The sequence below is a fragment of the Molothrus ater genome, chromosome 1 (genome assembly GCF_012460135.2).
Source record: "Molothrus ater isolate BHLD 08-10-18 breed brown headed cowbird chromosome 1, BPBGC_Mater_1.1, whole genome shotgun sequence".
NCBI classification, from domain to species: domain Eukaryota; kingdom Metazoa; phylum Chordata; class Aves; order Passeriformes; family Icteridae; genus Molothrus; species Molothrus ater.
In genome coordinates this window covers 129,451,783-129,523,871 of record NC_050478.2, presented here as the reverse complement: position 1 = coordinate 129,523,871, position 72,089 = coordinate 129,451,783, and the positions used below count along the sequence as shown (strand labels likewise).

The 72,089-nt window shown below is 41.9% G+C and overlaps 2 protein-coding genes across 8 annotated transcripts in view; both read right to left on the bottom strand.

Moving 5' to 3' along the window:
- ANKRD46 (ankyrin repeat domain 46) overlaps positions 1–8,928 on the bottom strand; it is a 21,956-nt gene extending 13,028 nt beyond the window's left edge. For 2 of the 7 annotated variants that reach the window (XM_054516288.1, XM_036406783.2), the window contains exon 1: positions 7,153–7,219. The gene's annotated coding sequence lies outside the window, so the exon portion shown is untranslated. Of the gene's footprint in view, positions 1–2,938; positions 3,116–4,303; positions 4,322–7,152; positions 7,220–8,644; positions 8,664–8,906 lie in introns of those variants that run through there. The other 5 variants (XM_036406787.2, XM_036406784.2, XM_036406785.1 and 2 more) reach the window with 5 other exon arrangements.
- Positions 8,929–45,038: 36,110 nt separating this feature from the next.
- PABPC1 (poly(A) binding protein cytoplasmic 1) lies at positions 45,039–60,925 on the bottom strand. Its single transcript, XM_036403776.2, has 15 exons — positions 60,241–60,925; positions 55,480–55,673; positions 55,272–55,387; positions 53,343–53,482; positions 51,999–52,093; positions 50,364–50,501; positions 50,172–50,267; positions 49,485–49,757; positions 49,204–49,297; positions 48,928–49,038; positions 47,816–47,970; positions 47,306–47,390; positions 47,010–47,140; positions 46,618–46,713; positions 45,039–45,478 (listed from the first exon to the last, which is right to left on the bottom strand). Exons 1-14 carry the CDS (start codon positions 60,431–60,433, stop codon positions 46,621–46,623), a joined length of 1,914 nt encoding a protein of 637 aa, XP_036259669.1. The 5' UTR covers positions 60,434–60,925; the 3' UTR covers positions 45,039–45,478; positions 46,618–46,620.
- Positions 60,926–72,089: the final 11,164 nt, after the last annotated feature.

Below are 72,089 nucleotides of genomic sequence, written 5' to 3'. Positions count from 1 at the left end.
GCTGCTGTTATGGATCAGCAGATGATGGCTTTGGGAAACAGGGAGCTTTGCTCATTATTGCCCAGTATGTCAACACTACAAGATAAAAAATATACAAGGCCTCAAATGTCAATCCAAGGTTGCAGGATGCTTCCCCAGATAAAATAGTACAAGCTTTGTGTACTTAGGTACACAAAACAAGAAAGAGATCATTCACTTAAAATGCCTTTATTAACAAGCAGATTCACAAACATTTTATCCTTGCTAAACTTAACTGGTAATTCAGTTGCATTACATGTTTGAGCACATTTAACTTCTATCAAATATACAGCTAAGTATTTTTGAACATTGCTCATCTTTCATCTTCTGTGCAAGAACTATTTAGGAAAAAAGGCAATTTACAGATTTTTTTCAAATAATCTGTAACTAATTCCTCACAATTGGCTCAATTAAACCAGTATATAGCTGCAGTACTTCTCTGATCATTGTGGCCAGTTTGAATACATCTGTTTTTGTATAAAGTTATTGAATCAATCAGTCATAATTATCAACCTCTTCACAAAGCTTTACCTGAACTCCTTTTTTGTTTCTGCTGGGAACACGTAGGGTGTATGCTGGTCAAGAAAATATTAAAGGTTACTACATATTGTTTTGTTATTGGTTTAATAGTCTGGTTATTAACAGAGTAGCGAGAATTTGTCCAACTCTTAATTAATTAATTGTTTGTGTTTAAATTTGCTGCAGCCTCGGAGCAGCCCTGGAGGCTGGACGGACACTGCCACCACGTGGACTGCTGAATTCCTGTCCGACTGGAGGGACAACCACAATCACAGAATGCTGTGAGGGGGGAGAGCCTTTAACAGGGCATCTGGCCCGGCCCCCCGCCACGGACAGGGACACCTGAGACACCGCTGACCCAGCTGCTCCCAGCCCCAGCCAGCTTGGCCTTGAGCACTTCCAGGGATGGGGCATCCACGGCTCCTCTGGGCAACTTTTCCAGTTGTTCTTCACCCTCACAGGAAAGAATTTCATCCTTATATCCCATCTAAACTTTCCCTCTGTCAGTTTAAAGCCATTCCCAGTTTCATGTCCTTGTAAAAACCCCTCTCCACCTTTTGTTGTACTGGCATGGTGTGTAAGCCTTGACTCACACAGACCACTTTTTCTACATTTGTGGTGTTTTCTACTATCCTGGGAAGGAAATTACGAAAGGCCTGAAAATAAGATTTTATAAAATCTTATTAAAAGGATTCTGACATCCAAACTGCTACTTCCTTGCAGTATAAACAGCATTCTCATTTAATCTCTGATTCTCTATTAGTGAAATGAGGACTTAGGTACATTGCTTGAGTTCTGAAACCAAAGGTATTTAATTTTAAGAAGTATGTATTTATGCCTGTTTCTTTAAAAATACCCAAAACTAAATCCAAAACACCCACACACAAAAAACCTAGTCCTTACCTAGACAAACAGTAAGTCTGAGATAACATATTAACTAACATGGGGAAAAACTCTCTGTGTCCAGGAGGAATCATCAGAAATCAGAACTTAATAAAAGCAATAATGCAAACTAAGAACCTATGACCAAATGACTTGTTATATATTTCATATTTTCTTACTTTTTCCCCTTATAATATATATAATAGCTTATATATCCTTAGTCATGCATAACCTTGATGACATGGCCTTGGTGTGAAACATCAAACCTGGTTTAGTGGCTAGTGAACAGAAACAAGTCACTTTTAAAAGCAGATGTCTCCTAAATTTGTGAGTCATTTACATATAACTGTATGCTTGACTTCACCTTTGAGAAAATATCTTGCTCTGCTTGTTCATTGAAGTTCATTATTTTATACCAACAATGTATTTACATCAATGTACCAATGCTAAGACAACTAAGACTGTCAAACATGCAACTTTTACTACAACTGCTGGATACACATATTTCTGTTCAGAATTTTCATGTTCACACAGTAAATCACTAAACCAGTTTATCAAAGACAAATAGTAAATTGATAAATTTATTCTTTCAAATATTTTAAATATCAATGCAGCATGACTTTAAAAACGTAACAGTATCACAGTGGATTTATGTGACAAGATAAAATGGTAACACTATTAAGGTTGTATGTCTAACTGCTATATACATAGTGATACTACCTTTGCACAAATAGTTGCTTCACTATGCTTAGACTCAAAAAATTTCTCCATGTAGGCAAACATGTAGTAGTAAAAGTGACTGCCCAACTTCAGTCTAAAGGGACTGAAGGGAGTAAACCAGCAGCCTAAGCATTCTCAGGACAACAGGCAGGTCTGAGGAGAATGAGAGGTCAGCTTCAAGCTCCTGATCTGCACAGGGGCTGGAATTGACCAGAAATGCAATGAAAGATGATTGAAAAGAACCTGAGAGTGAGGTAGCTCAACTGATGTTTACCATTTGCATTAATTTATCCTGCTGAGCCTGAAAACAAAAGACATCACATATACAGGGAGAACTTCTACCTTTAGATAACTCAGTAAATAATAGTAACTCATCTGTAAAAGACCCAATCAATATTCAGCATGAAACCCAATGTCTAGTCAATGAACAGCAATACCCATATGTCATGGTTTGAGAGGAAGTGAGTTTTTTGGGATGCTGTGGTCAAACCTGTAGGTGCTCAGATTTGAATACTGGCACCTGGTGTGGCCACTGGGGACATGGATATGCCTCTGAGAACACGGAGGTTAAAAGCAGAGCACTCCCAGGAAATCTCTCTCTTGGGTTCCAGCGGGGAAACAGGCAGACCTCTCCCCTGCCCAGCTGCTGCGGCTGGGCGGGGCAGGGGACGCCGTGGGGCCGGGTGAGGTAGGGCCTGGGCCCTGAGGATGGAAGGGTGGAGGAGCACCAAGAGTCATCGGGCAGCCCAACCCCCCCCCCCCCAGGAGAGACAGAGAGAGAGAGAGAGAGAGCTGGTACCTGTGCCACCTTGAAATTTGATAGCAGCCGGCCGAGATGGAGAAGGGCCGGGGGGGGGGGGGGTGCGGCGAGAAGGTGCCCGGCAGGGCAGTGTGGGAGTTCTGGACAGGCAGAGACTGAGATTTTTAACCCTTTTCTTGGATGATGGAAACCTCACAAATGCTGATCCTCCTGGAGCTGAATGAGAAGAGTAATAGAGATGAGATAAGAGGAAATGGGCCACAAGAGAAGTGGAGAAGAATCTTGGGTGGGAGGAGGTGATGGAGTGGCCTTTGGCTGGACTTTTCTTGTATAGCCATGGCCAGAACCATTTTTTTCCTGTGACACAGAGACTGCATTTAGGGGGAGGCAATGGCTTGGAGCCAAGAGAGTGCAGAGATGCTATGGGAGTGCATGAACAGAGACAACGGGTGAGGAGGGTGGTGGTTGGTGCCCTCGATCTTCAGTGGAGGAGAAGATCTCTGTTCTTGAGACCCTCGGCCCCAGGGGGTGAAATTTGGGGGGGACAGGTGTCCTGAAAGTGAGAGACTGTGCTCTTTCTGGAACTGGACAAAGCACCCTTAAAAGGAAAACCCTAGAAGCAGCTCTGGTCCATGGGCAGTGGTGAGAGCACTGGGCATGGAAGGAAGGTGTCACGATGGCAAATGATCTCCGGGCAGTGCCACGAGTGACAGGAAACACACGAGGTTTCAACTGTGTTTTCCAGGGGAAGCCTATGGCACAAGAGGGACTCCTCACTCCTTGATGAACTGAGAATTGGTTATCTAAAGGGTGGTGATGGACTGAGAGTTGGTGATCTGAGGGATGGATGTATTGGAAATTTGGTGGGGGGAAGAGGAAATGTTTTTGGAAGGTTTTCATTCTTTCTGTGTGTTTCTTTTTACATATAGTTGTAGGTTAATAAAGTTTTCTCTTCTGTATTCCTAAGCTGGAGCTTGCTTTTCTCTATTCCTGGTCACATCTCACAGCAGACACCAGGGAGAAGGTATTTTCATGGGGGCACTGGCATTGTGCCAGCGTCAAACCATGACACCATGTTTCTTTAAAGAGGTTTGACAAGTTCTATTTGAGGAAGGATAAGGAGAAACTGTGAAGAAAGTCCACGTCAATTATGACTTCTGTGAATAAAGAGCCAACATAAAGTAGCCACAGCAGATCACAACAAAGGTCCTTTTAGGCCTAGTAAAAGTTTTGAAATGGTGGCAAAATGCAGAGGCCAGAAAGAACATAGAATAGGGCAAGCATATATAATATTGCTTTTTCTATTCAAAATGGATGGGGGTTTTACGTATTTGGCTCCACCTCCACCTCTGAATCTGCTCTTTCTCCTCTTCAACACAAATACTTTTAATACCAACAACATACTCTGGTAAGTTCTCCAACTCAGTTCTTATGAAGAACATCTTTTGGTCTTGCTGAAGCAGGGGCTTGGCAGCTTCCCTTGTGGACCCCCAGCTCTCCTGCAGGAAGAAGAGACTGTTGTTCACCTCTGCATGTTCTTTTCCTGCCACTCATGATTCTACAGGCCTTCATCACAGCCTCCTTAGACATCCCTTTCCAGGATGAATTTTGAAGTCCAGCTTTCTGGTCATATCTCATTTGGAAGGGGGTCTGCATCTGTGACCATTCTTGTTTTGCTTCTCTGAATCTCACTCATTTTTACTCTGTTTTGTGAGCTGGGAGACAGAGCAGGATTGACTCAATCAAGATGTGTGGGGTGAACCATGGATTAACAAGTGTCATGACAAAATTCTTTGCTTTGTTTTTTAATTGTTTCTTCAGTAATATTCCACTGTTTGTTTTCCACTTTTCCACTGCTGCTTAATGCTGTTGTTACATTTTGATGGAACCATTCATCAAAACACTAAGATACTGCTCATTACAGAGAAGTAATGGGAAGTTAGAATTCTCTTTATGCTATCCGAATCCCTCTACTTACACTGAACTCATGTGCCAGTATATTATCCAGTTACTGTTTTACAGGGCTCTTTTGCAGCTTTTCATAGCTGACTCTATCTTTACAACCCATGTCCTGGCAAACACTATAACCTTGTTGCTCACTGCCTTTTCCAGGCTGTACATGCAAATTCTAACAACTCAGAAGCCAGAACTGAACCATGCAGAACTAAAATTATTCCAGTCTTACTGATCATAAGTTGACTAAACTGATGTCCTGGATGAGGCTGATCCGACTCACCGAGTGCTCTGCTTTCAAGAGCAGCCACCAGAGATCCTCCATTGGGAGAGCACGAGCCTGGCTGCTTCCTGCAGTCCATTCTCCACACACACCCAGCAGCCACCACAGTACATTGTGGACCTGCCTGAGCAGCCCTTCAACAGACCTTTTGTCCATTTTCTAACTCATTCCTGAACCTGCTCACACTGCCACTATAGTGCCCCTGTCATCCTTCCCTGCATCCATCTGAAACGACCTCCCAACAGCCCCAGCATGAACAACTGCCTCAACACTGGATGAATAACTCTCACTTTACTCACTGCCTTCACTGCATAACCCTGGTCATGCCCCAGCCATATCCTCTGTGAACAATCCTGACTTTTCAATCCTTCCTCTTAAAGAAGCTGATCCCCTTGTTCCTTTCAGTTGCCCTCCCCTATCCCACCATGTCCTTCTTCCAATGCAGAGGCTGGAACCACACAAACTACCTCAGATGTGGGTGCACCAGCTGCAGCAGCAAAATGGTGCCGTCTGTCTTCTTCTTACTATCTCTTTGAGGACAGTCACCATTTTCCTGGCTCTCTGGCTGCCACTACACTGAGCTTAGGTTTCCAGGGAACATTCAGCGGTAACTCCAAGCACTTTCTCTTGATTGGTGGCTGCCAGTCTCAAGTTCACCACCATATGAGCATGGTTTAGATTATTTTACCCAAGACAACATCTTACTTTGTGCACACTGAAGCTCATGTGCCACCTTTCTGCCTCCTTCCTTTTCTTTTGGCAATTTCTTTTTGCCTTCTTTATAATTTTTCAACACAACCACTTCTGCATGTAAGAAATGTCTTTGATGCTACACACATCCACTCTCCTCAACAGCCTCTAGTGTGGTACTTTGTTTTAATGCTTCCTGAAGGTCCACATCACCTCTATCTACAACCCTACTCAGAAACCCTGAGGAAAAGCTGATGAGTCTTGGTTGTAGCAAAACTCTGAAGATGTACCCATTCTCAGAGAGAACCAACCCCTAAGGTACTAACACATAGCATGGACAGGCATTATCTTCTGTGGATAAAAAACTCCAAGGTGAAGAAGACACACAAGCATTTTACACCATCCAGGGGAAGCCCATACACCCCAAGCCATTCCTGAAATGTCCTGATGCCCTTCTTCTGTCACCATCCACTACTGCTGGTCAATCAGCAGACACTCGTAACACTCTCTTGAGCATGCTGAAGAATATCACAACGAGAAGTACAGGATTTATGCCTTTGAGTTTATATTATAAAATTCAGCTGATGTAGCTGCATTACTTGGATGTCAGAAATTTGCTGACTGACAAAACTGGTGTTTAAGCAGCTCTGTTCCACAACCAATTGAAATTTTGTTGAAAAAGTGAAAGAAAAAATGCCACTTGGAAAAGTGGTGCTGATAGATGAATGACAACCAGAATCTAAGTCCTGTAAGTACAGACAAGGCTGCAGTGGGGGACTGCACAAGATAAAACCTTTTTTCCCACATATTTATTATCATCTTTAAATAGCACACCACAAAGCAAACCACAACAAAACTGACCATTTCAGTATCTGTGCTCTTGACTTACACACACAATAAACACTCACAATGGAAATTTGGTGGAACAAACCCATGCACTCAAGACAGGCCTGCTGCCTACTCTAACAGCATCCTATGGATGGTCTCTCCATGGACAGCTCAATGCTTCAGGGATCATGTGTTCCACATAACATGTATAAACCAATGCCCTCTAAAACATCTTATGTGCTTATTAACTGATCTATCTGGAAGTGCAACATCCACAACTGAGATCATGTGGGGCGATATTAACTGACAGACTGACCAAAAGAAAAGAGTGACAGCCCTCAAAATTCCAGCATACCCAAATCCCTAGAAGAGCTTCTAGAAGTAGTTCACTCCTTGGACAATCAAGTACCTCAGGTCCTGAGCTGCAGATGAGGACTTTAAGGCCACAAGGGCTCAAACATTAAGTTCAAAAGAACTTGAGGTGAGATAACACAATTACCTTAAAGCACTGCTTCAAATCCCTTGCTCTTGCTGATGAGACAACTCTAACTGAAGGACACCAATACCTGAAGAGAAGAAATCTCTGTGTCACTGATTACAGATCAGAACTGAATGTTAGAGTCCCCTCTAGCAGAGGCAAACTCACACTGCTCTGGTAAGAAGACACCAGATGCACATTCTACACTTCAAGCTCCACCTCATCTCAGTGTACTCATCACACCTTTTCTTCAACACAAAGAAGCCAGCAATGAGCCATTGTCATTTCCTGACTGTCACCAACTCTACTGTTCAGACTGCAAACATTACTATTTTTTTCTTCTAAAAAACAACTTAACAAGTTATTGCTAATAACCTATTTCACAAACAAAAAAGAAAAACTGATCTATAGTCTACAGGTAACACTAAACTTAGGCCTCTGATGCAGCAAACAAAAATATTATTTTTACAAATCAGTCATATTCCATCTAGTAATTGTTCAGTTTTTGCTCTTCCTTGACCTTTTGGAAGGCTGGTCCTAAATATCAGTGCTCTCTGATGGTTAGAAATTTTCATATATTATTAATCTTAAAATCTATGTTAAATTATTCATGTATTAACATGATCCTTTATTTAAATTTATTTCCCTCATGGTGTTTACCTTGCTGGTTAAACAGAAAGCAAAATTACAATTATTCTGCAAAATTAAAAAAAGCCAAATGCCTCTTCCAACAGACTCTTAATTTCTCTACTTGACCTCAGCATATCTTCTGTTTCTGTTCCAGTTTTTTTGCTGGGAATGATTAACATTATACAAAGAATTCTAGAGTTCTGTTCATGGATAATAGTAACTCCTTTAACTGGATCACTGTAGTAAGCATTTACATTTTCTGCAATTCAATATCTTGTAACTACCTAACATTCTTTGATTTTGTGTTGCTTTCAACTGGTAAGAATTTATTCTACAAATTTTTTGCTTGCAAGGTAACAACTCTAAACCCTCATTCTTTAAATTGTTATTAAACTTATTTCATATCCTTTTTCTCAGAATCACCCAATTCTTTCTGTGTAGTACTAGAACCCTCTTCAATACTGTCAGTGCCTCCCAACTCCCCATCACTATCAAATTAAGACAGTAAAGTTTTAATTGCTACATCAAGGCCTCTATTAAATATTTTGTAAGATCGGTCTTAAGACCGATCTTCAAAGAACTAATTTTATACCCTCTGCTACTCAGATTTGATGGATTTTCGATTCAATATTACTCACCATAGTTTGTTTCTAGTTATTTCCCTATCCTGTCTACAGTTCAGGTGTTATCCCTACCTTTTCATCACAATAACAACGTGCAGCAGCTTTAGTGCAGTCTAGAAAATTAAAAAGGGAACTATTCCATTTCCCATAAAAACAGTAACTGCTTCATCAAAGACAGTTACGACAGCAGGTTAAACATGTATTTCAGTCTCACTTATCTTGTTTACCCCTAGAAATCACGTTCAAAGCCGCTCACTTACCAATGCCCTGTCAGCCGGGCGGCCCCGTCCCCTCCCCTCCCCTGAAGGCTGCCACTGCTCCCGCTGTTCTCCCACCAAACGGCATCACAGCGCTCCACCTCTCCGGCTCCCGGGCCGGCCTCTGCCCAGGGCCCGTCCCCGGCTCCCTCCCCAGGCCTGGCACGGGCCTGTGGCGGTGACAGCGCCCTCGGTTCCCTGCCGTGCCCTCCCAGGCCTCCCGCTGCCGCCCCGGCCCCGCGGTCCCGTCCCGCTCCCGCCGTACCTGCGCGGGGCTCTCGGGGGGCGCGCGGCGCCGGGCGGAGCGAGCGGCCGGGCGAGCGCGCGCGCCCCCTGCTGGGCGGAGGTCGCCGGGCGCTCCGTGCCCGTCCGCCCCCTCACGGCGCCCCGGGCCGGGGGCCTGGGCACGGGGCAGGGCCGCGGTGCGGTGCCGGCCCGCGAGAGGCTGGAAAGCAGGAGCAGCGGGGCCGGCAGGACCAGGGCAGTGATCGGCCCCCCGTACTCGGCTCTGGTGACGCCTCCCCTCCTGTACTGGGCTCAGGACTGGGCTTCTCAGTTCAGGAAGGGTATTCAGGAGCTGGAGCGAGTCCAGAGAAGGGCAGTGGAGCTGGGGAAGGCTCTGGAGCCCAAGCCCTGAGCGGAGCAGCTGATGGGGCTGGGGGTGCTCGGCCTGGAGCAAAGGAGGCTCGGCTGTGACCTGAGCGCTCTCTGCAGAGCCCTGAGAGGAGCCTGAGGCCAGGGGAGGGTCGGGCTCTTCTCACAGGTAACAAGTGACAGCACAAGAAGACATCGCCCCAGGCTGTGCCAGGGGTTGGACATTAGGAGGAATTTCTTCACAGAAAGGGCGATTAGACACTCTCCAGAGAGGTGGGAGAGGCTTCAGCCCTGGAGGTGTTTAAAGACTTAAATACTGGACCATGGTGTGGTTGATGGGGCGGTGTTCCGGCAGAGGTCTCAGAGGTCTTTTCCAACCTAACTGATTCTGCGATTCTGCGATTTTGACGCTGCTGTGTGTGCTATCCCTGTAACCTGAAGAGAAGAAATCTCTGAGTCGCTGATTACAGATCAGAACTGAATTTTAGAGTCCCCTCTTGCAGAGGCAAACTCACACTGCTCTGGTAAGAAGACAGCAGATGCACATTCTAAAATCAGCAAGATAAACATTCAGGCATAAGTACAGTGCCTCTGTCCCCGCCTCACCTCAGCACCAAGGTTCTCTGAGTATATGTGAATGGAAGCGGGGGTGAGAGGGGAGAAAGGGTGGGGGCTGAAGTTATTTGACTTCACCCAAAAATATCAGTGTAGCTTTTTTTTTGGATGGATGATGACTCAGCAGGTCAGTAATGGCATTATAATGACCACAAGGACATATATATATATACAGGTACTTTAACTGCTGAATAGGCCTGAATTAGATTGACTTCTGTTAATCACACATTCTTTAACCATAAAAACTGCATAAATGCTACCTTTCAACTCTACTTTTCCTAAAGGATACCCAGTACTGTCTGAAGCTTCTGAACACCATATCATCTGGCAGGTATAAGCAGGCAAATTATACTATTCCATTGCCTGTATCTGCAGTTTTCTGTTGTATTAGGAAAACTTATGGTACTGATTTATCTTCTTGATATATGTTTGTACAGTAAATGTCCTGAAAATCTAATAAAAGTGTTTATCATGAAGCTATGATAACCATGCTGCAGTAACTAGCATCAAGGCATTAGGAAGCTGGAACCAGGTTTTGCATACATTATCTCTGTAGAAGTTATTTCATGCCTGTTTCAAGATTTCTAAAATAACACATAAAAGCAGAATTGCCTAGGTGCAGGCACTTCTACAAAGCCTCACTATCTGCAAAGTCCACATATGCTTCTTCATTTTCCTGCTAATTCTTACTGCTGCACTAGATTGTGTTCAGACAAGAATTTTCAGGCTGTTATGCTAAGCTAGTAGTACCATGTACTCCTACAGGATCAGAAACAAAATAAAAGTTATGTTTTTCTTCTCATGAGTCAGCAGTAAGTTTTCAGAGTCTTTCAACAGCATCAGTTAAACTTTTCTCCAACACAGAGCAAAGATTTATAAGACTCTTGGGGATGCTAATGCCAAAATTATAAAGACCCAACTCAATCAATGCTTTTTCAAATGAGAATGTACAAAAGATAAACTTTTATTACATTTTTCAAGCATCTAAAAAAAAAAAAACCAGTAGAGAAATAGCAGAGGAAATCCTTAAGAACATTGTGATCACAGCATTTAGAAACTAGCTAAACAGGGTTTTAAGGTTTGATATTAATTCTCTAAAAACACAGCTTGTTGTATGAAGACATAAACCACTTCAAATTTGCTGTATAAATGACATATACCATTCCATACTATCACTGTTGAATGCAAGAGCATACTGGGACTTGCTTTAACAGCTCTATTATAATTATCAGCTTTAATTTTTTCAGCTCAATGAGTTTTGTATCAGCAACCAGACGCAGCTGATATGCTCAGTGATTTTCTATCGTCCAAGGCTGTTCTTCTCACAAAATAAAAATTTAAACTTGTTCAGGTCAGACTAATGGCCTCAAGCCCAGAGTGCCATGGAACTTAGTCCTTGCTAAAGCTTCACCACAGCAAAGCCACTAAACCACATTCTTTGGTCCGCAGCATAGGTGCAATTCTAGGCAGAAGATGTTGTCTCTCTTAAAATCATTTGCAAGTTATTTGTGACTGCTGAAGGCCACACCTAACATAGAATCTCATCTCCAGCAGTAACAAGTACAGAGCACTTTGAAGAAAGGGGCAAGAGAACCCACCACACAGTTCAACTGATTTACTTATTGAACCAAGTGATTGGTTTTATGGTTTCTGAAGGTACAGCAGCATCATATTTTTTCTGAATTCAGATTGAGTTTTTAGAAATTTTTTTTAGAAATAGTTTTCTTCAGCCAATCACACTGTAGTGGAGGTTAATTCACTTTATGTTATTCCCTTTCAGTCAACAAATGACTTGAAAAAGCAACATCTTTTAGTTATTTAGCTGTTCAGGAACTATCAGCAGTGGATACAATTCCTGCAAATTAACTCAGAGCTGCATCTTTTATGTGATGGGAATGTCTGTGTATGAATATGTAGCATGTCAGATTTTCTAAATGGGTATGATTCCCAACCAGAGGGAAAAAACAAATGCACAAATAATCCCAGTGTGGAATCTAAGTAAAAGTCTGTAAAATATATCAGCAGGTGCACGCAGATATCCATGCCTATCTCCATACACATTCTGTCTTTCTGTAAATTTCAAATGTATCATTCAGAAACACTTGCAATAAGCAAATAAAATGAAGCAAGTTGTTGAACCATCAAGCTAAAATATTTTTTTTATTCAGACATATTTTTACCCTCTTTATTCTCCCAAAAATTTAAGTTTTCCTCCTTTTCCTACCTGAAGAAGTTCTTGCTAAATTTTTTAGAAGTTTACCTAACCAGAAAAACAGTGGTTGGGCTAAACAACAGATACAAGAACACACTGTATTTACATTTTGGACTCAATTTCTCACTCACTAACCCTTTTTGTTGGATGCTGTATCTCTTACTATTTTTCATCTATTCCATCATCTTGATCTCCAGAACAGATGAATGTAAATTGAAAATAAGCTGAAAGGCTCTTCTAAGTACTGTAACAAAATATGCTGAGCAAATCAGAATTGAGTTACACCCAGCAGCAACAGTGTAAGAAATGAACTGGCAGAGCGGCCCTTCTCTCATAATCCTCTGTTTTAGTACAAGCTACTATCCACAGCTGATTAGTCACACAGTGAATGCTAATCTTCATAATTTGCTTCCTTTACAAATAAATTTAGAAATAAAGAGATCCAATCTTCCCCAAGATTAAAATTGGTCTTTTCTTCTGCATCAGTTACAGTTTAAAGCTATGAAATAACATGCTGTTCATTGCCTCACTGCTCACTCTAATCAGCATGGGCCTAGAAGATTACACATGGTCCTTTCTTTTTTCCTCTTCAGACATTTTCAGTTGGCAGACAAAGTCTTTAGATATCACAAGGTTAAATAGAGACATTACTAATGCTGGAAATTATTTTTAAAAATATCAAATATCTAAACATCCTTCCATCCTGAAAGGTCCACATGAAAGATACAAGTATTTTAGCTACAAATCAGACTTTGAGTTTATTAACACTTCTATTTAAAATTAAAAATTTTCTCTGTGTGAATGTCACAGGTCTCATTTGGTCTAACATTGCAGCAGATGGAGAAAGCAAGTGAAGCGGGGGAAAATTGAAAGGCAGAAATGGATACAACAGGGTAGCACAGAACATAAAAAAATATACCATATAATATATATCTATATCCTTTATTATATTCAAAAAAGTCAAAGTCAAGGAGAGAGAATGTAAAACATATTACTAAAGCTGTGATGATAAACCTTCTAACATTCACAAAATTATTTCAGTAAAACCAAGCAAAGATGTGCTTTTTAGTCAATTAATTCTGGACTGAAATTTTGGAATGTGCAAGGTACTTTTCCTCAATGGTACTTCTCTCAGCACGGTTGTAAGAGTAATGGAGTAGCAGCCTTGTCTCATATTAAATACAAATTCCTGTACCAACACACCTGCTCACCATTTCTTGGCCTTTGGCTGCCTTCATCATCTGCTCTGATACCATTTTCTTCACGCAGCTACTGAACACAAAGGTCTAAAGAGGACAAACCAGAGAACTTTCTGATTTTTTCAAAATGACATACTTGACTCTTCTATTTCTTCTCCAGGAGAAAATTACAGTCCCTAACTACTGAACCATCATTTTCCTGACTCAGTTAATTTTACCCTGTTCTTAACATCTTTATAGTGCAACAAACCAGCTCAGTTCCTTTTGGCCCAGCCTCAGTATGACTAACCCTGTAAGATTACATTTTACTCTTATCCTTTCCTGAAAAGATTGAGAAAAAACCTGTTTTGTGTACAAAATGATCCAGTTTCATGTGCCTGAGTCATTGTACTCAAATTGGAGCTCCAGTGTGTCTTCTTTGGCATCCTTTGTATACCCTGGAAAAACAAACAAACAGAAAAACCAAACAAAAACCCTCCAGTCGACGAACAGAGGGAGCAGCCTTAAATCAGAATCAGTCAATTAGGTTCATTTTATACAGCATACAAGTAAAACAGCTGAAATCTTTACTAGAACACTTCCTCTGTGGGAGGGAGCAAGTGGGAGGTAGGAAGGGGGAGTCTTTGCAAGCATAAAGCTGGCTAAAGCAGTTATTTTGCTCCCACACAAAACTCTGACAACTCTACTTCCAAAAGGAAAGGAAAAGGGCAGGTAAAGCAGGACATGGGATGCCAGAAAGGGAAAAAACAGAAGAGTAAAGCAAGATGTTTCACTGCTGTAAAGGCTGCCAAGGAAATATGTTTCAGAATAGGTTTGGAGGAGAATTTGGGCAAGTGGAAGAGATTTAAAACACACCACCTCCTTTCTCCCCAGACCTTCCAACCTTATGTTTCATGAAGAGGAACTGAATATAGACACAAAGTCAGTGAAGTACTTACAAGAAAAGTAACCTGCCAGATTCTTAACCTGTTGATTTTAAAGCTGACCTCTAATTTGGTTAGTAGGCAATGTCATGCAGCTAATCTCATCAATGGCAACATGGATATCAGCTGAGCAGCTTTCTTCTGGATAGTCACAAATAAAATGATCAAACATCAAGCTGTATGTACTGTAGAACTGCATTTCTCAAATCTGCATCAGGAACTGCACCAAAAGGACAGAACTAATGCAATTTGCTGTAAAGGCAAGTAGGTCTAGTGATTTGGAGAGAAAAAACCAAAAGGCCTGTAAGACAAATGTTTAAACTCTTTCTTCTGGAAGGACACAGAATCACACAATAGGTCAGTGCTTGATTCAGAGAATAGTGCTTATAGTTCAGAGTAAGAAATTTGATTTTTTTTTTTAAATCATATGATGAAATGGGTCTTTTGGATGATTAGCAGATGTGATAATAGTAAGAGATAAAACCAACAAGTAGGAAATACAGTGAACAACAGACTCATCAGTCTGAGTTTTCATCTGGTTGCCTAAACTGAATGACAAACTTTTGCACCTGAGTTTTGCAGAGAAGAATGGCATTCAATCAAATACTTCTTGCCAGCTCTTGAGATCCAGCTCATTCTGTTGGGATTTTTAAAAAATATTAACAGAGATAGGAATCTCCTTTTCTATTTGGTGGCTCAGTATCTGACCAGGAGATGGGAGACCCATTTCTCTGGGTCTAAAGTTCAAACAACTCCACAAAACCATGCTCTGTTTTTGAAGTCACAGCCCCTAGTTTCTTTCTTTAAAAACCTCACTTCTTTCACCTGTTTTGATTGGTTTTTTAAAATACTGTTTTACCTTTGCTTTGTTTATATTTCTTGTAGAAATTGAAGTTCCTGCATCTGCTTGTCTGTCGGTTTAACGCAATTCCTCTTAACTTCCTGGACTGCCTTAAAAGAATTTTTAAAAATAGCAGAAAAAGTCAGCAAAAACATATTTCCTTTCACATAAACATTCAAAAACACATAGAAATATAAAGCTTGTGGTTTATTTTGGTTTTTAAACAAAGCCTTTGATTTTAGGACAAGTTCACTCTACACTGTTCTTTCCTCATGAGTTAATAGTTTCCAAAGCTGTGTGTAGGTGTACAACTCAACAAACCTACAGATCACCTACAGGTTCTTATATGATGACAGAGTGCCTGCATATTAGGAACACTAGGATACATATATCACCTTGAAAGTACAGTGGACAGATACCTAAATATGTCCTTTTTGTGAAATATTTTTCCCATGCATAAGCCATAGGTGAGTTAGATTCTCTAATACAAGGGGTTTGAAGGAGAAAAAACCCCAGAACACCCTCTATCAACAACAGCACTTAGAAAACTGGCACAAATCAGTGCCAACAAGAACCATTTATAAAATGTCAAGAATTTGTATAAAGGATTAAATGAATGTGGGAAAGGTAATCTTTAAGATTACAAAAAGTCCTTTCAGTTTTACCTGTGTATGTAGCAAGTTCAGTGAAATTCCACAAGCAGGGGGGCTACATCAGCCTTGTATTGAGAGAAGGATCCATACAACTTTTTCAAGCCAAGGGGAAAAAAGTAATAAAACATAAAGAAATTCGTCTGTTGAATGGTTGTTTGAATTTTTCAGCTAAATAAAATGGAAGCGTAATCCAGAAAGATTTCATTACTTACCGTATTAAAAAACACCAAACTAAACAACAGATGTGATCTTGAAGTGTGTCCTGTACTCATTCTTTACACATTGTAGTACAATGGAAATAAACTGGGGTCAGTTTATCCAATCTCTCCACTGATTCTGGTGGTACCAAACATGTAAGTTACAATATAGAACTGACACTTTTTCCTCCTTTTCTCTAACAGCTCTGGGTTTCTCTGCACACTCTTTGGTAAGGCTCCTAGAGCAGCCACTGCCATGCTGCAGTGCTGGCATACAAGACCTAGCCTGAAGCCAGCTAGCTGCAGCACCAACTACTCTGGAGCTGCAGCAGGCTGAGCTCAGTGCAGGAGCAAAGCAAATTGAACACTCAGTTATCCACATGCCAGGGGCACAGCTGGCCTGAGCCTTTGACTTAAAGCAACCTGGGTAAATCTCCACAACCATAGGGCTGGAGCAGCACGGGCTCCATGGCCAGTATAGATGTATCACTGGCACTACGCTGGGTCTTGCAGCCCAGACAGCCCCATTTCCTATCCTGGTTTGGAGCAGTGCTGCATGGAGAATTATATCCTCAGACAGTTTGCCATAGCTGAGAACCAAGCAGCTCTTTCACTGGACAGCTACTACTGCAGTTTGTAAAGGCTGGGGAAACAGAAAGATTTGTAGAGGCCGAGCTCTAATGCAGTAGATTTAAACCAGATAAATTACCAGCATCCAAAAACAGGTTTCTGTGCACCTTTCCTTGCTGCCACCTCTCGGGTTGCTGCTGATAATTGCTGCCCCGAGATGCATAGGATGTCTCTGCTTCGGCCGGCGCAACTGAAGAACGAGTCTGGACTCTTCACTTTTTGGTCTTGAGGTTGTTTATTAATTCTTATCTATAAAATTTTCTTTCTGCCCAGCCGAGATCTGCTCAGCAAGGCAGCGACGGGCACTCTGCCTGCCCCTGGGGCGGTGTTATGTCTTTGTACTAAAAACTATGTATACAATGTTTACAATTACTTTCCAATATCTATCACCTATGTTAGACAGTGAGCTTCTACTCTAAACCAATCTGTAAGTGCCAACATCACAGCAGAAGATGGAGGCCAAGAAGAAGAAGAAGAAGGAGAAAGGCTGGGTACACCCAGTTCCCTCCATCTTGCCTCCTGAACCCCCATACCAAAAACCCTAAAATCTACTTTTCCACCCCATGATAACTTCACTAATATTCTACTTGAACTGTTGTGGCCTGCTGATCTTCATACAAGGTTGGTAACTTGCTCCACGGGTCATAATCAAAACCGCAGGCATTTTGGGCTCTGTGCCAGGGTCTCTGAGACCCCTGGCAGGGGTCTTGGCTGCTCAGGAGAGCCAGAGCGATGTCCTGGGTTCTGACAGCCACCAAAAGACATGGTCCGTTCTTCCTCTTCCACTCCATTCATTCATCTGCTGCAATCAGTACAAGTCACTAAGTAAGCAAAAATAGATTTGTTGTTTTCTGTTTCTTTGTAGGGAGAGGTAGATCTGAGCACAGCTGCAGCAGGGAGCCATTAGACCGGCTCTGCTATACTGCCTAACTGCCCCCTCAGGGCACTCTGACAAATGGGACCTTGGCACCAGGCTCCCCATCCCCAGGGGTAATCCTCACCCACAAGTCAGCATTACCATTTGCTGCACAGCAAACAGAACCAGGGGACTGACTCAGGCCAAAAACCCTCCATCAAAACCAAATCAAAAATAAAGAGCCAGTATTTTTAGACCAGGTTAACTCACCAGTCCAGTTCACCACTGTTTGCCTACACAATCCCACCAGCATAATGGACCAGTAGCCCAAGGAACAAGCAAATGAAAGGGGGAGAGTGCTCTGCTGTTTAAGCCAGGCCACTTAGTAAAAGAAGTGCTCAAGCTATGGCCTCAGGTATATTAGTGTATAGAAATGAGCACTTCAGATAAAAAGTAATCCACCTCTGCCCAGAGAGGCAGCTTGTAACTCAGAACTCAAAGTTCTCTTCTATATTGTTTATGGGTATATTTTTATTTGTGGTCACTGCATTATGCAAATATAAATATTAGGAGGCAAGGAGCCACAAAACACCACTCTATAGATTCTGAGAGAGAGGGAATAAATAGCTAGCTACAATAAAGGACCCTTCAGGGATATTACAGTGCTAAAATTTAAAACATGCAACACCACAGAAACCAGTCGATTCCAATTAAAAATTGGCCTCAAAAAAAAAGAAAAAAAGCCAGTCAAGGTGCTGAAGCTGAAGGCTTTGTAACTAAGTTATTCAAGGGACACTTTTCTCTGCTTATAGTAGTTGTCATGCATCTTAGTAGTTTCACTTAAGCTTCTTGCTCACCACTTTCTGATCCCAAGCTTACGAGTGCAACTCCTTCATGCTCTGAAGTCTCACATAAGGAAGTTCAAGTTCTGCCACTTTTTCCACCACTGGAAAAAGGAAAAAAAAAATAGAGACATTTGGTGAAATCTAGGGAAATAGCTCAACTACTTTCATGTATCAGTTATTGCTGGCTAGCAATGTGCTTTTAGAAAAGAAAAACCATACAGATTCTGGAGTAAAGTTAGGTGACAAGCTAGTTAACTTCCTCACTTCTCTAAGTTTACAGAACAGTCTAAGCTCTACTATTTACAGAACATGTCTGCTCCCTGAGACTATGGTCTTCTAGGATAGCCTTCATTCCAAACACAGCTAAGCATGATAGATGTTACGGGACACAGGGATGAAAACTTCCAGGTATGCTGCTTTTCTGGAACAGACCACCAGACAAGGTGTATAAAATGTCAATGTACAGAAGAAAAGCATGCCACTCTTCAGAGATCACTAGTTTTCTAGTGATCACTAGTTTACTTTTTTAAAAAAAGGTAAGGCTAAAGGTCCAAATTTGTAAACATTTAATTCTAAGCCAATAGCATGATTCAGCAGAACACTTAAACATATCTTTTTAAGTGTGTGAGCATCTAAACATTTTTGGCCGTGGAATGTGGGTTACCTTTGGACTCGATGTATTTGTGAGGATTATCAAAGATACATAGAAATGTCATCAACTGAAAAACTTTTCTATTCTATATCACAATACAAGGCAAAAATAATTCCATCTGGAACTGCACTGCAAGTTACATTTGAGATGTAGTAACTGCCAGCTGTGTACTCAGGGATATCTTTCACAGCACAGTGAAGAGGGCAAGGGAATAATAAATAAAATAGACACAGATTGTAAAGTTCCTACCTCACTAAGAAAGCCTGAGTTCCTTAGTAAGTCCAGTAGTAATAGGACCTTCATTTCAAAACATTCAGAAGAGCACTAACATCTCTATGCCAATGAAAAGACTGAAAAAAAGCTAAATAATTGGAATGCCTAGCTTAACTCCAGTTAACAGTAAAGACTGTTCACTGCCCGGATGTGGCCTGAGCCTATACCAGTCACAGGCCTGGATCCTACCTCATCCATGTACCCACCCCCATGGGAAACAGGGCAACAGCAGGCCAATGAGGATGCAAAAGCCTCTTCACATTTTATGATCATAAAGACACTCACAACCCTGATTTACAGCATGCTTAAAAACACTGTGGTCAAACTTCAGTTACTGGCTGTTAAGAAAAGAAACAAAAAGAAACACATAAAGATATACAGGAAAGTAAGCTAGAGACATTGTTTATAAGTATAACAAGAGAGCTTCCTGTCCTATTGTTAAAGTCAGCATGTGATCTGTAAATTAAGAGCTGTTTCATGTAGGTATGGCCATCCAATGAAATGCCTACCTAGAATACACACCCAATAGCTCCCATGTGGTAAAGTTGCTATGTGACTTGTAAACTCAAAGGGATATTTCATATGTGAAAATCTTACCCCTACACCACCCTCTCTCTTGCCAGACTTTGTTCCCCACTACCAGACTTTCCAAGATGTAGGGAGAGAGAGCTCGAGGGAATTTATCAGACCAGATGGGTCTTTTAACCTTAGCAGGATCATGCAAGCCTTGTTCTGATTTCAGATTCAGTCACTGCAGCCAACAACAAAAATCCAAGGGAGGGCTAAGTTAAGCACCATGTAAAACTTACCAGAGAGAGCTTCATCATCACAATCTTGAAATAAAAATAGGCTAAAATATTTTATAAATTCTCTCACAGACCCACTTCACACAATGTAACCTTCAAAAATAAAGAAGGTCAGAAGCTTCACTATACATTAGCATTAGAATAAGGAAGAAGTGTTCAATACCTATTACTGTAACTTAACTGTTTATAAATTTTCCCTTATGTCCCATTTAACTGCTCATTTAAAAGTAAATAAATATAAAAACTAAATATATAAAATAAATATAAAAATATATAAATATATACAGAATAAAATATATAAAAATAAAAATAAAAATAAATAAATAAAAGTAAACCATTCCCATATTCCAGCATGTAAATTTGTGATGAGTTTAATAAGATTCAAAGCAACATAAAAATGCAATAAAATAGACTGTGTTTACTACTGTCATGCATTTATTCTCTAATGCAATGTTATTCCAGATCTTTACTACTAAATCCTCAAATCCTGTTGTACTGTGAGCACTGTGTGCTCTGAGCATCACAAATGCATACTTTTACAGGATTTGTGTATTTTCCAGGCTGATGAAGTTCTCTTGTTTTTCTAGGAAATACCTACACATCCTGCCCTTTAGTGAAAACACCAGTCTTGTAGGGTTCTCTGCACAGGCTTCTGACGAGAGCAGACTTGAGCTCTGTTGGACTTTCATTATCAATAATGCATAAGGAGGAAAAACCCTATCTGGCTTGACATTTGGGTTGCTTTTAGTTTGCTGTGGCCTCTCTACATCTTCTCTGAAAGAGGGCGGAAGTAGCACCAATAGAAAATGCAGACAATATTTGCAGGACTACCTGCTCAATGGGATAGTGAGGACAGAAAAATCAGGCAGAGGTGAGCCCACTAACTGTGAGAAATGGATTTGTAAGGAATTCTCAAAACCTGACAGGAAGCTCACACAGTCTTGTATATCTGTATGCAAACACTGAGATAAGGTGTGCTGACTTGGGAAGGCCATGGAATAGAGATGACATTGTTGAGAGAGAGATTGAACTAGAAACAAGTTTCAACAAGTTTCAAACTATGGCCTTGTAAAAAGACAAGATATTTTAGAAAATTAGAACTGTGAAAGATGTATTGTAGCAGGACCACGTGGGGCAAAAATGTAGGTGATTTCTGTTAGAAGTATTAGCAGCATTGTGTGGCAAAAGCTAGTAGGCTGAAAAACATATATAAGAGGTATTGTAACCAGGAAATAGGTTGGCTTCTGACAGAATGGTGTTGAGTTTTACATCTCTTATGTCTCAGCCTTCATCAAGACTGACAATGGAATCTTTTAAAATACCTCTCAGTTGCCCTGTCTCTGGAAAGCTGGGAATAATCTAACAACTCACCACCGAATCTGACTGGGAGAGTTGTCTTATTCTGGCTTAGGTTCTGAAAAATCAAAGCATAACTTTTAAACAGCCATAACCTAAAAGAATGCAGTACCATTGAAGCATTCCTAAATTCCACAGTGACCATAATCTCCTGAGTTTGCTCAGGAAAGTGGTGTGGCAATTATAGAGAAATCTCTTCAGTCCTGAGAATACTACTGTCATAGCTACTCTGGCAGATCATGCCACCTCATGCTTTGGTCACAGAGGATGGACTTTCTTTGTCTGAGCATAAGGTGGAAGGGTCAGGTTTCTCTTCTTCCTAAGCCTGACGATCCCAAAACACTTCAAACTCTGAATCACAGTGACAGCATTGTAAATTCATTGTAAATTCAGTTCAGAAGGGTTTTCTCCAGCTGTATCAGTGGGTTCAAAGAGCAGACATGTTTTTTGTGCATGGAAAAATGTAGACATCAAGCTAAATATAGATTGGAAAGAATTGTTTCCAGTTAAAATTAAAAGAAACACACTGGGAAGGTTTTCCTTATCCCTGCTAATATCAGGACTGTTACCAGAGATGGCAGCAGACCTTTAAAATCACTTGTCCCACAGTCAATTCAGACACCTGATATGACGGGAAGAAAGTTTCATAGTCCAAACACAAAAGATAAAAAAGTGACTATCACTTTTTATTTCTGTCTGCCACTGTTGTCCTCACAAATTACTGCAAGAAACTAGCCACAGACTAATGTGTTATCCCTTGGTAGTGCAATACTAAGCATACCAGATGGCATTTCCAAGGAATGGCAAATGCAGATCTCAGATTTAGTAGGATTTTGACTGTTTTTATTTCTTGGATCAAAGCACACTGGTATATGCTGTCTGAGCACCAGAATATTAGGGAGTGAAGGTTGTAAAATCTACCTCCATCACAAAATAACAGTGAATGTAGAAATTTACAGTGACAAAAGCTAAATAATTCCCAAAAGCCCTATTTCATCTTTAAGACTACAAAAGAAGAAATGGTGTCTACAGCGTTTGAAGTGTCATTGCTTCTTAACAGTATCACATAAACGTTAAAGATATATAAAAGTAACATACAGAGCAATATACAACACCACTGTCTGTCTTGGAAAGTACCTTGACCCACTGCAAACTGACAAGTTTATCAAGCACAACTGATTAATGATTTTTAAAGTATATCAGAAAATCCTTTCCTTACTCAAGGCCCCTGTACAAGTTTCTTGTCCAAACATGTCTCCTTCTTTCTTCTACCCTATTAACACCTGCTTCTCTCTCCCCAGATCAGAATTCCTATCTCCCTGGCACCTCCAAGGCTTTTTGCCTGTGGCATATCCCGCCTCACAAGTCTGTTGCAGGGTCCAAGGCGGACTCTGACATGTTCCCCTGGAAGAATGGGTCTTGGCATTGCCTCAGGTGGTGAAAACCCCATGGCAGAACAAAGCCAGCAAGGGGTCACCTTGTGTTATCCAGTTTATGGTTCCTATGCACAGATAGTGTAAGTTTTGAGGCTGGACTAGCACATATCAGCTCAACAGAGTACAGCAAACACATGCTCAGCTCCCTCATACCTACAGCCAGTTGAGAACCACCTTCACAAACTCAGATTGCAAAGGCACAGCAGAAACACGGGTGCACACTTTTCTGTACAGTGACAGGAAATTTCAGAATTCCATGACAAAGAGCAGCACCCATCAGACAGATGCATGCTTTGTTATTGCTGGTAGGATTAGGAAATGAGGGCAACTAAAGAAGCCTTGCTTGTGCACACATAAATGTGCAAATACACAAAATAAGCAGAGCCGTTGTTGCTCCTCCTCCCCTGGCATAAGAAGGGAACTCTAGCTGGACGTTTCAAACACAAATCAACCAGTTGTGTAAACAATATTTGGTTGCTACTGGTTTCAAATTGTAACTAGCGATTGTTTACTGTGTGTATTGCAACAGCTGTTACAGACATTCCAGAGCCAGCACTAGAACAGCACCAACACTGCAAACACACAGAAAGCACCAAGGGACACAAAACAAGTAAAGAAAAGCATGCAGAAGAAAAAGATGCATCAGTAGTGCAGTTTTAACAGCAGCTGCCAGCTAAGACATAAGTGAAGACTAGATCATTTCTGACTTCAGTGTTCAAGAGCTTTCACCCACACTATGCCAAACCAAAGGCAGTTTAATTATGAATGTGTGTCTATGTATTTTCTGATTCTGTCACTTGTGAAGGAAACCTGAACTTGACAGCTAAATACCACAGAAGCAGAAGTCATGTAATATTAAGAAGTCAATTGTGGACAATTCTAAGGACCCAAAATCTCATCTGCAAAACCAGCAATGCCCCCAGCCCTCTGGTACAATAACCTCCTCAAAGCCCACAGAAAATGCTCTTATATGTCTTCATATAGAGAGGTTTATGCTTTCCTAATTGAAATTATATTAATTTTTCTCTACTTCTCACAAATAGAAACTTTCAACACAATTCTAGAAGGCCATTACCAGTAATATTCTTTCTGCAGTATCTGATGTCTGGATATAAAGTCTAATAGTGCTGCCATCAGCAAGGTAAACATCCAAAAATGCTCTCTGGGTTTGGATCTTAAACATATCCTGTCAGGTAGAAATGCAACACTGTTTTACTGCTTTCCATATTGCTGAAATCCTTCTGAAGATGCTGATGTTCCATTCCCTATTTATTCAGGTAAAATTAAAAAAATGATATTACCATTTATACACATAAAGTTACTAAAACTACCATTAAAGCTTGCAGATGACAAAAAATAAATATGCAGAACAGCAAATGGGAAGATACTGAAGAATTAGAGGAGAGTCTTTTTAGTGTTAAGTGCCACAGGCTACCTGGTGTCTCAGTGTTTGCAGGCATGACACAGTCACTTCTTAGGAAGTAGAGACTCCAAAAGAGAGGAGGTGAATACACAACTGAAGCTGAATTTTCAAAGCCACAATCTTGCCAAAAGGAAAAAGTTCATCCCTGTACCTACACCTGGAAAAATGTCTGGTGAGAGTAATGAGGCTACAGTATCTGAATAGAGCAGAGCCACTGCTACAGGAATACTTTGCAGTGCCCAAAGGTCCAAACCGCTGCACAGTGAGAGGGGCTGTAAAAAGAAACCTGAAAGCATTAAGGTCATGAGAAAACAGGTCTCAAATAAGTGACCTTAGAGAACTGTCTTATGTGTAGACAGAATAAAGGGGTGATTTGCAATCTGGAAAACTAAAGCACAGAAACTAGATCCATTGGCTGTCAGCTGATGATACACAGAGTCAGACTAGAGGCAAAGCTCACATTTCTAACTGTGAGGTAGTGCACAGGAATGGGATATTCTCCACAGGTTTTAAAGACTGTATATGTCTCTAAAAGACTTTCCTGAGCTCATATTTAGAAAGTGTCATGTCTTACTCTGCATGAGAAGTCAGTTACTCATATCAGGAAGATGGGAACTAGCTTGAGAACACCCTTGGGATTCCCTCTGGATTAGGTGGCACAAACTCATCACTGCAGCTCCTCCTCCTGCTGACTGCCCTCAGTGGTCCTTCTGCTGTTGGTGTTAATTGAGAAGAGCTACTTCCCTTCATAATCACAGCAGAGGAAAATGATGGAATTGTACATAACTGCATGCAACATTAAATTTTAGTTTCTTGTATCCACCTTTGCCAGCCTGACAGAAAACACAGGAGGGTTCCTGGGAACCCTTAGGTTTCAAGAACTCTTGGCATCTTTCTGCAGGTGGTGCCTGTATATTGGACCATCTCCTGCAAGGTCAGCAAGAGCAGGGTGGCAGAGCTGACATCTATGCTGTGTGCTCTATTAACCCTCTTTGGGTACCCTGAGAACATCCTAGGATGCATGACTCCGATTAACCGACTCAGTCCAGATTGGTAACTTATTTTTTTCAGTCAGAAAGACTATACAAGTACAAACAACAAGTGTTGGTTTGGGGTTTTTTCTAAAAAGAACTGAAAATTAAGAATCTGTTATAAAAGTTTGTAGAATGATATGTGGGGGAAAAGTTGAGGAAAGCCAAACTAAAACAATCTTTCTTATTTAAACAGACTTCTCAAAGATTTTCCTGACACCCAGTATTTCACCTATCTGCATACCCACACATCTGTTTGCATGTATTAAGGAACAAAAGAACCCCTTCTCAAGGCATTGAGTCCTTCTAGGGATTTAATCTTTATTCCCAGATCCATTTATTTCTTATCCAGGAGATAGGTCTAGTTTTTCCTTTTAATTAAAAAAGCACTACTTTTCTTCTGTGAAGATACAAAAGCCTCTCTGTCTCTTACACAGAGGATCATCTGCTGTCCTTTCTCAACTACCTTTACAATTTTCCTCACATGGGAAGGAGCAGACACTTCCTCACAAATACCTGTGGTGCACATATTTTGGTATGATACATTTCATGTGATAAAAATGTATCTGAAGTGTGGAACAAACATGGGATGCAAACATTATAGTTAGATAAAGGCCCACCCCTCATTGTTGCCTCTCAACGAGCAGCAAGCAGGTCACTGCAAAGCCAGTGTACTGCCTGGGGCTCGGCAGTGCTGGGGGGTTAAAAGGCACAAGTACCAGAGTAAGTGCTTCTGGGTGTGTGCTGTTCATGCTGAAACCTCCACAGGGAAAGTACACGGAGGACTTGATGCATCTGCTTTTCCCAGATCCTCACTGCCACCCCTGCAGCTTTTACAACCTGGATACAGGGCACCTCTTCCACTGTGGCAGCCCAGGGCCGGGAGCACAGAGGTCACATTACCATTCTGCCACTCCAAGGGAGTCCCACCTGGCAGCACCCTACCCTCATTGCCACCTCTCTACTCAGGAATCATGAGGGAAAAACACAAGCATGATTCAAGGTTTCAAGCTACTTCTAAGCAGTTTGAGTTCTCCAAGAACACTGTGCAGCATACTAGTAGGCAGATTAATTTGAGGATCTTCAAGAAAGGATGTTAGAGGAAATAAAATCTCAGTTCCATCTAGAATAGTCACATTAAGTATGACTGTTTGACACTTAAACCAGCAGTTTCCTCAGCTGCCTTTTTTAAAGGCATTATTTTATCTTATTTGATTCTACCGAACTAGAAGCACAGCTTCACATCATGGGGGATGAAGTCACTACTTATCTCCAACTTTTGATAACTTTTAGTTTCAAAAGGGCATGTATTAATAGAACAAGGGAGAATGGATTTAAACTGAGGGTGGGTTTAGATTAGATATTAGGCCAAAAATCTTTACTGTGAGGGTATTGAGATGCTGGAACAGCTTGCCCAGAGAAGATGTGGATGCCTGATCCCTGCATGTGTTTAAGAACAGGGTGGAGAGGGCTCTCAGCAATCTGGTGTAGCAGAAGGTGCCCCCACTCATGGCATGGCGATTGGAACTATATGATCTTTAAGGTCCCTTCCAACCCAAACCATTCTATAATTCTGTGATTCCCTTAGTAAGGTTATGACACAGCAAATCAAAACCAAGAATCATCTTAAGGTGTTGTGTTTGGGGATTCCCCTCCCCCCCCTTCATTTTGTCACCTGCTTTTAACCCAGAAGGCAGAACTGTCCATGCCAGAAACTCCCCACATTGTTCAGTGTTACAAATATTTGCGTTTAGCCTCTTATCAGTGAAGCATTGTTGAGACCAAAGAAAATTACTGACATAGAACAAAAGGAGGAAACAGTGCAGTTTGTAAGGCAGGAGAAGACAGAGTTAAGTGAAGAAGTACAAATACAGACATGTCCCTAAAATAACACAATAGAATCCAGCATAAGTTTAATACAAATACAATAGAAAAAGCATCCATTCAGTAAGTGCACATGGCAATTCTAACATCTTCCAAAATGGACGGAAATTTCTTTTAAAATGAATTTGCAGCAAAAGCTCAGATTTTTTCCCAAGCAACTATTTTAGTTTTGGAAAGAGGACTAAAGGCTTATCTACTCAAAACATGCACCAACATAAAGAAACCTTGTGTTTTGGCAATAGTAGATGTTCAGTAGAACTATTCGTGTTTCTTACACTTTTTGTCCAGAATTTCAGGAAACATACCATGTAATTTGAATTGGACACTTTCTTGTATCCCTTCATATTGTTTGAATATCCCCTTAACAGTGTTACTATTACATGTAGTAAAATCTCCTGAAATATCTAGAACTGCTGTCTACTACCCACTAGTCTGTCCCAGTAGCTTGAAGCACAGCTCAATCATTAACATAGGAATACACAATAATACAGAAGCTGGTAAGGCATTTTCTTTGGTCTTTGGGTTTCAGTTTTGATGAAAAAAAAGAAAAGTTTTCATAAAGAAAGAAAAACAGAAACAAACAATAAACCAAAATAGAAACAAACAGAAAAACCTCAAAAAATATATATGTTATATAGCAAGAAAGATATCTAGATATCTTTTTTTTCCACCCATTTTTCCTTTAGAGAACTTAAGTTAAGTGATTTTGTTTTAACATGAGTCAACCAACCTGAGTCCTCAGCAAGCTCTTAGTGGATCTGTTGCTCACCTAAGAAGCGTGGACCATAAAAGGAGAAAGGATGGGAATGAGGTCCTTATTACAACATATTTGAGAAGAACAGCAGGTCAGGAGACTGAACTGTATCTTAACATTGAAACAAAAATAAAACAGACATCCTTGAGTTAAAATTCTTCAGAGCTTTCTATGCTAGAAACCTTCCTCCTTGGCCAGCATATAACACAAGTCTGAAAGTATAGGAACTTCCCATAGGAAATTCAGATGAAATTCAGTTCTGTGTCCAGCTGCACTTTTGAAATAGAAATTAAATAAATAAGAAACACAACCTAGTTTGATATGAACAAATAACATTTTTAGAGCAGTGCTAAAATCTTAGCTACTCAGTCTTCTGTTTGTGTACATACACATCCAAACACATTTGTGAGCTACTGAGAGGAGAGGAATGTTCCAAATGTGCATTCCTCCACTGCTTGCACAAACGGTGTGATGCAAGGTCAGGGGAGCAGAGATCGTGTGGTCAGAGAGGGAGGCTCTAGTGAAGGAAATGCAGCCTGTGAACAGAACAGCTTTGATTCTGGTTACACCTGCAGATTTCTGGGTCACATTTTACTTTCATTTCAAATACCATACACACCACAACTCTCTTGTGGTATTCAATCCTTGTCCTCATGCTTGCTTTTCAGAAAGAAAACCACCTTATACCAGAGTCCTTTGGTAAAGAACCACATAAGAATGCTACTTTTTGCCTGTTATCAGGCTCTGCTCTGTTGTATTTGCTCAAGTACTCAACTTTTCATCAATCCTTTCATCAACACCTGAATCCTTTTCCTCATGTTAGAGCCTGCTGTTCAGCACAGACTGGAAAAAGTTAGCCTCCTAGATTCCCAACTCCACACTTCTGCTGCTTCAAGGAAATGTGTCTCAATTCTATTCATAAGTGCATAATGACTGGCTGTCCTCACATTTGCATCCTCAATACTCCACATTATTGCATGGATGCCCAACACAAGCAGACCACAATCTCAGGTTGCATTCAAGGATGCCAGTGTGTTGCATGAAAATGAGACTGATCGGGATATGTGTACCTGCTCATACTGTCTTTCTCCTGATGAAAAAGGAGAAGACACAACACAGTCACAAGGTCTCCTCTTGTTTGTGGCTTCTTGCAAGAACCACAGCATTTGTCTTTAGGAGCTGGAGGTAGTAAGGGATAGACTGAATCAGTCTCTCCAGCTTGGTCATTGTTCAAGTTTTTAGAGTCTGAAAGCGTGGAAGGGCAAGGGTGTTAGGGGGTAGATCATTCAACTCTGTGTTCAACTTTACTACATGATAGTGTTGGTAAACACTTTAGCAATGTTTGTTTTGAGCAAAACATCCATTCTGTCAAGCTGTCTCCCATTGTGTTGGGTGTCCTGCCGTCCCCTGACAGCTCCTCCTGTGAGATAAGTTACTGGGCAACAGCCAGAGTATGCCTGCTGTAACCTCTGCAGCAGGAAAAGGTGGTGCCAAGCAAAAACAGGCACCTGGAAAGCTGGGTTAGCCTGCATGGGCTTCTTCCAAACTTGAGTTGGCCCTGTTAGGTTAGGATGTGGTCAGGGGATGCAGCTGGTTGGTGTGTGCTGAGTGCAGACACACGTCATGTTCAATAAGTCCAGCAGCTGCAGTAAAGCCATGGTCCTTGCACAGCACTCCCACTCCAGCACACACTTCACACCCCCATTCAGAACAAACACAGGACAAGGACCAAAAAAGTCTTAAATTGAGTGTGATTTTCCCCTTTGCATATTGTATTTTAGTCAGTGACACATACAAATCCCTTCATGTAGAAGATTAAATACTGCTGTTTAAGGCAAACCAAGAAAATGAAGTAAGTACTGACTTATTCTCTTAGGTAAGTATTAACTTCTCTCTCATAATGAAAGATAGACATGAAGATGAAAAAAAGTCAGCAATAGAATTTTTAGGAAAAAGTATCCCAACCCTAGCAGGTTCATTCACCTCTAGTTTCCCATGTTTTCATTCAATGAAAAATGAAGGTTTCTACTATAAAAGCTGCACTGGTTTGACCTACAGACATATCTGTGCTCAATAAAGTGCTGTGGTGGCAGAAAAGTGACTGCTTCCCATTCATCAGCACCTACAGTGCAGTCCCTCTGCCTCTTCTCCCATATCAGCTGCCAGGTTGCTTGCACAGGTGTGTGCTAACTTGTTTCAGATTGCCAAGACTGACTACTCAAGGCCAGTCCATGCCCTTGCCAGAAAAGGAACATACTTTTTCATATTTTTAATGATTTTTATTCATTAGTCATCCCTCTTGCAATATGAGATGAGCAAGTTTGGGGTAATGCTTGGTTTTAACACTAACTATCAGTAACACAGAAGCATTCACTATGTATTCCCTCCTGAGAAACATGTAGGACACTAAGTGCTGCCTGCACATCTTCCACAATGGGGAAGAAAAGAACAGCACAGAGGTGCATTAAGAATGAACTTTACTCTGTCTTTCAATACTGTTGGAGAAATTTTGTTACTCTGCCATAAAACATCTCTCAAGTAACAGTATGCTAATAAATACTAGAACATGTACAACAAGGACAGTTTGCTGGATGAGATTCTTTAATAGCTAAAATGAATATTTATTCAAGTGTCAGTTGCACCAATAAAAGGCACTGTGCACAGGTAATGACAATTAATGCACTCTTGTCTTTCACAGAGTTATTTGATCTCTATTTGGAGATTGTTTTTTACCATAATGGAAAAACACACAAAGCACTACTGCCATTTGTATTTTGAAGCAGCATTTATGTAAGCACAACCATGTTAAGCTTTAATTGTATGCAAATAAAGCTGCAGAACTACTGTCTTTGCCAACCAGGAAGCCTAAACATAGCTTATTAAAATCTATTGTATTGTGGAACAGAAATTTGGGTTCATTTTTTTGTCTTGAGAATGTGCTGATCTTGCACCAATATTTAAGGAATAATTCTGCGCCTATCTTGACCTCTACAAAGTACTGACTGCTTTTGGTAGCACAGTCATTACATGCCTTTATAAGCATACACAGGTGTACATAACCTGTAAAATTAGTACTGCACATGTACTTATCAAGTCACCCCTCCTCACCAAAAGGACCTGGTTTAGAGAAAAAAACTAAAATATACATTTTTTCTGCTGGTGCATTAAGAGAAATCCACAATGTTGTCATGTCCAAAGACATCTTTAAACCCTGGAAACTGATATTTTTAAGAATTATTTCCTGCCAGAACTTTGTAGAAGAAAAGTCAGTTGGCAGTGTTTGACAGCATATTGCAGGCAATCCTGATGGATTTAACTTTCTTTAGCAGCCCAGTTGTCAGTCTCATCAAGACTAATTAAGACAGCAGTAATTACTGGGAGTCATCTGCAGGGCTATAGCAGGCATTGGATCAGAACTAAAAAGACTGATCTTACAACAGAAGTCATTCACTGTCTTTAGCACTCCAGTTGGTCTGAATTTAAGAGACTGTAAATAAACAGTATCTTTTTATTTACAAAGTATGCAGGAAAAACCTTTCTAGAATTTGCTAGGAATACTTATTCATATCATTTTCTATAGCCCTCCTGAACTCCCCTTACATACCTTAGTCACACATAGCAAGTGAAGAGCTCTTGAGACACAAACTTCTTATTTGGTCCTTCAAAGCACGCCCACTTCCCAGAACAGCTCACTTCAAGCAAGGTTACCCCAGCACACCAAGCACTTCCCAGAAAACCAAAACAGCATTCCCTCTCTAAATTACTGTGGAGTCAGACATACTGCACCCACCTGCTCCAAAACACCACTATTCTCATTAGAACCACAGCAATGTGAAAGGAGGAATGGAAAAGGAACGTACAACAACTTGCAACAGTCAGACAGAAGCACAAGTTACCAAGGCTCCAAGCCTGCCAAAGAAAGATCACACATGCCATGGACCACATTTAAATGCATTTGAAAGTCACCTAGGCTACAACAACCCAAATATGTGCCAGATTCTGCCCATCACTACAATTGCAAGATAAGAGAACACGACATTTTCCCAGCAGTCATCAGTACACTCATCAGTGCAAACCACTGACACTATCAAAAAGCATTTACAATTGCAAAGTCCAAGAATGTGTGTAATCCCTCTATTGAGCTCTCACAAAGACTTTCCTGTGAACTGTTTAGAGGCAAAAGATTCATCAGATATGCCACAGAATATAAAAACAAAGCATGCAGTTCTTTCCATGTGAGAAACAAGTTTGTACATGGGGAAAAAAAACAATAGAAATATTATTATTATTGCCACCCAGGCTTCACAGAGAGCACTCTGTCATTGGAACTCACTGCTTTACAAGGCAGACTGTTACTCTAAGAACACAAGGAAAGGAAGAGAGCAAAGGAGCCTGGGAGGTAGGATAATATTTCAACTTTCATATAACAAACTATTTGGTTGAAAAATTCAAACTTACCTGCTGTAGCTTTCAAAAAAAATTATGAAGGCATCACTATTTTTAATATTTGAATCCAAAGTAACTGAAAAACAAGTGGAAAATGGGGAGGGAGGAAATGTAGCCAACAGATGAAAAACATGGCCAGTGTCTCAAAACATGACTTGTGACTAAATAGTCAGTGTTACTTTAATCATCCTTTGGTTTCTGCCCAGCTGCCTTTATCAGTCTGTTAAATAACTGAAACTATGAGCAGGGCAAAATACATGGAATGCTGCTTTTCTCCCAAAGCAAGACCTCAGTAAGGTTCTTGGCCATGTAACTCACGGTCACTCAAGGCCAGTAGCTTTAAAAGAAATGAATACTCAAGTGAAAAAAGAATAACCACTAAGTACAACTTTAAACACTAACCCTGAGCTTCTGTTTTGTAAGTCTTGGCACAAAATATCTGAAGCCAGAGGCTGCAAAACCTCTTTAAATTCATCTACCTGCACACCCATCCTTTCAGGCAGTTGAAATGGATTCTTCTGTTTTTCTTGGCTTATATGAAACTCACAAGACCTATTCTAGGAATCCTGCAAACCTGTCCTAGAACACAGCACACTGAGATGTAATTTTTCTACAATCTCTTCCTATAATTCTCACAAGTCTTCTTGGAAACTCTTGAAGGGAGGTCGTCCATGTTACTCTTCTACCTGCCCAAGTGCCTGTTATTTTTGCCTCTGTCTCCTACCCACTGGGTGCCATATCAGCTCTGGCAGCTGTGGAGCAGAACCACGAAGGGTGGTTCCACTCATTGATCCAGAGGGACAGAGAATGGGCAGACAACAGGCTGTTCAGAGTGAAACTGCACTTTTACATTTTGGGAAACCAGCAGAAAAGGCATTTGCTTCAGAAATTAGAGAAATACGATACCCAGATGTTCTGAACCCGGTGAACCAACAGCCAGAACAAGGCTGCAATGTTTAGCATTTTAGATACACCCTAACTCATCTCAGTAAGAAAGGTAGAGCACCCTGCAGTCAATATTGTAGGCATATCCTTGAAGGTTTAAGCCCTACATGTGAAAGTTGATCAGGTTGTTATAGCCAGGCTTACCATTCTGAAGATACTGCTCCAGCTGTGACTGCCTCTCTCTCATCTGCCATTGGTTTGGTCATTGTCAGATAAAACTCTGGATGGAAGGCAGGCACAGCGCTCCCAAAATGCTCCTCAGCTGCTAAACAGACAAAGGAAAGCTAAATGAAAATGAGGAAGTATTCATAGTTTCCAAGGAGCTTTCAGTGCTCTCTTGTTTTGACAGCAAGACATAATGTCCTGCAAAAGGCACAGGGCACCCATCCAGAACCTCCCTGATGGACCTCAGGGCCCACAGCAAAGGCAGAGCCTTTTTCAGGGCAGCCACCCAGAAGACAGCCCAAGTGAGCAGCCTCTTTTGATGTGGGATCCCCATTTTTTACAATCTTACCACCTCTGAGCTCCTGCTCCAAGCCACAAAACCTAATATTATATTAACCTTATCAGCTAGGTCTTACACACAAACAAATTCTGATTACAGATGTCTTCTCTTTCCAGCATGTCCATACAGGATTTCTTTGTTCTGTACCCACAGAACTATTGTTTCGTGAGCTGGTAACTTCTGTCCTTGACTTGTGCTACTTAAGAGGCTTTTACTCTTTTGCCTGTGCAAGGTGATAAAAGTTATTGGCTCATCTAATATTGAAAAGGGAAAAAATGACACAAAGCCCAACCAAACCAAACCAAGACAAACAAACAACAAAACACCAAAAAAAAAAACCAAAACCCCAAAATCTTTAATGAACACAAATTATCTGAAAGTTTGATTTCAGTTCCTCCAGCTATTACAGCTGGACATAATGCCTCTGTACAATAATATGGACATAATGTCTCTGTACAAATCTTACATCATCTATAAACAGACCTGGAAGTCCTAGAAAACCACAATTACACTATTTTACAACTGACATACGATGGCTCCAATAGGTTTGGACAATATTTGGTCACTTGAAAATATAAACATTCTCTACTACAAGCAAACACTCTCAATAGAAGGATAAGCTATGTTTACTTTCTCAAAATGCACATTACTAAACACAGCAAAATACAGCAAGTTTGCCTGGAAACATTTTTTAACCTAAATCAAAACAATGTGTCATCTGATCAGTAAAATGAGACTCCCTACAGAATGCTGAGACATTACCACTAATTAAATTTATGCACCAGTATTCAACTCTGCAATTAGTATCATGAAATCATGTGAAAGATGACATTTTCCCCTCTGGCCCTTGCTGCCTAAGTCTTTCACATGACTCCAGCAACTGAAGTATGAAGGAAAAAAGTTTATTACTGCAAGAATTAGCAATACCTTTCCTTTTTGTTAGCTAAAACCAGGAGTGAAGCTTAGAATCACAACTCCATTTTCCCTATGCTGGCAACACAGCAGCCTTTCCAAGGGCTTGATTGTTACATATGATGTGTGAAGTGCTCAGAGACACACAGCATAAAAGGGTTAGATAACATGACATGCTTTGGTTTAATGTGAAGCTAACTGCAATAGTGAGTGTAGAGTGGTTTTTATCTTCAAAGCCCTTCACATACATGATTTTCCTCCAGGGAAAACTTATCTCTGCTCTACAGGCAGGCAAACTGAGGAGACAGAGCAAGAAAATTTGGCAGGAGTCTGACAACCAGGTGGTCCTCTCTCTTCCCTCTGTGCTCAGGCCATGCCTCACCTACAGAAAGTGGTGCTGTCTGTTATCATCACTTCACACAAACTGAGACTCTGGCCTACTTAAAAAAATAATTAATTAATCTCAGTGCCAGCTGCTGGGTAAGTTTCTTGAAATGCAATCATGTGTCCTCAGGATCTGGGCTACAGAGAAGAGAAACTTCTTACAACCAATTATATTTTTTCACATCCCAAAGAATTAAAGGAAAATGCCCATAAATTTTAAGTGTGTATTTGTGTATGGTGCTGAAAACCCAGATAGGATGTTCTAACCTGGTGGAAGAGGTATTTAGTCATCATCCAAGATTTCCACCTAAAATAGATAGAGTAGCTTCCCTAAATATGACAATTTTAAGCTCTAAAAGCTATTATCTTCAAAAAGAGGAGTAAAGACACAGGCCATAGTTGGTGCTGTTTCTTTTTCATCTTTCTGCATCTTTCCCCTCCTAAGCAGAAGATATCATCAGTTTCAAAGTGTAGTTGACAAAATCTGCTAGTTAGTGTAGTCACACAGGTTTGCCTTTTGGTGTTAGTCCTGCCTATGCTGTCTAGGTCATGCTGGTGATGTGCAGAGCTTGAAGTCAAACAAAATAACAGAAACAAAAGTGTCAAATTGTTAAGAAGCTGCAAAACTGAAAAGCCAAATGCAAACATCACAACATCACAAAGGCAGAAATCGGGAAGGGCCTGGAAATCCAGTGACATTTTTAAAGCACAAACCATTGTCCAGACAATCTTGATCCCACTCTAGAAACTTCTGTAACTTAGACTTGCACGAGAGCCTTACCTCTCCATAAGCAGAATAAATCCTCAGAGCTCTATTAGGGGATGCTCTGGTCAGTGTGCAATCCCCAGAGAACTCTCAGGACAGAGCACAACTACAGCACAGAGCAGTGCCTGGCTGTCCTTGGGTAAATCTAGGGCCAAAGCTTAGGTCCTTCAAATGCATGTCCATCTGGCATTGACACTCCAGCTGAAGGTGTTCACAGTCGTTTGCAGAGAATGGCTGCACAAATCTCAGCTCAGCAAGTACAAACAGCCCAACATGAGTTGGATTCATCCCAAGCAAAGGGAGACTGGTTCTTCAGCTCTCCTTCCCACTGCTAATAATAAAATATCAAAACAGAAGAGAAAAAGAAAATTGGATTGCTAGAGGAATCAAATGCACTACCTCCTAAAGGAAGAGGCAATGGTGAGAACACAGAGCCACCTCTGGACTCTCTTAGAGTCCATACAAAGCCCCTTCTCCCAGAGGAAGGGGAAGGCTGTAAATCCTCATACCAAGACAGAAACCTTCTGTTAATCCACAGGCAAGTGCCTGAGGAAGAGGAGAAGGGCTAAAGTTGTACCACTCTCCTCAGCATTTCTGCCAGCCCTCCCTAAGCAACTCACTTTAAGCAAGATCTCTTTTAATATATCATTATTGGTTGATCACACTTCCCTCTATATGATTTCCCTTGGGTACTCAGTTTAAACCTGACAAATCCCTTGGCAGGTGAGGCACCAAGGGGTAAGTTGCTCACAGTCAGTATCTGCACCTCCCCAGTCTCCAATGCATCCAAACCATTGCAGGCTCCATCACCACACAGTGCCTCTGGACAGCTGCTCCCTTCAGACTGTCCTTTTCAGGAGAACAACTGCTCTGGGAGACAGCAAGGAAGCACGGACTGGGAGTGTCAAACAACAGAAGCACTCTCAGACTAAAAGGTGATAGGAAACAGGGAAATGCATGGCAAAAGAAAAGGGGCAGGTAAGGCAGAGCCACAAACAAGAATTATGTGTCCTTTGCATCACAAGTCAGGAGAAGAGCTTGTAGAGGTGGAATAGGAGAGCTTTGAAGATTGCTGCCCTGAAAGAGGCACAATTAGTTTAGCAGCTTGTTTGGGATACAGAAAGACAGGGTCAACTGAAGAGGCATTTAAAAGATAGTTTATTGCAACAGTCAGTCTCATGGAAGGGTGAGACTATAAGGTTGTTACATTCAAAGCCATCATATTAGAAGCTGTACATCAAAAGCCGTTCTAATTCCACTTACAATGTCTTTTATAAATTTCTTATCCAATCAGCTACTTCCACAAAGCTCACTAGCATCTTCATAATCAATTCTTATTGCTACATTTTACAGGATTTGCTGCAATGTATCTTCTTCTGTCCAATCAACTCTACAGAAACTTTATGCTGTATCTTCTACTTTTTACCAACTCTACAAGTTCTATGGTTAAACTTTAAAATCTTCTACTATCTTGCTTAATGTATTTATTTGCTTACATGAGGCATATTTCTACTTGCTTAAAACATATTTCTGCTTAAACGACAAATCTTTATTCTTATTTCGTGTCTGTTTCACTATTATACTAAAGCTTCAAGCCTTCTCCAAGGTCTTAGGTCAAACACTGTATCCATCTCTATCTCTGCGCTTGGATGTTGGAGGCCTTGGGAGCTCTCTGTGCTTGCATTTCCCACATCAGCTCACCTGAGAGATGCCAGAGACAGATCCTCCAAAGCAGCATTCAAGAAATACCCTCAAGTACAGCAGTGCAGAAATTCATCCATGAGGGAAGTTTATTTCTAATTTACATTCTTTGCATCACAGAATTGTTGCATCTGTGGCACACAGTGGTCATGATATGTGATCTGGCCACATGTGGTGAAAATTACTTTATCCTGGAGTAAGGCTTCTCATACTTGTGCATTTTTCTACATTAACAGAGTATTTCAAGCAAAATAAGCAGAACAGAATATAATAATTATAGACAAGCAACCTCACAGAAGAATAGGAAGTAAATTAAGAGACAGCAGCATAGTTACAAACTTCAAAACCAAGTGCAGGAGCTACCAACAGCAGGAATGAAGGAATTGAAAACAAAAATCAACTAACAAGTTCTAAGACCAGCAGGAGGCAAACTCTCAGTTACCAGGGATGCAGAGAAGGGAAGAATTTTGCTGAGAGCACTAATGATGTTAAAACCTGTTGAGCTAGAAACAGTAGGCCTTTTAAAAATGGAAGCAAATGCATAAGCTGATTTATTAGTTCAGATAGGTTATCCAAAATGCTCCATTAACCAAAGCAAAATACTACTGTGAGAGGTCCCACAGGGAACAGAATTGCAGAGCTGCAACTCCAAGGGCACACCTTAGCAAACATTGCTTCTCATGGCAGCCCTGCTGCGACTCATCTACCTTTTAACTGTGCTTCTCCAGCTGTTTGTGCAGTCACACAGAGTTGGGAGAGATGGATTGATACCCATCCAGGTTTACTGGCTGAAAAACTGCTTCAGAGTGCTCCTGTCACTGTAACCAAGAGCACAGCAAGGAAATTGCCGAGAGAAGCACCTACCTAAGCCACCAGCATAAATGTTCATCAAAAAGGGCCCTGAAATAGGGCTGGTGAGGTAAAATTATGCTGCTCAGAAAGGATAATAGTGTGCACCAGACTTACAGAAAAGCCAGAAGAGATTTTGCTTGGAGCCAAGGACTGGCAAAGGCCAGCCAGAGAGCAAAGAGAAGGCTAACAAAGAGAAGGCTGACAGACACTCTGCTTTCACAGAAAAGCTCAGCATCACATGCTCCCCTTCACTTTTCTAAGAAATCCAGAGGAAGGATAGAGGGCAAAAGGACAGAGGCAACTCAACAAGGAATGAAGCAAAAGTAGCAATCAACAGGAAGATTCACCCTGAGATCATCCACTTCTGTTGCCTAGGGCCATACATTATTCTCTGAGGCTCACTGTTCCTTGGAATACTTCAAGCCTGTGTTCCAGCTGTCTTGTAACTCAGTGTGGAAAGGATCACTCCTGAGGTATTGACTTAGGTAATTCAAGATCCAACACTTGGTTAACCCCCAGCTAGTCAAAAAAAATCCTGCAATCAACTCTGCAATTTGCCTGGATTGACCTCCACAAACTTTCCAGAGTTGTTCATGGGATTAATGACCAAAATTGAGCAGCTGCACCTCTCTCCCAGAGGCCAAGGAAAAGAGGCACTTGGAGCCAACAGCTGCTGCTGCTTGGCCAGTGTTTCCCATTCAGCTGGCTTACCATACCCTTCTGCCACAAGCCCTGGCTTTTTTTCCCGTTTTGCCTCTCAGCGGCTGCTGGATTTCACTTTGCAAACGCGTGCTCCACAAGCAGCGCTCTGCCCCTCCGACAGGACAGCGTCAGGAGAACCAGGCGGAGTGAGGGCCAGGTGGGAGGGCAGGGCTGGGGGCGGCACCAGGCGCACCTCACCTGCTCGGAGCTGCGGCCGTGCCGCGCCCTGCGGAGCAGGAGCCGATCCCAGCACACCGGGCCCGGCGGGGCCAAGCAGCAGCACCGCGCCCTAAGACCGGGCCCTCAGACCGGGCACCGTCAGACCAGGTCCTCCGACCGGGGCCTCCAACCGGGCCCTGAGACCGCTGCCTCAAACCGCACCCTCAAACATCTCCCTCAGACCAAGGCCTCAAACATCTCCCTCAGACCAAGGCCTCAAACATCTCCCTCAGACCAAGGCCTCAAATATCTCCCTCAGACCGGGCCCCTCAGACCGGGCCCCTCAGACCGGGCCCACGGGGTGACACGAGTCCTGAAGTGCCAGGGCCGGGCAGGCAGGGAATTCAGAGTAGCTCGAGGAAAGAGCCTACAAAGTGGTAATTTATTATGAAGTGACAGTAATTCACTATTTCTCAAGGAACATGGACTAGCAACCTTCTGGCAAAAGGGGTACACACACATCAGGTTTGTTAAGAAAGCTAAATCCTTTTTTTACTGGAGGTCAAGTGTAGTTAAAATGGTATATCTATCTCTGGCCTGAGACTTTTGTTTATGGCTAATTCTCCGACAATAAGTGTGATTTATTTTTGTTGTTTTTCACAGCTTCCTTTCGTGTGTTTCTGGTAACCTTTGAGGGAAAGGCACTGTAGGGCTCAGTCTTCTCATGTGAAAGTCCTTATAGACTTAGACAAGCAGCACTGCTGGAGATGTGGAATGAGCTCATTAACAGGGAAATGATGCCACTGCAACACCTGCCCTGCAACTGAGGGCCTGATGTGAGCATGTTATGCTGGCCTCAAGAAAAGGCCCTTTTTCAGAGGAAGAAAATTGCTTTGCAAAGGCTGTGATTGACTGGATGACCTGGAGAAAACCTCTTTCCAGTAAAATAAGGCTTAAACATATTTTTCAATAACCAGGACTAACTGTGGGCATTGTGAATGAAGTGGAGAAGAGTAAGTAAAATAAAATTGTATAATGTGTTTGAAAACTTGATTTGTTTTTACTTTTCATCTGTGCAGCCAAATGTAACCAGTCCAGTAACTTCAGGAGCACGCCCACAACAATCCTCTTACAAAGCCAACTTTGTAGCCTTGGTGTCACAGTTGCTCTGGTGTACCTGAGAGATGAGGCTCCCCACACCCTGAGGAGCTCTGGAAGAGCTTTTCTTCCACTCCTGAGCAAGGCTGCTGTGTGTATCCTTGTTTGTACCCCAAGACATTTTGCCAGTCCATATCTCCACTTTTGCAACCTGGGAGGTTAAGGACCTGCAGAAGGAGTTCAGTGGAAAAATGTGAGGTATAGGAAGAGAGAGGAAAGATCTATACTCCAGGTCACATGAATTTTCTACTTTTGTCATTCTAGGTTGCTGGTCTCTTCTTATCTGCCTAAATCTGGTTCCTGAAAACTATAGGAGGGGAAAATGAGCTAATTTTGGTGGTGTCCTGATTGCAGGGTTGGGACATGGTGTGGCTCTGTTGCTGTTCTATACCACCCACATGTCACTGCTGGGGACACGGTTTTGGGGGGAAGCAAAGGTGAGTGTGTCACCAAAACTGCAGGAAAAACAGAAACTCTCCAACAACATCTTTTCAGTGTTAGAGAATGAGTATTACATTATTCTGGCCAGGATGTGCAATAGAAATAATTTCATCCACACATGCCTGGGTTCTGCACTGAAAATCACTCCATCACACATAGTTCTTTACCAGACTTTTCACATATTTATACATGAAAACCCAAAGAAATTCCCATTCATTGGTCCTAACGTATACAATTCTCAGCAATCGCCTCTTGGTTATTGATCCCTTTGCCTTTGATGTTAATAAAATGATGGTCCTCATTCTGTGGCTCTCTTTATCAATCTTTTCCCAGACCAGGTGTCTCTGACCACACCACGGGGTGATGTTGGTTAACATTCATCTCCTGTGTATCTTGTGGCTACTCCCAAACTGTAGATAAGCTCATCAGGCCTCACCTCACCCAGCACTGGTGAACAGAGTTGTTTGAAGAGAAACTTCAATTCTCCTTTTCCTAGGGCGAACAATCCCCTGACTAAAGTTACATAAAAAAATTTTAGAAGTTGTATCATGTCCAACAAGTGCACCAGTTCTGCCTCCCTCTCCCCAGTGGGAAGGCTGTTGGCATCAGTCCTGAGGAGCCATCCTCTGCCATTGCTGTCTATCCCCTCCTTTTTTCTCCAAGACACAGCTACAGGTGGCAAATCTCTAGCAGTAGAAAGGGACAGGATTAAGTAAGCTTCCATTCACAGACATGACGACATAATATGCTTGGGGCCCACCTTTTGAAGTGTAATCTCTGTTTGATATCATCTGCTGACTTCAGGTTTAACCTAGAACACATGTAACCCAAGGTCCCAGTTACTGAAATGTGACACAGCCATTTAGCCTGCCCAGGGCATCAGTTTGGGTTTTTGAATGCTCAGGTATCACATGATATATTTTAAAATGTGCTCAGAGCTATAAAAAAGAATAGACATCTGGCCAGCTACAGCCAGTTGGAACATGACAGGATTAGGGATGTTTCCTTAGCAGGTGACATGGGAAATAGGAAACCATTTGGCAGATGTACTGCCCTTAGTACTTCATGGACAAAAGGGCCATTATGGTGACCTAGCTTGTAATTTTTTTTTCTTAATGATTACTTTCAATCCCAATACAAGTGAGAAATCTAAATCTCAAATTACTTTTTTGAAAATATTCTTCCTTTGCTCTTGTTGCCCAAGTTCTAACCACATCTGCACCTTGTGTTCTTAGTGTAGTTGGAAACATTTGTTTTAAATTTGAATTCACTTCAAATGCAATATCCTAAGGATTTGTCGCCCCTCCAGCTGCATTTTCATTTCCATACAGCTACTCTTTCTCATTGACCATGTAGAAGAAAAGTGAGAGTAAAAGCTTTTTCAGTGAGGTAGTCATACCACAGGGACACACATATAATTACAAAAGTCTAGGGAGAATTGTGGTCCCAAGGACTGCAGCTCTCTCTAGCATATTAGTGTGGCCACAACTCCTAAACCTATTAAAAAAATACAAATTGTATTGTAAAAAATACAAATTGTAAGTTGTTTTAGATTTTTTTTTCCGGTTATCCCAAGCACAAATATGTCTACTAGATGTAGACTTCAGGAAATCTTTTTTCCAAGACTCCTAACTCAAAATGTTGCGTGGCTACCTTTGAACATCCAGTTGTCCATCACAATCATTAAGAATGTTACCAAGAAGGATGCTCAAGGACTGATGACACCATTTATTCAAGGGTAGACACCTAATTAGTACCAACTGGCAACAAGACATTGCCAGAGTCTAGAACATCCTAATTTCCAGCACCTTGCCCCCTCCTCCCCTGGACCCAGTGAACTCTGAATTCCCTAGACTTCAGCAGAGCAGCAAAGAGCATGTGTGCAATCCAGATTACCTCTGCACCAAACCTTTGATTTAGTTGCCCATGAAGCCACATCCTGCTTGGGAAAGTGGATGGCAAATATTATACCATTCATTCATTCCTTCATTCATTCATTCAAATCACCACCCACTTCCCGAGCAGGCTTTTGGCTGCTGCTGAACTCTGAAGTGTTTGCTGTGGTCAGAACGGAAGACCCAGAAGGACTTAAGGAATGAAATGCCAGAGGATCCAGCAAAATCAGCTTAGCACTGGCAGGCTGCAGGGTGCAGAGGATCAGTGTAAGCCTCTGACATATACTAGAGGGAATGTGTGGCAGCAGGAAGTGCCTGCCAGTCAGGCTGCATATTAACTCAAAGGAACACTTCTCTACTATCGAAGAAGTTGATTTTCCTGCATGCTGCATTGTTTTACAGTAGTACTCCAAAGATGCATTGGTAGAGGCACTAACAAGTGCCTTGTTTGCCATCTTTAAGATTTAGAAATTAAATAGGAGTCATTTATTGAATAGGCATCTGTAGTATACAGCAGGGAATTACCACGTAAGCAGAAGAAATAAACCAAATCAACCCGTGGCTTTGTTTTCTTAGGCTGTCATAATCACCTCAGCAGAATTGCCTTGCTGTTTCCTTCCATCACAGAAGATACCCAGTACTTCATGCTGGTGCAGATGCTAGTGCATGGCACACCTACAGAAGCCTTGTACAAACTCAGAGACTTCCTGTTCTCCTCCTTTTTCAGCTACCCCCATTGGCAAGATGTTAAATAACTTGCTCATTCTTACAAAACAAAAATTAGTTTGGTTAACTCCAGCAGACTCACAGAATGCACAACTTATCTAGGAAAACAAACAGAAGTGAGGAGATCTCTTATTTTCTTGCTAGTGCTCTGAGAATCCTGAAAATAGGTTTTTGTAATACCCTTTAGATCTTCCATTAAACATTTAATATCATCAGATTCTTCAGCATTCCCATTATGGCTTTAAGTATTTTTAGGTCATTAAAACTGTCTCCAAAGTTTAAATATTTTTATAGGTGACATTACATAAAATTAAGGCTATACATTTAGCCCCCTAACATGTACACATCTTACTTGAACTGCCTCTTTTGTAGGATTTATCACTCAATTTCAAAAATTCTTTCCTAGTCACATACCTCATCAAGACTGCAAATTAAAGAGTATCCCAGTCTGCTGCCATCAGGACAGGACTGAGTGTAAGAATTACATAAGTTTAACCTAATGCTTTTTACAGCAAAGGATTTTAACTTGATTCCATTTACACCAGACCATTTTCACCTCATTAAGCTCATTTCTCAAATTCTGTAACAGAAAACCTGAAATCCTAAAATTTTCCCCTTTGCAAGAGGGGAAAGATTAGGGGGGGGCTCCTGAACTGTCTTTTGGGGGACTTCAGAAAGCATACTAAAGGGCTTTGACTGCAACAACAGATCAGAGAACACTGGCATTCCCACCACACAACACAGATTTCAGAGACTTCCAGAACAAACTAACCCCTTCTTGTGAATTCCATAGAATGTGTATTCTTTCCATATAGTAACTGAAACCCGGCAGATTTTAGTGGCTATTGGTCATGCCTTCCTCCATGACTAACAGATCTGCCTCCTCCCCACACCAGCCTGCCAGGTTTTACCCTTTTCTTTGTAAAAGCAGGTAATGCCTCTTTCACTGCTTCATTTCTCCTTTTGCATTATCAATTTTGAAAAAGCAACTTATAGAGACAATTATGGGCTAAACAGGGTAGGAAATATCCTTTTATATTCCACAGATCTGCAGAAAGGGGAAAACCAAAAAGCAAGGCAGTAACTGTAGGATAATCCATCTGTGGATGGACAAGCTTCAGTGTATTTGCTAATTCATGCAGTGAAAGTCAGTTTTACAACAAAAGCAATTTTACCATCTCTCTTGTTTATGCATTTAACACTTAGCTTGATTAAGCATTTAAGTATTAATCCTGCAAAACTCCCAACCTCAGTATGGTTCTGTAGCAAATGAAACAGCTCATGTGTAAGTGCTGCCTCTTCTCACTTTAGTGCCATTGGCCATTACACTGCCAACCCCCTTTAGGGACACAAACTGACCTGATGACCCCATCAGCCCTGAGTGAAGACAGAATTATTTCTGTGCTATTGTACACTAGACCAGATTCAGGTCAAGCAGCAATTTATTAAAAAAACCCAAACACTTCCCCCCCCGCTTCACTTCTGTTATTTAGAAGACAGTCTACAGGTGTAGTCTTATCTTCTCTACAATCCACCAAAACATACTAGAGTGGGATTCTAACTTGGCATTCTGGATGACAAGCTTATGAAAAGCACACTGTACAAAAGAAACCATCACAAGGAAGTCAGTGTTTAAGGAATTTTTATTAAACCAAGAATTTTATAATCCAAATTATGTTTCTTTGCTCAGCTATCAATTCTCACTGTCAACTAAAACAGTGGTGATAATCTGAGCTTTTCCACAGTAAAGAATTACAAAATTAAAGAAAGGAATGCTTTAAATTTTTGTACTGTGCTGAAAATTCTTTTCCCCTGGGTTTATAAAACATTAATTTGTATTTTTTATTTTACTATTTTTTTTAAATTTTAAATCAATAAGTAATCTAGGACTAGCATCTGTTTTGCTAGTCCCGGCGTTGCTCTGTACGTAAGCTTCAAAGTTTCCTTTCCTTTTTTTATTTATTTTATATTTTGCAATGTTTTTCTCAATATTTAATAGTTTTTCCATGTTTAGATTTTTTTTTCTTCGGTGAAGCGAAGTTCTAGATTGTAGTCCCGGATAGCTCTGCGAAGAAAAACAACATTGTTATGTTTTAAAACAAAAGCAGCACCTTGTATGTTTTCTACTACTGTACACCATGCAGAACTCCGGGCTTTCATTGTTTCAATGATACCAAAGTTCTTTAGAAACAGAATATCTGGGGTCCTCCCACTTTTTAGGGGACACAAAAGTATTCAAAAGTCTGATCCTTGGCAAGACAACACTGATTCTGGAACTGGACAGTCCCTCAGACAGCACTGCTTTAAGTACAATGTTACTGCAATTGACTGCGGGGCACCTCTACTGTTGAGGCTCATCAAATAACTACCCTAGCAGGACTTTCAATTTCCAATTACTAAAACATCATGGAGCAGATGGAGTAATGGTCTCAAAGTACAGGCATCTTAGTTTAGGAGAGACAATCTATTCAGCACTTATCTCCAGAAACAGAAATGGGTAAATATCATGACTCAAATTCTGTCTCCAAAAGGAAAATGTTATGTGATGAAATGTTAAATCAGGCACCTTCAAATGATAGCTACAAATGTGGAAAGCAAGTTCACAGGCAAAACTTAACTAGACAGAAGAGATAATAGATTGCTTTTTATCCTCAACTTCACATTTTTTCCCTGTCAAAATTGTTAAGCTACCACCATTTGCCTCTGTCATGCACAGTTAAGATACCAGCCCCACAGAAAGCAATGAAGAAAAATCACTATTTTAACTGACATTAAATTCACCCAAATGTGAAGTCAAGACATTATTCAGTTTAGTTTACACTTACTAGACAATTTTAGAATTTGTTAAGTATATACAAACTACAGTATAAATAAGTTCTTTAATTTCTAAGAAAAAAGGGGGTTGGGGTACCATTTTAAGCTAATTTGAATTCCTCAAGTTGTTCTCAATAGTATGAATAGCAGCATTTGACAGAACTGCCCGTTTTTGCACACATGCCTAGAGTTGATTCCAGCTAAACGTGTTGTTAGAAACAATGACATGTCAGTAGCTTTTGCTAACCAAGTGAACACAGAAGCTTGTTTACCATAGCTGCTACTTCCTCTGGCTGCACATGACACTGAGCCTGGACACAGGCTGCTTGCAAAGCCATGGACCAAACACTTGCCTTAGTCAATCTATGGAACTACAGTGTCCAAACTTACTTATTAAACACTTGGAACCCCAGTGGGATTATTAACTGCCTTTTGAGCAGCCTCTTTAGCTTGGTGGGCTTGTAGTACGGCTACAGCTTCATCAACCTGTTAAGTACAAATGAAAAATGAATTAAGGGAAGCTCAGCAATTTTTGTATATTTAAGTTAATAATACAGTGAAAATTTATGCATATAAACAATGCCTACATTGTTGAGAAGAAAAATGAGAAGGTTACAATTCCAGTTCATGCAACGTAAGTCACTGTCACCTTTCGAAAGAGGATACTCTTGGCCTGAGCCACCACTGCATTGCTGCTACCCCACTGTGCCAGCACCAACGACTGTTAGATCAGTGTAGAGTTAACCACCTATGGAACCTGTGCAAGGCAAAAGTCCACCCACCTTCGAACGAAGAGACTCAGGAGACTCGAGCATGTGGAGGAGTTCAGAGTTGTCAATCTCCAGCAACATCCCAGTGATCTTACCCGCCAGAGTAGGGTGCATGCTTTGAATAAGGGGGAATAGACGTTCACCTAGAAAGAAGAAAGTTGGTCAGGGATGAATCCAGCCTAATTTAAGGGATAAGGGAAACAAACTCATTTATTGCTAAAATCATTTACTCTGCATTTAAAGATTGAAAAAGTGTACTTTAACTGTCCTTCTGCTACAATGCATAGAGAAAGGTATCATATACATACCTAACATCTGCTTTTGTTCTTGTGGAGGGGCAGAAGCCAACATGGAAGCAGTCAAGGGTTCCTGACCTTGCACATGGACAGCAGGCTGCAAATTAATTTAACATTTGAAAATTAAACCCTGGGTCATAATTAGGTGCAGCTTCAAAAAACCAGTATTTCCCAACTTGGCATACACAATGCCTAGAGCGTCAAAAACATCAAAGAAATTAACAACTATGCCTGTTCAATCAAATATTACTAGTTAGAGCTGAATGATGATGCTGAAGATTATTAAAAACTGCTCCATGGAGGAGCAAACACAAGAATTTAGGCTAAGGTATGAGGGAACTGAAAAGAACAAAGCAACATGGGATCACATCCTGTCCCAGGTGAACTTCAAATATTCTTAACTCCCTAGTGCTTTTACTCTACTGCCACGATGCATAGCCTGAACTGCCCTGCCATCACCCTCACCACCTTCCTCTGCAAGGAACAAGAGTAAAAGGCCAGAGCAGCTCCCAGAGCACACACCTGCTGCATAGCAACCTGCGGCTGCGTGTTGAGGTGCTGCTGGGGGTTGCGAACACCCGCGGCGTATTTGTACTGCGGTACTGTGCGCACGGCAGGAGTGGCCGCAGTAGCTGCTGCTGCAGGACGCGGACCCATCGTCTGTGTTGATGTATTAGCTGGAAAAATAGGAACAGAATTCCATGTGTGAATAATTATTAGTATTATAATTATTTTGTCCAACAAACCAACTTGAATCAAGTACCTAATTTAAGTATTGTGTTATAGATTCATCTTAATAGTATTGTCAACTGTCACGTACAAAGGTTCAAACCTTGAAATTTAATGGATGCTGATTTCCAGTCACTTCATTCATGAACTGCCCTTTTTACATGCTACTGGAAAAAGATCCATGATAAAAAAATCCATTTTGAGTATTAATATAATTTCATTATAAGCTAAAGGACATTTGATTTCCTGAGCATATTATGTCAGTCATTCTAAAAAAGGTATTTTTAGGAAATAAGTGGCTGTCTGATACATTCTGGGAGAATTACACCTTCAGAGAAGCTGTGGACTCCCCATCCCTGGAGATGTGCAAGACCAGCCTGGATGGGGCTCTGAGTACCCTGGTCTAGTGGAAGGTTCCCTGCCTCTGGCATGGGGCTGAAATACATAAGTTTTAAGGTTCCTTTCAACCCAAACCATTCAATGATTAAACCAGTCAATTCTGGCTCATTCAATGATGTGCAGATTCTGCATTCATGATACTGGCTCACAATAATAAAGTGTGTACATGTAAAATAGAAAAGAATTAGTAAGAGCTAAAATTGTATCATCTCAATATTTACTACACACAACCTATTATTACAATTGCTGCAACTATATTTAGAAATGACAGAAGCAACCCTTACAGTATTAGTGAAGCACACACAAGAGTAAGTGCTTCATCCTGAAGAGATGGGATCTTTGCTGGGACAGTATTTAAAGCAATTACTAGAAGGTGATATTAGTTTGTTCATTAGGAATATCACATGTGATAATAAACTTACAAATGTGTATTTTGCAAGATCACGCTGAACCAGCAAAATTGGAACGCAAGTCCAATACTTAAAGCTTGCTCAAATCAAACTCACCAACACGCTGCGTTGACATGACTCGTGGAACCTGGGAAGAAGCTGGTCTCATGGTACTGAACGGTGGTCTGGGTGCTGCTGGGCGGATCGCACCAGGCATGTTTTGGAATGCTGTGGTTTAGAAAAAACATACTGTTACATGTGGAAACACTGAGTGATGACAACATGACAAACAGAAGACTATACAGCAATGCCATGAAAATCTATCTGAAAGTGCAAAGGTAAATGCTACTGAGTTTACAGCAATCACTGGAAAGAGGTGAAGAAGTGACTTACGATGAGGTCTGGCACCCTGAGCAGTCCAGCGAGGACTAGGTCTAGCAAGTTGGGCGAGCTGATTAGTAGGATAGTACGCAGCACGGTTCTGAGTCTGCCAAACACAACAACATCACTTAACTTTGTTGTCTGTGAAGGGCATACTAAACAGCCCAGCACCGTCCCACCAAGAGATTAAAATGCTGAAATCACAGACACATGCTAACAGTTCTATTTACTGTTGTATTTAAGCAGATTTTATATGCAATACAAAATATTCAGTTACTCATCTCTACACGTACCTGAGGAATAGCTGCCATGAAGTATCCTGAAGGAGGTGCTGGCTGGTAGGGGTTGATTACAGGATTAGGTACTGCTCTTACACTTGCCATCCTCTGCATGTACTGGTTGGTGAGATGAGCTTGGCGCTCCTCTTTACGCTGGGCTAGAGCTACGTATAATGGTTTAGTAGCCACAATTCTACCGTTCATTTCTGTGACTGCTTTGGTGGCTTCTTCTGGTGACGAAAAGCACACAAATCCAAATCCTTTGCTGCGGCCACCTTCCATCATCACCTGTCAGTACAAAATTTATTTTTAAAACTAAGTCTTCTGTGTCACAGCTATTTAACTTGTATGAGTTTCTTGTTTCAGCTTATTAGAAGTGAGACCGCAGGTTTAACTGAATATTTTATATAGTTGAGTATTATTGTGTAATAAATAGCTGTTACCCAAATAGAGATGAAAATCTCGTAAAATAATAAGCACAATATTGCACTGAAACATGTAGTTTTTCCCACACTAATCTCACTACTTAGTTTATTTCAAGAAAGGATGATCATATGGTGTTTAACCTGACATGTACAATAATCAAGATAGCTGATTCCCACATTTACAGTGGGTCACATCTGTTCCTGAATGAAACTTTTCTTTGGTGACAGATCACTACTCATTTTCAGAGAACAGATGAGCACCATCTATGAAGTTTACCTTTGCACTAGTGATTGTACCAAATGGGGAGAACTCTTTTCGGAGACGCTCATCATCGATCCCATCATCAAGATTTTTCACATAAAGGTTTACACCCTAAGAAAACAGGCAAGTTATTTTTAAAAGCAACTGTACTGTGTAAATCTCAGAACATCATATAATAGAGTTAGCCCTCTTGATTTAAAACTGAACCTGGTATCTGGTGATCCTGTCCTGCTTCATTTGTTCAAACTTGCGCTTCAGCTCCGTCTGTCTTTCCACCTTTTTCTGAGCCCGGCCAACATAGATTTGTTTTCCATTGAGCTCTTTCCCATTCATTTCATCTACAGCCTTCATTGACAAACAACAAGTTAGCAGTGCTTTTTGTATTCCAGCATTTTTCAGACACACAAAAAATGCAATTCAAATTAAAAAAATTCTAGAAAAAGAGCTAATCCATCTTAAAATACCACTAATTGAAACAAAGTACCCCAAGACTTCCCCACTTATGATAACATGAAAACTGCTTTCCAAGTATGCTTCTGTCTTGTTGAAGACAAGTCACAAGGGAAGCGAACCACTTTTTTTTATATGAAGCTGGAGGATTGCAAGAACTATTTCTCTAGCCTTGTCTTGCTAATGGCAGAAAAAAGCAAAGAGTAAGCAAATAAAGTTGAAAATCTTTAATTCACCTAGTTCTGTCTTTAAAAGTAACACCCGAAAGTGTAATCTCTACCAGATCTTTCTATACTAAATGTTAAGCTACAGATTATATGTACAGCTTTTGTTTTCATTTTTAGTCTTTCATTAAGGAAATAATTAGAAGTATGAAAATGTGAACTTCTTCCCTTCATACTGTTTTGAGTTACAACTCTTCAGATATAAAAACTCTGGCATGTATTTACTCAATTAATTTAAAACCAGAAGTCACCAGTTTATTGTATATGTTTATGATCAAAGCCATTAGACATTTTTACAGAGATACTGGAATTTTATGTTATTTAAAACACCCAACATGTGATTCTGACTACAGTAAGAGAAACCATTCATCAATTAATGTATGCAAGAGTGAAAAATGAAGATGTTCTAAAGACAGAGAGGATTTGTTCTAATCTCTCGCTTATACACTTGCAATACTGACAAATCACCAGTTTGAAAAGCAAACTTTTGCTCTGTACTGCATTTTTTACCTGATGCTATGTCCCTACTGTCACAGTAAACTGACATATCAAAGCAACCAGTTGACAAAAAATTAAGTTACACAGCATACTGGCATGATATAGACATATACACGAATAAAAAGGACCATTTTCCAAAGTTACCCTTTGGAGTAAAAGCAATATTACAAGGCTCTATGACTATTTTCTCACAGTTATGCCAAGTATGCTTTATAAAACTAATAGCTTTCCAGCTGACTTTGCAGAAAATCCAATTCTTTCTGCCTTCTGTGCAGAAGGCAGAAAGGCATAAACATTTTGTGCAACCAAACTGGACTCAATGATTCAGAGATGCAGTAATTTACTATGCTGTATATTGCTCAGCACGTGAGAGTCCAAATATCACTGAGACCTTTAAGCCCAACTACAACAGGTTCTAAAATTATTCAAGATTCCCCATTTCTACACTACTTCCAGCTGTACCAGAGTATCTTGACTTAACAGGTTTCTCAGACCAACTGACATTTGCTCATAGGAAAGCATTCTAAATTACAGAAATCTGCTAAGTAATTTAGGCAGTGAGCATCTCTTTTTGCAGTGTCCTTGACCAATTAAAAAACTTAATCACTCAGTGAAACATATTATTTGGGTCTCAGTTACAGGATTCCTAAAATTAAGTCCAAAAGCTTACTTTTTGGGCATCTTCATGTCTTTCAAAACTAACGAAGCCAAAGCCTTTGGATTTTCCACTCTCATCAGTCATAACTTTCACACTTAGAGCAGGACCTAAAAAGAGAATGAAATACTTATGCTTCTAGACAGTGTATTCTTCTCAACTTTTAAACATTCTCTTTAGAAGATAAAGTTTAGTTTATTTCACTTGTATTACAAAGGACTCCTACACTAATAGTATCAAGTAAATGTCACCCATTAATATGAAATTACTAATTTGCCCTGATGAACTTCAGCATTATGGCTGAAGTCCATCATGCTGAATTTCTTTTCTAATGTATTTTCAACCAAAATTTCACCTTAAAGTGAAAGAAAATTTCACCACAAAGTGAATGAAATTTGTTTTATCATTAAAAATTATGACACTTGAAAAGTATTAGTGGTTCCACGCTTTGAAGCAGGTACTGAAAAAGCCAGAGGAAGGCCTTGCAATTAGGTATACATTTCACTATTTATCCTGTTGAAAGGCCATCCTAGTTCAGCAATTTCATAACCTCTGAAGAATTGCAGTTCACAGACTCAATTGGAAGTAGCCAATTTAGCTGTAGCAGCTAAATTTGCTACTGTTTCAGCCACAGATACTGGAAGAGCAGAAAGGAATTTCCTGTTCGTACTCTTTAGGGCTGCTACAGGGTATCTCTTGTGCAAGGCTTTCCCTTGCTTTACATAATATCCACTGGAGAATAGCAAAAGGAAATTAATTTTAAAAAAAGGTGAGATTGAAAATAAAACATGAAGAGCCTCTAATGGCATTAAAGGATGTGCCATTTCCTATTTTGATGGCAGCACATCATATACATTACTACATCATGGCCAAATGTCCCCCATAATTTTGCCCTGTGCGTAACTGAGGATCAAGGCAGAATCTCATAGCTTGGTGCTGGAATAGTTCCTTGTAATTTTCTATTAGGTCAACCACCACAACGCAACTGAATAACAGAGGCAAGTTTGCAGGTCAATGAAAGCAGTAGCAAATTCATTAGTCACACACCCTGTAGGTGCATTTATAAAATCAATCTGTACTAAACCAGAGAACACTGCAGAACCCATAGACACATAACTTCCAGATTACTGAAAACAGTTCTCATGGCAGGATTAAATATGATATTCTGACTATTTAAAATTCAGGTATTACTGCACTTTTGAATCTGAAACTGGAAGTACCCACTTTTCAGTAATCTTTATTACATTTCTAAATCAACATCAGACAGCCCTGATTTCTTGTATTTCAAGGCACTGTACAAATAAGATACATGTAGTAAATTGAAGTTCATTTGTGTTTATATAAACATTAAGACATTACCAAACTTGCCAAAGAGTTCCTTAAGTCTCTCATCATCCATGTCTTCGCCAAAATTTTTGATGTAAACATTGGTGAATTCTTTTGCTCTGGCTCCAAGCTCTGCCTCACGTTCCTTGCGGGATTTAAACCTTCCAACAAATCTGGTTGCAGGAAGAACAGTCATACAGATTAAAGCAAGTGTCTCAAGGTTAAAAAATTTACTTTAATCCTCTGGAATTGTATTTTATTTCTAATCAGTCTCGTTCACTATAGGTATGAAAATATTTATGATAAAACTCAGTCAGAAAAACAACTCCACTGTCCTTTGCTACACCAGCATGTTTATCCCAGTTACAAGGCAAGAAAATGCTTTCAAGCCATTGGTGAAATTGTTCACTCTTATAAAACAGCCTTTGACAACAAGAGCTTGACAATGGAAAGAGTACTAAGACGCTGAACAGAAATTCTAGATAACAGCATAATCCTAGCCTAAAAGCAGTCACTGCTCTCTGATTCAGTTTTTAAGCAAGAGCTATTTAACTAACTGCCCTCCCTCCCTAGCACACCTCTCCAGCCTGTATCAAAGACTTTGTTTATAGGCATAGTGAAATAAATAGTTCAACTTGCTCTTGAGTCAAATACTGTTGCAAATTGGCTGGGAACACCAAAGGTTAGCTCATACTGGCAGAAAAGGAACAGAACCTGAACATAACATTCTGCAGCCCAAGGACATGCTTTAGAACAGACTGTACATGGCTGACACTGATTTCTGACTGTAGCAAATTCCTTCTTTCAAATTTTATTGTAGGCTCTAACTTTATAGTCACAAATTTGAAAAATGCGATTCAGCAGCATACAGTACCTCAGCAATTTTTAAACTTTGACAATTTCACCTAATTTATAGCAATCAAGTATAGTAAGAATAGAAGTGCAATGTGTTCAGCAGATTTTAATAGTGAAGTCATTTAATTGATTTCTAAAAGACTAGTCTGAATAGAAATTCAAAGCAAAATTAACTCCCATGATATATTTCACTCCTGTGCTCTTATGATTGCATGTTGACCATTTTTACTAATTTAAAGTTGTAAAACAATGGACGCTGAATAAAAACATCCACAATATGTCAGTCAAGAACAGAACAAGCAGGGAAACTAAACTTTCAAAATAAATGTTTTCCCAGTATATGTGTCTTGATCTATCCATCTCTACATATAAAAATAATCCATGACAGTAAAGTGATGCTGATTTGTGTTATCCTTTTTCCAAACCCTCCTAAGTATCTAGAAAACTGTTCTTCTGGAATAATACCAAACACCATAATGATCCCTTAGGGATAGCTGTGAAGCACACTCATTCCCCTAGCCTAAATATTATTAAAGAAGTTGCCAAATAACATTTTTTCCCTACAATGTAGAATAATGATAATGTTTAAAACATTACACTTCTCTAGGCTTTATTTTCTACTCCCTAGATATGCCTATTAACAGACATTCATAAAAAAATATTAGTCTAATCTGACCACTCTTTAGTGCCAAGTAAGCGTCCTTTAGTGCTAAGTATCAGCTGACTCCAAAATATGGATAATACACTTATCTCACAACTCTTATAAAGGATGTATTATTCAGCATACTCAATGGATTGTATTTTATCTCAGACCAATAAGATCAGAAAACCAGGGAAGATCCCAAATCCTCATTACAGTATTGGCTTGTAAGACAATTAATAGAGATTTTTTCCTCTGGAGTTCATTGTTTGTCTTTTTGAACTTGGACTGACTCCAGAACAAGCAGGTGATACAATTCTTAAAATCTGTAGCACTAAAACTCTACATCTTCTTAAAACTAGAAATTTTCAGAACAACCTTCCTTTTCTAGGTAAGCTTTTAAATCTTTGTCTGCCCTAAAAAGAATTTCAGCTTGCTGATCCCCAAATACTTATTTATGTACTTACACTTTGCGGTCATTAAGCAGCATACCATTCATTTTTTCAATAGCTCTTTCTGCAGCTTCTTGTGTCTCAAAATGCACAAATCCATAACCCTTGGATCCATTTTCATCACACACCACCTATTAATGAAAAGCCTTGTTGTAATACCCATGGAATGTTTCCAGCATAAACTGAGGAGTTTGTGTGTCAATGCATTTTACTTTCCACTAACCTTACAAGACAGGATGTTCCCAAAAGCAGAAAATGTGTCATACAAAGCTTTGTTATCAATTGATTTGTCCAAGTTTTTGATGAAGATGTTTCCTACACCGCTTTTGCGCAGAGATGGATCGCGCTGAGACCACATGATGCGCACTGGTTTGCCTTTAATGACATCAAAGTTCATGGTGTCCAAAGCTCGTTCAGCTGGAAAAACATCATGGAATTAGTAGAAAATGCTAGGTATCTTAATAAGCACACAAATACCAGCTGAAGTACAATTCTCAATAATATTTTAATTATTTCAAGCCCAGCACCATCACCAAGCTGAAAACCCAAGCCTTCAGTGTACTCTGCTGTATGCAAGGAAGAACTGGCAAAAACTCATCAGCAAAAGCTGCACTTCAAGCAGGAGCACAAGTCAGCTGAGAAAGCTGCAGAAATCTCATTAGCCCATAAAACTAGATCTATGAAAAGATGCTACAGTGACAGGAGAAAAAGCAGCAAGTGGCAGCTGTTACGAAGTTTTAACATTTGTGAAAATCAGTGGCTTCTTCCATATTACACAGATGTATACTGTGACAATGAAAATGCTTTTAGGGGTACTGCTTGTGCCTATGAGAGGCCTTTTGCAAATATTAACATAAGAACACCTACAACACCAATACTACCCCTAAACTGACAAAATTTCTTTGCTAGATGGACCCTCAAGCTTTATTCAGGCAGTTATTCCACACAACTTCCTCAGTGACCAAAAAGATCTGTAATGAAATTCTGAGCAAGAGACAGTTCAAAGAGATTCAAAACTGGCACTTAGTTTAGAAAATCTGAAATGATACATATATTTTAAAAGCTCACAATGAAACACATATGAGCTCAATGAAAGAGCAAGCATTATAACAGAAAACCAGGGTAATGCAAACCAGGTTTTGTTACTCCAAGGAGTAGTTTTTCCAGTAGAACTCCATAACTAACTTTTCAAATTCTGCAAGTAAAATTTCTTGTGTATTTAGATGGGGAAGTATCCAGACTTGCTCATTTTTCACACATCTCTTCAAAGCCACAAGACATGTCTGTGATGTTATAACTCATCTTGTGTATTTAAACACAAAAGAGCAATAGTTCTCAAGTACAGCAATTCCTTTCCATCCCTGTTCCTGTAAGTCTGGAAGAACACTGAAAAAAGTCCCAATAAATACCTGAAGTCATACCCATAGGTACTAACTCACTTCACTGTCATTTGCAAATATCAAAACAATATGATGTTAACAAGACTGAAATCAGCTTAGTGAAAATACAGCAACTGTGTCAGTTAATTTTTTTGGGGAGGACCAAGGGCTAATCACATTGTGAAAACCCTTATTTCATGCTCTTGTTCTTTAAGTGCTGCTTTTGTCTTGAGCTATATTGTTCCATGACATGGCCAAAGACAATTTGCAATGAGCTTGGGATTCAGTTGATCTATCATGTTTTATATCCTTTCTTTTGACATTTTCAGATTAAAAATAAATTTTAAGATTACATTCTCTGAAAGACATATAAAGAGATGGACATCTAACATTTTAATGGGGAAAATATTATTGATACTATTACCATATTCACATGACAGTAGCAACTCAGCAACTTGTTTAAACTGAAGCCACAAAAATTAGATGCCAGTCTTCTAAATAAGTTAATAAAGCATTCAAAAACTTTAATATAAATTAAGCAACCTAGATAGTGGTAATGAGAAATAAAAATCATTGGCTCTATACTACCAAAAGGGGGGAGGGGGAAGAGATATAAAAAGAACAAAAAAGGAAAAAAATAACCCCTGTGGATATCAGACTGGCCACAGTAGAAACTTGTAAGACTTCACTACTGCACTGGAAGTCATTGGAATTATTACTGCCAGCACTAATAGATGTGCCAGCAACAAACAGTTCATTATTTCCAGAAGTAGTAACAGGGCTTCCTTTACTTGAAAAGAGGCTTTTCTAATTCATGCTAATTGCTTCTAGAATAATCCTGACACTCCTCAAAAATGTGTGTTCCTAAACACATTTCCCAACCATCTGACTGAAAGTGGGTCCATGGGTCCTTTGCAAACATTATCACTCTTAACAAATAGTGAGCTTGTGTCTTAGACCAGTGCAATTTCTCCAGGAGGACAGCATGGAAACTTCAATAGCTCTCCTCATCTCTCCTTTGGAACAGAAATACAAGAAAATTAAGTTTTTTCTGCCGAATTGACACTACACTGTCAGTCCATGGTAGATTTAAAAAGCATTACTAGACTCCATCTAACCAGGTACAAGCCACTCTCATTAAAAGTCGCAGCGAGTGAAACTGGCTCATTTTCATTACATTTCAGTCATAAAAGGCTGTGCCGGTTGCAGGAGGCAGCTCCGTTCAGCAGCGAACTGGACACACCTACCCGGGCTGTACTTCTGCTGATTCTGCTGGAGCTCTCATTCAATGACTCACCAGCTCCCATTTTAGTCGTGAGCAACTGGACAGTCCACTTTAACAATTTCAAAATCACTCAGAATATACTCTTAATGCCAACCTGTGCTAAAGGTAAACAGCAGCAGCTTGAAACAAAATCCTCTGGAAACATAACCATTCTAAATATCCAAATGATTCTGATGCACTTTCAGATTACTCAAGAATGTTTCCAGTTCAGTGATTAAACAAGATTGCCTGAGTTTTACTCCAGACTATGACTCAAATTCAGAAAAGTCACAACTCTGACATATGTGCATACCTCACATATGTGTCATCAGGCCTAATTAGTTTTTAGAAGAGCTTTGAGATCCCTCCTTTACAGACAGCTGGTGATGTCAAGCACACCTTCAAAGCTATTTTTCAAAACCAAGGTAGTTGTTACTAGCTGTTTATAGGCATGGACTGAGATGTAGCTAAAAATTTGGCCAAACCAATTAAAGGTTTGGAATCAAAACCAATAAAAAGTTTGGAATCAAAATAAAACCAGAATGATTGTAAGAATAACCATTCATCCTCAAAACTCCTATTTCAAGGTTTCTGTAAATCAACATTAAAAAGGCCCCAGACTACAGAAAGCCTACACAAAGCCCCCAGCAGATGCTTTCTAGGTATTTGCCAAGAATATAAATTTCTGAAAATCTTGAATAAGTATAATCTCACAATACTACTGAAGTGTATTTTAAACAACTGCTTCTAGATATGTACCAGACGCAGGTTTGAAAAAGATGAGAAATACTTTTAGCTGAACTGGACTAGTTATAAACTAAAATTTGTGTGTCTCCCAAAGCCTGAAAAACAGAACATTTGGAGTAACAGCATCTTACTAAGAGGCATATTCAAAATCTGAATTAAGCACTGCTCAGGTGAAAAAGCTCTATTTGTTCCCACATTTGACAAATTACAAACCAAGTCACAAAATGCACTGGTTGCACAACTAATGATAAATTATGATAAAGCCCTTATGGAACTCTGTCAACACTAAGGAGAAGCAGCATTTGAATCACCTTCACCTTATACCCTGACATTATTATATCACAGTATTGACCTAACCCCTTATTGTGCTAACCCCTTATTTTTCTGAGAAACTGTACCAGACATTTTTATGTAATGAAAGCGAAGTATGTCAAAACAAGCATTCAAATAGTCTCAGCCTAAAGCATGGCTGAATAAATCAAAAGCTCTCTGAACTGAGAGCTGATAACAGGTGGAGTATCTGCCTATTAAGATGAGGCAGTAACTTTTACTACGTACATACAGATACCATCGGTACACCAAAGTCTGATCTGATAATGGCTGTATGCTAAAGCTAACTCTGAAAGCCAGTTAAATCTAATTGCTTGAAATGTTTGCGATTTAAGTATCTCTCTTTCATATGCTTGAAAATAAAGCCATTATAGTGGAAAACTGTTTGCTTAACTGTGCTTGAAATCACGTATCTTCTAGTTGGCCAATTGCTTTTTATTTTTAATTGGGCTCCACAAAACCTAGAACCAGTTACAAGTGAAACACCTTCCAAATGGATCACACTGTGTTTCCCAACATGCCCAGAACCGCAGAGGAAGTTTCTTTACCGATATAACTTTGGAGAAGCAGCGTGAAAACACTTCATGAAAAAAACAAGTTTCATAAAAACGCGGCTTAGGAGAAACAATGTCAGAGAATTTACTGCGAAGAGACACGAATGAGAGCAGAGCTCGGGCTCCTGCTACACGAGGAAGAAGCGCAAGGAGGCCCGAGTAGTTCCATGTCGTGCCCGCACGTGACAGACCTGCCATGGTGTTTGAACAAACGCTTCGGCCTGGCCGCCTGTGAAACTGCCCAGCCACGCCGGTGCGCCCTACTTCCTTCTGCCGGCCTCCTGCCCGCGCACTCACACACACCCAGCGCTGCGCGGTTATTAAAAGGTGCCAATGACCGCGATGCTTTCCTCAAGCTACCCTTCATCTCGGACGGACGTGAAGAGCTGCCCGCACACTCATCCACAATCCCCTCCCCGCCAGCGGGGGCAGCCCCGCCGGGCCACCGGGGCTCCCCGGGCGCTCCCCCGCCCATCGCCGGGGCCCCGCGGCCGCTCTCGATGCGCGGAAGCGCCTCCCCCCCGCTTCACCGGCCGCCACGAGGCGCGGGCGGCCCGGGCCGCGTGTAAGCGGCGGCCCCGCCGCCAACTTCCCCCCGCGCCCCGCCGGGTCCGCCCCGTCCCGGGCGGCAAAATGGATGCGGGGCGGCGGCCGGGGAGGGGGGCAGGGGACAAACATGGCTCCGCCGGCGCCCGCGGCCCGGCACTCACCGTCGGCGGGCTGCTGGAAGTTGACATAGGCGTATCCGAGCGAGCGGCGGGTGATCATGTCCCTGCAGACGCGGATGGAGAGGATGGGCCCGGCCGGGCTGAACTTCTCGTAGAGCATGGCCTCGGTCACGTCGGGGTGCAGGTCCCCCACGTAGAGCGAGGCCATGGGGTAGCTGGGGGCGCTGGGGTTCATCCTGCCGCCGTCTCCCGGCGCGGGGGGGGCGCTGACGAGGCGGAGGCCGCGGCGGTCGGTGCGAGCGGGGCCGGCGAAGGCGGCGCGGGGCCGCTCGGACTCAACGGCTGCGGCGGGTGCGGCGGATGGGCAGGCAGGGGTCGGGTCGCGCCGTGCGGGCCGGGTGGAGCTGGCGGCGGCGGGTGCTGCGCTCGGCGGGGTCGGGCTCGCTGTGTGTCTCCTCTCGGCTGCGCCGGGTCCGGGGACTTCGCTTCACCGGGTTATTTTATATCAAACCGGCCGTTTGCAGGAAGGTTGTCGGGAAGGTTGGATGAGGAAAGAGGGTTATTTTTTTAAAAGGTTTTTTAAGATTTTTGGATTTTTTTTGGCTTTTTTAAATATTTTTTTAGTAATAAATGGTGCTGCGGGGCCGGGCCGGCGTGTCCGGTTGGTCCGGAGCACACGCACTGCGCACACAGCTCCGACGGCGGCCGGGGGACAAGGGGGCGGCCGCCGCCCCGGCCGCGCTCTATATATACCCGCCCCGCCCCCCCGCCCCCGCCGCGCGGCGCGCCACGCACAGCGCCGCGCGCACCGCGCACGCGCACCTGCGAGCGGGGGTGGGGACACGCGCGGCAGCCGGCGCGGAGCGGCGGCTTCGGCGCATGCGCGAGGGCGGGGCGGGCCGGAGGGTTGGCCGCGCGGGGAGTGCGCCTGCGCCCGCCCGGCGTCACGGGGGGCGGCGTGAGTGTGGGGGCAGCTCGGCGGCAGGGCGCACGCGCGGGAGGGAGCGCACATGTGCGCCGTTGGGGGAGGGCGGGTGGATGGAAAGGCGCGTGCGCGCCGAGCGGACCAACGGCCGGCACGGGGCGGGGCGTTACCGGCTCGCTCGCGAGCTCCGCGCGCCCCACCCGCCGCTGGCCGGGCCGCGCGGGGGAGCGCGCGGGTGGGGGGGAGGTCGCGCGCTCGGGGCCGGAAGGGGGCGGGGCTCGCGGTGCTGCTCGGCGCGTGCGCGGTGACGGAGCGCGGGGGAGGGGAGTTGGGAGGTGCTGTGGCTGCAGGAGGAATGAATGTTGGAATGTTGTCACTAGGCCGGGAATAAAGCGGGATTAGCGTTTAAACTCTGCTCTGGTCGTTCCTTAAGTTAGGCGTGTTTTATCGCTGTGTTCTGTGCTAAAGAAGTTTGGGCTCTAGGTTGGAGGGCCTGGGGAGTTGGCTGGGCCTCTCTGCCGCTCTGTGGGTGCGTGAGGTGACCGCCGCCATCCCGGGCGGCCTGCGGAGGTGGTGCCAGCCCGCATTCCAGACGTGCCTTTCGAAACTTGCCATGCGAACGTCGTGACTTGTGCCATACACTGAACTTCTCAGGGAGTATCGCATGCAGAATCACAGAACGAATTAGGTTGGAGAAGGCCTGTGGGATCATCGAGTCCGACCTTTCACTGAGTATTACCATGTCAATTACACCGTGGCACAAAGCGCTGCCACTCGCACTTCCTTAAATACCAAAGCAATCCTGTGGGGTTTGGAAAACCTTGCGCTATTTTTAGTTGGCTTCTCTAATCTGAAGAAAACATTAATCCTTTTGTGAGAAAGGAAAATATTTTCCTATCAATTAGAATTCTAGGGGGCTTTTTAATTAATTGTGTTTCAGATTTTTGCAAAATAATAGAATCAAATAAAATGTGCTTCATTCCTGCTAAACAATCGTAAAAGTACTTGCACTAAACACTAAACAATGCCATTGTAAGGCAGAAAGCCAGATCATGGATTTGCAGAAGTCCTGGATGTAACTGCTCTTTTACATTTAATGTAGTTTTTCTTAGTGTTTTCTTACTGTTCTTTACACAGTTTCAACATAAAGAAAAAAAATGGTCTGCGGTTTTGCATCCTGTTTTCTTGTTTTATATTTCGTATGATGATTTATTTTTCTTTGACTAGCATTTGCCATTATGGGTTTAAGTAGAGCCGTAGGGGGGAGTACTTGTGGAATTTTGCTGTCAAGTGTGAAGATTCCACTTGCACTCAGCAGCTGCTGCAGTTTCACTGCCTCTTGTTGGCGGTGACCAAAGCCACGGCAGAGCTGGCATCTCCCCGTGTGCTCCATGGCAAAGTGTGACTGCTTTGTTCAGCCCCCACCCTGCCCTGGCCTTAAACTGAGGTACCCTCTGGAATCTGAAGCAGCTGACAAATGAACACATCCTGAGGTGGCAGTGGTGGCTTCTGTCAGCTGGGTACAGCAGATGGCCAGCACCAGCAGTGTCTTAGTGAGGTTTGATGTGTTTGTTAAAATTTAGACAATGATCTTTAGAGAAAAATAGAATTTCTCTCGTTTAAATACTGGTTTATAATGCCCTCCCTAGGATGTACTATGTACTGTTTCTGTCTCTCCTTTCCTTACATGGTCCTGTTCTTCACCTTGTCTCCTTTCCCCAAACTGTCCTTTTTCATACTTGCTTCTTCTATCACACTTTTCTGTCATTGGCATTTGGTCCTATTATTACATGTTTTTTCTTCCCTTGGGAAGGCATGTTCCTACTCTTTCTTGTGAGTTAGGTTGCTCTGTTTCCACCCTTGGCACTCTGGGACAATGTCAGATAGAGCCCAGAGCATGGCAAGGCATTTTTCTTTTACCCAATTTAAGGAATCATATTTGAAAGTTTTGTTCAGCACAGAGAGGGACTTTTTGGAGATCTTGTCTCTTAACATGGTATGATTTCAGAGTTTTCTAACACTAAATGTGATTAAGGCAGTAAAAATGCATTCTCAGCCTTATATGGATATCCAAAAGAGTTCAAATTATTGTTTAAAAGCACTGTAGCTTTCTAAGTAAACTTGTCTAGTGTTTGTTTTCAGCAAAATAATATATTATTGGGTCTTGTCCTCACAGATTGCACTCCTTTGGCTTTGACCTGAAGCAAGGATCTGACTTAGAAGTTTTACTGTCTATTCCCTCCCCACTGGCCTCCTCAAAGCAGCAAATGGGACTTTAGATAAAAGCCTGGTCACAGTAGGAGGTAGGTCTAGCCCCTCTGATGGTGCCCAAAACAAGTGTCTTGTCCTCCTCCTGTAACAAACTGACTTTTCAAGATGTGGCCTAAGTGTTTTAAGGCAACAGGAAAGAATGCTTTCATGCTTGAGGCACAGAATTTGCATTAAACTTTAGATTCTGGTGCTGCAAAAGACTCTTAGTGATTTAGGATTGAACCTTGCAAAGGACCAGGACATTTGTGTGCTTGCTTCTGCTGATTGCCCACCTGAACTGCAGTCCAGAGCCCTGAGTGAGATGTGGGGTCTGGGAGGGCTCCTGGCAGGAGAGCCCTTGTTGAGTATTACCTGATATTCTCACCTGGGTCTCTCCCAGATCCATTTTAGCTCTGCTGCTCTCAAGTTCTACATGGTGTCTGATAAAAGTTTCCATAGAGGGCCTGTGTTGTCAGCTGGGCTTATTGCCCAGAGCTGGTGTGTGTCCTGTCCTTACAGGTGTTACGTGTGGGTGGCTGGGCCTGGAAGTTGGCCTTCTTAGCAGAAACCACTTCTTTGAAACCCCAGGTTTGAGATTTAGCTAGAATAAATAACTCAGTGTTTCCTTGTCAGCTTCCGGGAATTGCAGTCAAACAGGAATTGAATGAGGGGCAATAATTCTTTAATTATAAATCTTTTAAGTATTTTTGCAATCTAGATAAGTTACCTGGATGTGTTGCCTCCTTTCAGCTCAATGTTCATAGAACTAACAAATAGGAAAAAATGTAAAGTGTTCACAATGTTTTTCACTGACAGCAACTAAGAAATATTTCAGACTTCCCTGATACATTATTTCTAAGCATAAGCTCTACCAAAGTTAAATAAAGATCCTTTGCAACTTAAAGCTCTAAGCAGATACAAGATTTTTCTTTTGTTCCAGTGGTATTATGATTTGTGAATGCAATTGGTTTTATTCTAGGCTATCATGGAAATAGGGAAGTTATTGAATTTCATTCAGACTTCAATAAATTTCCTCTCTTGCCTAGGAATTATGACTTTTTGATACATGATGGATTGCACAAAACTGTTGGACATTATGCAAAACCAGCAGTATATTTAGCCACAGGAAGCATTTTTAAATAGTATCTGTAAAGTGCCAGTATTGAAGATTTTCTTTTAATTAACACAGGCTGAATGTAAAAAAGGTTTTATTGTTTACCCAAGTTTATAGTTAGCCACAGGAAGCATTTTTAAATAGTATCTGTAAAGTGCTAATATTGAAGATTTTTTTTTTTTAATTAACACAGCTGATACTTAAGGTCTTATTATTTAGAATACACACACTGTTTCTGAGTTCAGGAACTGCTTGATCATTTTCACATCTCAGCATTTTCCTTTTCTGTTCAGCTACAGGGCACTGCCATGTGCTAAAATGGCACTGTGAAAGCTAAAGTATTGATGGTCTGTGTTAAAGAGATAGGGAAGAGCACGTACCTTTTGAAGGGGAGTGCCAGTTTCTTTAAACTAAGTGCCTGACTGATAACACTGTTTGCTTTTGGTAGCCTGCTTAGTCCAGATAGTCTTTTCAGTACTAGATAATCTTTTGAGCTCAGCCAAACCCAAGTTCTGAGTAATTTGTTTAATAAAAAATGGGGGAAAAAGATATGTCAAGACCTCTGAGCTCTGTATTTTGAGCCTTCTTGAATGGGGGCAGAAGCAATTTTGCTCTCTTGTTTTTGGGACTGTTCTTCATTTGTACAAAGAACTGTGCATTTGTTTACTGAACTGGTGAAGGAGAAATAATTTTGGCAACAGAACAGGGAAAGAAATGTCATTCTCAGGCAGTCATGACATGGGAAAGGTAATAGTTAATTACTTTGTAATGTGCCTGAAGCAACCAAAGCAACAGGTTTGTGCAGTGGGATTGTTTTCCCCAATGCCAAGTGCAGCTGAGGAAATAGGAATGTACTGAACCAAGTTTGGTCAGGAATATTGCCTCGAGTATACTTTGTCTCCCCCTCCTCACTCTACTGGTTAATTATTGAGCCTTGGAGGTACTGTCAGGGTTGGAAAGATGGATGGGCAGAGGAAGAGGTGCTAGAGCTGGGGCTGGGCAAGGAGCTGCTCTGGGAAGGCTCTGTCTGGAGCAGAGGGACAGTGCAGGAGCAGGGCAAGTCCATGCTCAGCTGTCACTGGCTGCACTGAGGGCAGGCTCAGCTGCTCTGGGTCTTCTGACAGTTCTCTCTCAGCCCTTCTTCCTTCCCAAGGGTGAGCTTTGTGCTGCTCCATCCCTGTCCCTAACACAGCCACCTCCTCTCAGCCACATCCTCTGCTCCTTTCACTCTGCCTGATGCAATCACCCCCTCACTAAGAAACCACCAAGGTACTGTGAAAAACAGATTGGTGTTTCCCTCTGCCCTTTATTAGCTACAATCAGAGTTTGTTATCTCTGAGGCTCACTCCCTTCACCAGTAGCTGCAGTATTTCTTCCTGAAGAGCTAAGTACTCTAATCAAAAATATTTGAGTATCATGCTGCTGTTCCTGAGTGTCCTCAAAGTGGTCTGTTGGACAGTCACTTAACAGTGACTGTTAAATGTTGTGTACTGGGGGAAACAAAGTCATTGCCATATTTCTGTGCAAGCACCAGACTGTAGACTGTTAAATCTGCAGAATTTTGATGGGGGTGGGGAATGGTGTAGAGAAGAGACAGGAAGAAAGCATGGTAAGTATCCAACTCCATTCTCTCCCCAAGTGAGAACACAGTATCATCCGAATTGAGATCTTTCAATATTTTTTTTCATATAAATCCTCTGAGGGTGGCAGTTCAGTCTCTCTAAGGCAGCCTATTCTGGGGTGTTACTCTCCTTAACTTGTAAATTATTTTTCTAATGTCTGACCCAAGTTTCCATTTTTGCAGTTCCTTCTCATTCTATCCCCAGTGGAAGTACAAAATATTTTTTTCTTTTCTTTGGTTGGATTTTCTTTTTTTTCTTTTATTTTTAAAGTACATTTTTTCTAGCAGAGCCATGCTGCTCTTCCAGGGTATGCACTAGAAAGTGTTCTGGTGTGTGTGCTGGCTCAGGGAGTGGGTTAGACTGGAGTGACCTCTGGCATGAACAGATAATCTGCTTCAGATGGGCATTGCTGAATTAATGTGTATGGGACAGTGATTCCTGTGCCAATCTGTGATTCCCTATTCCAAAGGAAGCTGCTATTGCTGTGCTATGTGTACACCTTGTGCATGATGAAATGCCTGACCTTTCGTGTTGTGGATATTCCCTTTGCAAGAGGCTGATGGTAGAACCATAAGAGTGTGTTGCTTGAGAAAAAAAAAAGGATTTTCACTGGACCAGCTGCAGTCATTCAATTTCCAGGAGAACCAGAAGGACCAAGTAGCAAAGGATGCTTTGGTCAGTTTCAAGAGAAAAGTCCTTTAGCTGTTCACTGTGACTTGAGATTACCCATACACAGGACAAATTTCTGTGATCCATAGATAAAGCTTTGCCCTGGAATTTTCTCACAGGTCTAAGTCCAGGCTCTTTGACCATTTTATTATGGTCCTGCCACCTTTGAATCAGTAGCCTGTAATCTCCTAAGCCAGTGCTGCAATCTTGCTGGTCTGAGATGCCAGCCTGCAGCTCCTCTAGTGCAGCCCTGCAAGCCCTGCCAGCCTGTGATTATTTCAGTTCACACAGTGAGCCAAAGAAAACTGCAGGGACCATCTGAAAACTAAGCACAGAGAGGAAAAGTCAAAATGCAACTGAAGTAGAAGGTGACCCACAGGCCTGTGTGAAACTGAGGGAGGGCAGAGAGGCAGAGTGGGTGGCAGGGCTGGCCTGTGTGTCTCCTGCAGCCTGATGCTGAGCCCTGGGGTGCCATGGGAGGGATGACGGCTGAGGAAGGAGGGTGCAGGGCATGGAGACACATACTTGAATGAGATTTTATTGGCACTCTGCTGGCTTGATTGAGCTCTCACACCTCCTGTTGGTCAGTATGTATCAGCTCCACAATGCTGCACCCACCCAAGGACTTTGTTGATCTCTTTGCCAGGCTCCCTTCTCCCACTGCCAGTGCAATATCTATGCACAGTATCTCCCATTTCCAGTGTGACTTTGCATCAGTGGCAGGAGGGTCTGGGCAAGCCTATTATGGACCTGCACACAAGACGTGAGATCTGAGGCAGGAAGAGACCTGCAAATAGCAGAGAGAAGGTGTAAACAGGACTGAAAGGATTGTGATTGGAGGGAGCTGGTGACGTGGAGGATGAAGAGTCAGATGGAGAACAAAATGGAACAGGCAATAAAACCCTCAAGGTCCTGTGCAGGGCCAGGGGTTGTACTCGTTGATTCTTGTGGGTCCCTTCCAATTCAGGATATTCTGAGATTCTGTATAGGAAGTGCCATGAAACTCTGACCCAGACACAGATGACAGAACCTGCATAAATCCCCTGCTCATGCAAGTTAAACACAATTGTTTGGACAAATGTGTTCCACCATGAGGAGTTTATTTCAGTAAATGCTTCTGCCTTTATCCCAATTTTAGGATATTGCAGCTCAATTTATGGTGTTGCCAAACTGTGGGCCTTGCTTGTGAAAGGAGCCGGACTGCTTGCCCATAGCCTGACATGGGCTTTGTGGCTAAAGCTGACTCTGTTCCCCTCTCCACTTCTGACACCACAGCAAAGTTGTTCTCTCAGCTCAAAGGGATGGGACTGGCCATCAGGCACTGCCCTGCAGCACGGCTCTTACCTGTGTGAGGTGGGAGCAGGGTGCTGCCATTGTCACAGACTGTGACATCTCTTCTATTGAGGTGTGTTTTGTGCTGTCTCTGGCTTCTGAAGCACTTTGGGTACAGTTGGAACCCATTGTGGCCAAACCTGGTGTTCTCTCAGAACAGGAGTGTGGCCCTGCCTGGCCATCCTTTAGAGGGCACTGACTGACTGTGGTTCCATCATCTGCTGAATGTACCCAGGGACTTGCTGCCACTGAGGGAAGGACCAGTTCCCCTTTCCTGCTCCTTTCTTCTGTTGTACTCTGGGCTTTCTCCCATTCTCCAGCCCATGCTGTCCTGACCACTTCCCTTTTAAGGGCTGGTTTGTTGTAGGGTTGTTTTTTTATTTTTTGCACTGAGTTAATTTGGGATGTTTTAGTGATTTAGATCTGCTCCCAGAGTCAGAATTGACACAAGATAGCAGCAGGGTGTGTAGCCCAGAGACAAAGGGAAACTGTTCCAGTGCTGATAAAATGCTAAATGGCCTTATGGCCTCCTGTGGAATTGTGTAATTTGCAGCAAAGTTCTAGAGAAATAATTAGCACTAATTCTGGTCACTCTGTTTTGCCTAAAAAAGGAGGAGAGCAGAAGGGAAGGAGACAGATTTAAGGGATGAGGATTGGTGAAAGGACTGAAGAGAGAGATGATACATCATGAGGGGCTTCAGGTCCTGGGCTGGGCATGGGAAGAGGATTTCAGTGACTGTCCAGAGGAAGGGGGATTTCACTAAGAGCTGTAAGAGGTGCCTAGGGCAGGATTAAATGTCCAACATGTTTGGCTCATGTCCCCTTTGTCCTCATAGAAGGGCAGGGCCCAACTGGTGTGGAAAATAGATGATGTGTCTCTAGCTAAGCACCTGGCTCTCTCTGAGGACCTGAATTCCTCTCCCACTGCTGCCACATTATTGGTGTTAGATAAAACACATTTCGGGTTTTTTTTTGTCATGTAAAGTCATCAATTCAGACTCCTAGAACTGCCTCCATTCCCTCTTGCCAGGTTTGCACCAATGCCCTTGGGTTTTATATAAGTCTGCAAAAAAAGAAAGTCAGTGAGCAGAGGAAGAGAGCACTGGGCTGGAAATGGAGCAGGAGCTCTCCTACCAACCAAGACAACCACAAAGCCAAATGACCCATCTGGAGATGGTCCTTGGCCCCTCAGCAGCTGGGGCTGTTCTCCCAGCTGAGAGTGATTCTGCTTCCCCTGCTGCAAGGGAGTCAAACCTGTCCAGTTACCTGCAGACCCAAGGGGCAGGTAACAAAATACCAGGTAAAGCAAAAATTAGCAAAAGATGTAACAGTATACAAATTCCCCACCCTTCCTAGAAAGATGACAGTTCACTGCCTTTGACTGGGGAGCTGGAGCAATTGGAAGCAATTGTTATTTTGAGGCATGTGTTGAACTGGGACTGCTTGAGTCTCAGCCATCCCTGCAGAGGAGCAGAGCAAAAGCACTGGCTGCTGGAGCCTGTGGCACATGCTGCCTGCTTGTGAGAGGCATCTGAACATTTTGGTGCTTTTCTGCTTCTAGAAAGCAGAATTCTAGAAAACATTCTAGAAATGTTCAACCTGCTCTAAGCATCAGTGTCCATCCATAGGTTGCATGCACCTGCCCAGCTTGTGGGTGTTCTAGTGAGAAATCCCAAATCCTTAGTTATGATGGTGTGTTGTTCCCATGGAAGCTCACTGGAGAGCATCAGGATGAATGCCTGGTGAGGGCTTCCTCCCCCAGGTGCTGCATTTGGTGGATGCAGTAGGAGAGCCAGGCACTGGTCACTGGGCCCAGAGAAGGGAATTCCCAGTGGTTCATGGCAACATCAGCCTTGCTCCACCTTGGCCAGGACTGGGTGCCAAGGGTGCTGTACAGTGCAGCACAGGATCTGCTCCACAGTGAGATGATGACTGGGAGGAGAAGGGGAGGGCAAGGCACAGCACCAGGGTGTGTATAACCCATCCAAAAAGGGGCTGGAAGAAAAGGAGCATGGAGGGAATTACATCTAGCCCAGCATTACAGACTTCACTCAAAACAAGAGCTTCAGAAACATCTCTGATACTCTCTTTGCTTGGCCTGCATAGTCTGGGGGCATCCTGAGTTGTTCTGAGGGAAACCCTTCCATCCTGGTTCCTACTACACTCACAGGCAGCCTTCCCCCAGATCTGCACTTGCTCTGTCTGTACAAGTGACAGCAGCCTCTGAATAAGCAGAGGATTTTAGCTGTCATCCACTGAGGATGTGGCAAAGGCCTATGGACAAGCAATACTTGAAACATTGCTGAATGTTTCATCTTAATACTGCTTAAGATGAAAGATGAATGATTAAAAGGCCAGGAATTTTTAACTACAGTAGAATGAGCACAGTGAAACCCAAAAGGAAAATGAAATAGAAACAGCTATTAAAAATGCCATTGCAAAGGCAATCCAAAGAAATATATAAATGTAGGAAAAAGAATGGTCTTTTCATATACTGCAAGCTGCCACTTTTTGAAAGCATCACGAAACAAGCTGTTGAGCAATGGAATGGATAAAACCAGACTCCCAAAACACAGCTCTGCTGAGCTGCCTGGCCCATAAAATCTCACTGCCAGTGATGCTGCTGCTGGGCCAGAGGCAGGCTGGGGCATGGGCACGCCAGCTGTGCCCCCGTGCTGAGGGGTGGCTGTGCTGAGTGGCACAGCACATCATCTGCCACCTGCCAGACCAAGCTCCTGCCAGGTGAGCTCAGCCTCCCTTCCCTGAGCAGGGCTGCTGCTATCTCTTGCTGCTATCTCTTTCTTCTATGCCCAGCTACAATATGCAGTAAATTTATCAGAACACCTCTGTATTTGAGGCACCTTGGCCAAATTTCATCAAGGTTACCTAGGGATACTGAGGAAGAAAACAGGCAGTCAGGCATTGGGATTATACAAGTCTCTTGCCTTTATGAAATGCAGACTGAAAATAAATGCAGAGCTCAGAGGAGTAGCAAATGCCTCTGGCTGTTAGAGAGTGCCAGGGACTGAGACAAGTGCTGTGCTTTGTGCACAGAGGCACCCAGAGTACTTTTGCCAAACATGGCACTGAACTGGGCATGCAGCACCAGAGGGGTTGTCCAGCCAGCACAGGGATGGGCATCCCAGTGCAGATCTTCTGATGAGAATCTGCTGCTGCCCTCTTGTGCTGCTCTCAGCCTGGACTGTGCCTATTGCATGTGAGGTGTGAGGGCCTCCCACAGGTCAGATGCCCCAGTGCTGAGAGCAGGGATGTTCAGGTACTTCAGTGATCTTGAGTGTGAAAGTCGTGATGAACGTGGACTTGGATTTGGAGAGGCAAAAATGCAAAGCCAAATAACAGATCTTTGATCACCACGAGGACCTGACTTACTCATGGATATAGACTGCTTTCTTCTAACTGGCTAGGGGTTTTTTCCAGGTGTTTTTCTCTGTAAGAACAAGTCTGTTTCATCCAGCTGCTCCTTTCAGCTCTGCTGCTGATGTTTTTGTGCTCTCTGCCTGTGCTACATGCTGCATGGGCATGAATAAGCAGGTACAGCACATTGGCAGACTCTCAAGGGATCTGCAGCAAGCAGGGAGCGTGGTGATCCAAAATCATCTTCCATCTCATGCTGGCAAAGAACAAAGCCCAAGGGCACTGATGCCAGCTAGCATAGCTGGGCAGGGAGGGATGGGGAGTTCCAACTCCTCCATGTCTTTTCTGACATCACTGCCCCGTGGGGTTCATGCTGGGTGTTGTTCAGCAGTCCTGTGCTCCCTAGTGTCGCAGCCAGCTTCACCTGGCAGCAGCACAGCTTCCATGGAGTGAAAAGAAGGTTAACAACAGCCTCTGCTTCCTGCAATAGTGCCACTGCAGCCAGGTTACTGGTCTTCAAAAACAAGTTGTCACTTGTTCAGCTGATTTGCATAAAAGCAATTCCCTGTCCATCTTCATAAGAGCTGGCTGGGCAGCTCAGACT

Bases quoted from the DNA above. Each gene is read 5' to 3' on its own strand.
- PABPC1 (XM_036403776.2), bottom strand. From the start codon at position 60,433: ATGAACCCCAGCGCCCCCAGCTACCCCATGGCCTCGCTCTACGTGGGG. The intron at 52,094-53,342 runs GTAATGTCTTAA...TTCTCTTTTTAG, and splicing joins GGAACTCTTTGGCAAGTTTG to GTCCTGCTCTAAGTGTGAAA. The intron at 47,141-47,305 runs GTATGTATATGA...TCTTCTTTCTAG, and splicing joins AGAACAAAAGCAGATGTTAG to GTGAACGTCTATTCCCCCTT.